The 71680-nt window shown below is 40.2% G+C and overlaps 4 protein-coding genes across 8 annotated transcripts in view; 3 read left to right on the top strand and 1 right to left on the bottom strand.

Annotated features, from left to right (window-relative positions):
* The first annotated feature begins 24302 nt into the window (after nt 1-24302).
* On the top strand, nt 24303-27757 carry atp5mc3a (ATP synthase membrane subunit c locus 3a). Of its 3 annotated transcripts, none has more exons than XM_017692351.2 (5): nt 24303-24376; nt 24563-24661; nt 25521-25595; nt 26799-26989; nt 27131-27757. In XM_017692351.2, exons 2-5 carry the CDS (start codon nt 24623-24625, stop codon nt 27243-27245), a joined length of 420 nt encoding a protein of 139 aa, XP_017547840.1. In that variant the 5' UTR covers nt 24303-24376; nt 24563-24622; the 3' UTR covers nt 27246-27757. The 3 variants fall into 3 exon arrangements, with proteins under 3 accessions (XP_017547840.1, XP_017547839.1, XP_017547841.1); XM_017692350.2 differs by having other exon boundaries at nt 24353-24470; XM_017692352.2 differs by having other exon boundaries at nt 24363-24446.
* Nucleotides 27758-28054: 297 nt separating this feature from the next.
* Nucleotides 28055-56583, top strand: atf2 (activating transcription factor 2). Of its 2 annotated transcripts, none has more exons than XM_017692353.2 (12): nt 28055-28226; nt 29036-29111; nt 29324-29420; nt 29510-29628; nt 31572-31697; nt 32057-32235; nt 32631-32745; nt 36596-36682; nt 40985-41152; nt 41785-41991; nt 46320-46425; nt 54473-56583. In XM_017692353.2, the coding sequence occupies exons 2-12, from the start codon at nt 29061-29063 to the stop codon at nt 54703-54705; spliced, it is 1488 nt and encodes a 495-aa protein (XP_017547842.1). In that variant the 5' UTR covers nt 28055-28226; nt 29036-29060; the 3' UTR covers nt 54706-56583. The 2 variants fall into 2 exon arrangements, with proteins under 2 accessions (XP_017547842.1, XP_017547843.1); XM_017692354.2 differs by lacking the exon at nt 28055-28226 and adding an exon at nt 28228-28303.
* A 1257-nt stretch (nt 56584-57840) lies between these two features.
* LOC119263605 (TLR4 interactor with leucine rich repeats-like) lies at nt 57841-60235 on the bottom strand. Its single transcript, XM_037539206.1, has one exon. It carries the CDS (start codon nt 60224-60226, stop codon nt 58118-58120), a length of 2109 nt encoding a protein of 702 aa, XP_037395103.1. The 5' UTR covers nt 60227-60235; the 3' UTR covers nt 57841-58117.
* Nucleotides 60236-62123: 1888 nt separating this feature from the next.
* Nucleotides 62124-71680, top strand: part of chn1 (chimerin 1) — a 48163-nt gene continuing 38606 nt past the window's right edge. Inside the window, exons 1-4 of one of the 2 annotated variants that reach the window (XM_037539260.1) lie at nt 62124-62213; nt 62546-62666; nt 67750-67788; nt 69219-69274. In XM_037539260.1, coding sequence (XP_037395157.1) covers nt 62648-62666; nt 67750-67788; nt 69219-69274 — 114 coding nt within the window. In that variant the 5' untranslated portion in view covers nt 62124-62213; nt 62546-62647. Of the gene's footprint in view, nt 62214-62413; nt 62433-62545; nt 62667-67749; nt 67789-69218; nt 69275-71680 lie in introns of those variants that run through there. The other variant, XM_037539261.1, reaches the window with a different exon arrangement.

Consider the following 71680-nt stretch of genomic DNA (forward strand, 5'->3'; position numbering starts at 1 on the left):
CCTGACGGAGTCCAACTCTCACTGGGAACGAGTCTGACTTACTGCCGGCTATGCGAACCAAACTCCAGCTTTGTTTTGTAGCAGGGCCTGAATGGCTTCGTAGCAAAGAGCCATGTACCCCGTACTCCCGATGCACCTCCCACAGAATACCCTGGGGAACACAGTCGAATGCCTTCTCCAGATCCACAAAGCACATGTGGGACTGGTTGGGCAAACTCCCATGAACCCTCCAGAATCCTGGAGAGGGTGAAGAGTTGGTCCAGTGTTCCACGACCAGGGCGGAACCCGCACTGTTCCTCCTGGATCCGAGGTTCGACTATAAGCCGGACTCTCTTCTCCAGTACCCCTGCATAGACCTTGCCAGGGAGGCTGAGGAGTGTGATTCCCCTGTAGTTGGAACACACCCTCCGGTCCCCTTTTTTACAAAGAGGCACGACCACCCCAGTCTGCCAATCCAGTGGCACTGCCCCCGATGTCCACGCAATGTTGAAAAGGCGTGTCAGCCAAGACAGCCCCACAACATCCAGAGCCTTGAGGAACTCAGGGCGGATCTCATCCACCCCTGGAGCCTTGCCACCAAGGAGCTTCTTAACTACCTTAGCGACTTCGGCCTCAGTAATGGACAAGCCTATTCCCATGTCCCCAGACTCAGCCTCCTTACTGGAGAACGTGTCGGTGGGATTGAGAAGGTCCTCAAAGTATTCCTTCCACCGCCCAATGACGTCTTCAGTCGAAGTCAGCAGCACACCATCTCCACTATATACAGTGCTAGTGGCACACTGCTTTCCCCTTCTGAGTCGCCTGACGGTTTGCCAGAATCTTTTCGGAGCCGACTTAAAGTCACTTTCCAAGGCCTCACCAAACTCCTCCCATACACGGGTTTTTGCCTTGGCGACAACTGAAGCCGCAGATCGCTTGGCCTGTCGATACCTGCCAGCTGCCTCTGGTGTCCCACAGGCCAACCATGCCCGGTAGGACTCCTTCTTCAGCTTGACGGCATCTCTCACCTGGGGTGTCCACCACCGGGTTCGAGGATTACCGCCCCGACAGGCACCAACTACCTTACGGCCACAGCTACAGTCAGCCGCTTCAGCAATGGAGGAACGGAACATGGCCCATTCTGAGTCAATGTCCCCCACCTCCCCCGATATCTGGTCAAAGTTCTGACGGAGGTGTGAGTTGAAGATCAATCTGACAGGTTCTTCTGCTAGACGTTCCCAGCAAACCCTCACTATACGTTTGGGCTTGCCTGGTCTGACTGTCATCTTCCCCCACCACCTGATCCAACTCACCACCAGGTGGTGATCAGTTGACAGCTCAGCTCCTCTCTTTACCCGAGTGTCCAAAACACATGGCCGCAAGTCCGATGACACGACTACAAAGTCAATCATTGAACTGCGGCCTAGGGTGTCCTGGTGCCATGTGCACTTATGGACATCCTTGTGTTCAAACATGGTGTTCGTGATGGACAAACTGTGGTTTGCGCAGAAGTCCAAAAACTGAACACCACTCGGGTTCAGATCAGAGAGGCCATTCCTCCCAATCACACCCCTCCAGGTCTCACTGTCATTGCCCACGTGAGCGTTGAAGTCCCCCAGTAGGACAATAGAGTCTCCAGGAGGAGCACTTTCAAGCACCCTTCCCAAGGACTCTAAGAAGGCTGGGTACTCTGAACTGCTGTTCGGTGCATAAGCACAGACAACAGTCAGGACCCGTTCCCCAACCCGAAGGCGTAGGGAAGCTACCCTCTCGTCCACCGGAGAAAACCCCAACATACAGGCACCGAGTCGAGGGGCTATGAGAAAGCCCACACCTGCCCGCCGCCTCTCACCATGGGCAACTCCAGAAAAGAATAAAGTCCAGCCCCTCTCAAGGAGATTGGGCCCAGAGCCCAAGCTGTGTGTTGAGGTGAGCCCGACTATATCTAGCCGGTATCTCTCAACCTCGCGCACCAACTCAGGCTCCTTCCCCACCAGTGAGGTAACGTTCCAAGTTCCAAAAGCCAGTTTCAGCAACCGAGGATCAGAACGCCAAGGCCCACGCCTTCGGACACTGCCCGATCCACAACGCACCGAACCCCTACTACTGCCCCTCCCATTGGTGGTGGGTCGATGGGAGGGGGGACTCATGTAACTCCTTCAGGCTGGGCCCGGCCGGGCACCATGAGTAAATGCCCGGCCACCAGACGCTCGCTGGCGAGCCCCTCCCCCAGGCATGGCTACAGGATGGGGCCCCGGTAACCCTGTTCCGGGCAGGGTACACAAGTCCTGCTTTTGTGTCTTCATAGGGGTTATTATGGATCACACTTTGTCTGACCTGTCACCTAGGACCAGTTTGCCATGGGAGACCCTACCAGGAGCTTTTGCTCCAGACAACATAGCTCCTAAGATCATTCAAGCACGCAAACCCCTCAACCACGATAAGGTGGTGATCCAAGGAGAGGATTAAATATAGTATTTAAGTGATTTGCATAAAATTTGCATGCTGTTTAGTTACATTTTGCACAGTATCCCATTTTTTTGGAAACGTGGTTGTATTTGTAAATGATATACACATTAAAGTCAGTTAGTCATGGTCATTTCTCTGAAAGCGCCTAAGCAGTGCATGCTTGTTTACTATAGAGGCGTTAGTATCTTCGCACAAATCCCTGTTCCAGCAACTAGGGACAGGAAGCAGACACAGGCAGCTTTGTATAGAGTCATGTGACAGTTAATGAGGTCATCATTTACTGCCCTTTATATCCTGCAGCTTCCTTCACAGAGAAAGACAATGCTCACTAAACAGGGACACACGCTCTCTCTCACGATCACACATTCACAAAATTGCATTCTCACAATTACTAGCTTTTTCCTTATGTAGCGTCACACAGGAAGAGCACAATAAAAGGAGCTATTTGGATGTTGTTTAGAGTGGCTGTTTCCTGACTATGTGAGAGTGTGTGTCACCAGAGAGGAAACCCTGCTGTATTTTTACACAGTTGAATCCTGTCTTAGGAGGACAGCGTGTATCAGTATTGGGATCCACCCGTACTCAAAGTTTTAATATCGGTATTAGTATTGGAAAAGAAAAAGTGATATTGAACCATCTCTGTCTAAAATACATTCCATATGTGATTTAATAACAACAACATTACTTGATTAGTCTGTAATCCGTTCTGGTCAGTAAATATACCCACTTTCTGCAACTCACACTCATTTCTGGTTTAAGGCATACCTTTAGGGTGTAAGCACTGAAAAAAGTACATGGTATCCAGGTATCAATATTGGTATACTTAAACAAATACCCAGCTCAAATGCAGTGGTATGGATCTCAGAGCCTCAGTATCTGCTATTGAATTTATTTCTTTGGGTGAAGCAATGAATGTGTTTCAATTTATAATCCATTTGGTTATCAGTTTGAGGCAACCACTCCAACAGCTCTCAGAATTCCTCAAATATTATTCTTGGTACAGCTGTGTTGGCAGACAAAGAGCAGTAAGGAACTAGTGAAGAAACAAAAAAGTCAGCATCACAATCATGCATTGATGCCTTTAACAAAACCTTTTAAAAAGCAGAGTCTTTCCTTGAATGTCTTGGTTTGCCTTTTTTCTCCATTCCCTCTCTCTCCTCATAAGCACTTGTGGACTCCCAGCCTCCCTCTACCCAGCGCTCTTATAATCAATGCTAGCTCGCCTCAACAGAAGAGATCAATGTGTCAGGGTTTCTGCTCTGCACGTGTGGAGGCGTGGGGGACTTAGCCTGAGGTTTTGAGTTTGCGTGTTTGTGCGATGAGTGCGGTGATTTGTGGCTGTAGGTGTGAGTGTCTGCTTACAAAGTGTATGTTGGGATATAGGCCTGGGGCGTGTGTCTGAACGTGTGCTTGTGATTTTGCAGTGTGTGTTTATAGTGGATCAGAGGCTGGTCTTGTCTGTGGCTTACCCATAATCCCACTCTGATCTAAGTGTTTGATCAGCCGATTGCTCCAGCGGCGGTGTGATCAGCAGAAGCTCTGTAATTTAGAGCTGATGTAGCGACAGTGATCCCTCTCCCTCTCCCTCTGTTCGGAACAGCAGCAGCAGTGATGAAGGCTGCTTACAGGCAATCCTCAATGTGAGCACCTCGTGTTCACATGCTTCCACAATCACCCACAGAGACCGATACACTCCTGCCACACTTTTAGGCTTAGGCCTACTGTGTTAGGGGATCATGTTGAAAAACTTGTTACTGCTGTGCTGTAAGTTTCTGCTTGGTCACAGTAGCTGTTAGGGGGTGTTTTGTAGGATGTTTAGTTTTTTGTTTATATATTCTATATATATATATATATATAGCTTTCATATGTAGTACTGTGCAAAAATCAGAGATCACTCCTCATTCTTCAGTTTTTTTCATTTCTTTTCAAAACAACCATTAAATATAAACTATTCATTCTTAGCACCAGAAAAAGTATTTAGCCTAAACAGTTGAATATAGTTTTTCCACAGCTAAATATTATTTTTCCAGTTTGTCCATCCTTTGTGTTTATTACTTGTGTAGTTTTTGAGCAGCTTGATTTTAGTTTTTTTTAAGAAATCTCCACACCTCTAAAGTTTAGTCTTAGAAGTGACTTGCATTTTCCCAAAACCCATCCCAAAAACATTCAGAGATGTTGAGGTCTGGATGCTTGGGTAGACCATTGTTCTGAGAACATCAACAGCTTCCACTTTTTTGACTAGTTTCTCAGTAACAATTTCTTGACAGCTACACATCCTTTCAGACTCATAGCATTGAGTTGCCTTCTCACAGTTGAAGGCTGGACAAAAACACCTGTGAATGTTTTCAGATCTGAAGCAAGAGTAGAGCTTGATCTTCTCCTCTCTGTCAAAGATGAAAGCTTTAAAATCTGATGGTGATTTTGATGGTCTTCCAGGTCTTGGACTGTTAATAATTATCTGAACTCCTCTTTGACTGTCAGAAATATCTCTTGAAAAATTAATATCATACATATAATGGTTGCCTTGACTGGAAATAAACTAATTATGCGCAGTACACATGCGGACACTCCTACATTAGATTAAATACAAAGAAAACATACATTTTTAAAGTTTTATTAATGTATTCATTAGATTAATACAGTTCGAAAAACAGGGGTTTGGTTCCTGATGTCTTAGTGCACTCAGCCATTGCATGTGTTTGTTAAATTCCACAGCACAATGAATGCATGCATGGATGTATATATGTTTTGTATGTGTGTAAGTCTATGAGTAGGTGCATGATTGTATGGAGGGTTGGGGGTTGGGTAACTGGCCAGTGAGAACCACTATCAGAATCATATCCTGCAGCTGTGATGTGTGTGATAGGACTAGCACTCCAGGGTGCACTAAATCCTCACTCCCATCACCATCTCCAACTTCTTACACTAAAACTTTCAACAGGACACCCATTACCCCAACAGTATGTGACATTGCTATAAATTTGATCGCCTAGGTCAGTGAACCCTCTCTTGCTCAGGGTGAAATGTCAAAAATTGATTCCTATTGTGGCTGCATCATGTATTGACGAAGCCTGAACCTTTTATGTTATTGCTGTGTAACCGTTTGCCCTTCTTTGTGGAATGGGATATAATCGTTACATTATAAAACTGTACAAGGTCTTATCTTTCCTTTGGATTAACAAATAGATCGCTCCCTCTCTCATTCTCTCTTTCCTTCTCTCTGTCTCTCTGTCTCTCTCTCTCTCTCTCTCTCTCTCTCTCTCTCTCTTTCTTTCTCTCTCTCTCTCTCTCTCTCTCTGTGTGAAATGTATCCTGTTTTTAGCGGAGATAAAGTGCTGTATGTGCTTCTGCAGGTCCGTAGATATATGACAGACTCTCTCTCTGGTCAAGGTTAGAGTTTTTCTCTGTTTAATGACTCTCTCTGCGAACCCAAGGTTAGAGAGAAACGTGCTATACAAGCTTTTGAGAGCACCTTTTGATAGCTCCAGATTCAGGCTAAGAATTATGTGTCTTTAGGGACCACAAGTACAATCTATGTTCATATATACATAAACAATGCGCCTTGATTTCCTCTGACCACTAAATTGTGTTTTGTAGCCATGAGAAGAGCTTGGATCTGCTTGTTAAGTATGCCACTGGCCCACTTATAACTTAAATGACTAGTTTAGTTAACCTCTCTGCTCAAGTCCAGCGTATCGTTATGGCAACAACAGAGCACTGCATAATTTCACTGGCATTAACATCCGTCATCTTCCTACTCCTGCTATAAATACAACTGACAGCAGAAGTCTACACGCACACCCTGCACATTCACATTTCAGTGGGAAAGAGTGAGTCGGGTTTCAGAGGTGAGGCACTCTGATAGTCCAGCAGATGAAATATTTGCTGACTTCCCTCACCTAAGGGAGTGCTGTTCTGATGGAGGCACTTATATGTGGCCCCATTAGTCTCTGAGGATTTTCTCTAGCCCACTTTTCACACAATCCGTGCCAATTAAGCACCCGAATTATGTATAATAGTGGGAGTGACTCGCGTTTGCCAGAGCAGGAACGAATAGGGCCGCATGACAGAGGGAGACTGTTGAATAATTAGAGTGAATTTTCAGAGCCCTGGAAGCTCAATCATATTCTGCCATATGCTAACTATTTTTAACCTAATCTCTCTCTCTCTCTCTCTCTCTCTCTCTCTCTCTCTCTCTCGCTCTCTTTCTCCCTCCCCTCTCTCTGCATATCCTCTTCTGTTCTAAGGAAATTCACTGCACTTCTTGAAGAACCTGTGAGTATTAAAGAACAGGACTGAGGCTCTGCAGTTTCAGAGGTGCTTGAAGAAAGTAAGGCTGCTGTCTCATAGTCTACACTTCACTAGATAAAAACATATGTACAAGTGTTACATTTTATAGACACATAATAGGGTGAATTCAGCAAAAGTGGGCATCAGGTAAAATGGCATGAATAAACTTCATGCTGCATTGCTCTGTGAGTGTCTAGCCATATAATATAAGAATATCATTAATAACAAGGGTGCTTGTGAGTCAGCATTGTGTGGGCGTAGAATTGTAAGACTCTATCTGAAATATTTGTCAAAACTGAATTATTTACATATAGTTAATCACTTCATTTCACATTTGGCTGTTGTTGCTGTGGTGGAAACTTTTGAGAACAAGCATTGTAGCTTCTTAGGTTGGCATTATAAAATTCTATCTGCATCAGCCAATCCATAAGACTAATTAAAGTGGGTAAACCAATTAAAATACATGCATGTTTTAGCCATGTCTCCAAGCTCAGCAGGAAGCTATTTTAGAGGGCTTAGTAGCTTGGCTATGAATATTTTAGACTTTTAGATTTTTAAAACAATGTAGTAAGATGGATTGTGATAAAAGACTAGATGAAAATGTAGCGATACTGCCAATTGACCAGCTTTTTTTAGGTGACGTTGCTAATGTTAGCTGGAGTTTCTCACCATAGTCATCTCTGTAAATAGAGATCTAACTAGAAGCTGAGATTATGTCATGTGGTTCATCGATAAGTTAATTTGTCATCATTGGAGCTTATTACTTTACTAGAAATTAAAATAAAAATAAAATAAATAAAAATAAAAAACATGTTTTGTCCATCCTGAAAATTCCCATTGTCCTAGGATTTTTGTATTCAGTGGTCAAAAGTATCTTAAAGAAATAACTTCAATATATTAGCGTTAATTGTTCTACATAAGACTTTTGCCATTTTAAATGTGTAAGTTTTTGATTCTCAATATGTCAAAACCGCAGTGAGTGCAGATAGAACCTTATAATTATAAACTCATGATTTGATTTCACTGGTTGTTTTTATAATTCGTACTTCTGGTGTATCTACTAAAAGTCACCCTATACATTTTGTATATGTGCCTCTTTTTATACATTCAAACTCTGTAAGCCCTCAGCACACTGTGTTAAAGTCTTAAATATTGATTACATCTGTATTTAATGGATGAGAATAAACTCTAGTTAACATATGGAGTCAGAATGCAGCAGGAGGAGGCACAGTTCTTTAGCAGTATAATAGTTCTCTACTCAGAATGGCAGAGCAGACTGCGCAGCTTCAGAGTGGGCCTGCCATAACATATGCCCACATACGTCCATACTGTATCAGACAACACACTGCCAAAAACCAAAACAATTAATTTGCTTTACTAACTTACAGCTGATTGAACCATCTGTGTGTAAAATAAATAAAGTTTGGCTAGGGCTAGAGGAAAGAAGAGGAGGGGTAGAGAAAGAGAGAGCAAGCGAGTGAGAGATAGTGAGAGAGAGAGAGAGAGAGAGAGAATCCCTAGGCCCCAGCTCCTTCTGATCAGCCTCTCGTCAGTTCTCTCACTGCCCTACACCATCTCAGGCTTTAATAATTCATGCTGTGCTGATGCCGAGTGTTTATTTTTAGTGATGAGAAGATTGATGAGCCGTTCATATCACTCTTAACCACCAGCTAATGAACTAATTAGCAGGTCTAAATGAAGCCGCACACTGGATAACATGGCAGCACCAGCAGCAGTAGCGTGGATCTGCAGTGATTCTGTACACAGTTTTCTCTAACAGGAGCCAGAAAATGTGCACCTCATACCTTTTTGGTATTACAGTCAGCGCAGCTTTCCCAGTCATAGATTAAAACTAGTCTTTCACTAAATTGCTGTGCCAATGATGAAAACACTATACACTCTTTTTAGACTATAAACATAGGCTAAATTTGGATATGGCCCATAGATTTAAACATTTTGTTGGTATCAAAACAATCACACCACTACTGAATCTTTACCAAATGTTTCTGTAGTGGATGTTTTAGTGCTAATTTCAGTTAAGTTTAAGCAGAACTCAAAATCACTAGCCAGTACTTGACTACCAAACACACATAATATTTCTCGTTAAAACAAGCTTTTTTTGTTGAAAATGTTTCACTGGTAACAGTTTTTATATTATGCACTGGTTTTAGGCTTTGGGTCACATTTACCTTGTTACATAGTTTTTTTGTTATGTCACAGAAGATAACATATTTACATATAGTACTGTGCAAAAGACACCCATCCAAATTGTTCGATTAGAGCAGCACAAACAGAGTGTAACAATAGAATAAATGCCCATTAACATAAATGCAGTAAAAGGAAACAAAAATATATTCTCAAAAAAAAAAAAAGAAACAAGAAGTTTAGTCTGACACTAGTTTAAATGCTGAGCTTTTTTTGAGGTTTTGGCATGATTAATTGAACTCTTTAACATACGTAAGGTCACTGCGTTTTGTATTGATTTTGTATTATTCTATATTATCTATTCATCCTACATCTGTTCATATAAAAGATATAAGGAGCATTTCACGCCACACTTCAGAACACAAAAACATGTTTTTGGAATCAGCCATACTGCATAGCAGTCAATCAGAGCAGAGTTTATTTACATATATCAGTCTTAAAGACACAGTATAAAAACAGCCAGTTTAACAACCTGTAAAGAGATAAAGAGGGGTTGGGAAATGGCCATGTAAAAATGAATTATGAATGTTTTGGTACATAAACACACAAACGAGGTAAGTGGACCTCAGGGGGAAAAAAAATTACAAGAAGAATGTACAAGACGGCTCCTTTAATATTTAATCTGAAATGTTAAAAGGACAGATCAATGGCACACATATGCATTTTGAAGTGGAGTCTTATGAGTGCCCCTTGTTTGCTTTAAAGTGTAACCATGACCCGCATTGTGTGAAAAGATCACTGTGGGATGATTACATATTCCTCTGTTAGGAGATAAACTGAGCAAGAGTGGGGAGGTAGAGAGACAGTGTGGCAAATGGCTGACAGATTGATGACAGGATGAGTGAGAACAGGTGAGTGAACTCCAGTGTCCTCTCTTGCCCTGAACATGTGCGCAACATTGAGCGGAACATTTATCAGTGTGCTGTCTTCAGCTTGCTTCTTCTACTCTATTTGGCAGAAACAGGATTTCTCCTTCTCCCTCCCATCTTCCTAAATAATTCCAAACTGGGAGCTTCCCATCAGACCTCTGCCTTTGGCTGACTTTGACCTGCTGCTTTGTTGGGTGAAAGGTTGCATGTCCTTGTTTCAGAGAGTTGATTGGGCCATGTTCTAATTACTGGTTTATCATTGACATAACACCTTGCTCTCTCATTTTCCTCCTTGCCAACAGCGCTCATATCGGTAGCCTTGAACACATCATTTTGCCTTCCCCGTTCGCTGATTGCCTGTAGAGGCTGCAGTAACAAGATGTCAGCCCACTGTGAATTCTAATTTAACGCAGGCCAGTCCTTGCTAGGTATTTGTACCATCCTACAGGGTCTTCAGCCCAGGAGAGATGCCTCCCAGAAGCTTCACCACAGCGCCTCTGCTGATTATGGCTGAATTACCTTGTTTTCTCCTCACTCCGGCTGTTTTTAGCACTCTGACACCAACATTAGAAGGCAGAATCCCACATGGCTGCTGCAACCTAAAAGTTAATAATCCTTTTAATTAATGGTTAAAGCCGATATTGAGCACAAAGTATGAAGGATTACAACCTAAATGAGCAGCATCAGTTAGGCTACACTTTAAGTGTTGATCTGAGAACCCTGGCACCATAATGAGTCATAAAAACCCAAGAGCTGTTAGGGGAGGGTGTAGAAATCTTAGTTTGTGTATTAACGATGGTGGTGTGTGTTCATTAGGGGTAGCTGTGAAATGCATGGCCCCTCTGGAGTGAGCCCCTCCAGCTGGTCCTGCTCGAACCTGGTACTGTGTGCAATACGATCACTCCATCAGTTCTATCTGCACTCATCAAGCAGCCTTATCAATAAACACACCCTCAACAATTAGCCAACACTGAGGGGGAATAAAACCATGGGCCAAGGAATAAATGCCAGACGTACACTTTAATCGCCGACACCGTTAATCAGTAAAATGCCTTCATATCTTTTGATTAAAGTTTTATTAGAGGAAATGTGTTGGGATATTCGTTTGATGCTGATTTTCCATTAATGGCAACTGGAGGGTTTGGGGAATGGCTGTGGCAGATGCTGCTGGTCAGTCACGCTGGGCCTCCTCACGTCTGTAATTGCAATTTCTCACCTACAGAGGGTGGTGGAGGAACCCCCGTTAAAGGCAAGTCTCTGCTTAACAATTATTGTCGAGCAAATTACCAGGTAGGCAATATATAAGCTGTCAGGAGAGGTTAGCAAGAAAAAGTGTAAGGAAATGGACCATTGAGCCATTCATCATGGCTGTACTTGCTGGATCCAAATTGAAAAAATGTCATTCTATCTGTTGGAATTAGAGGATGTTACAGCTTAGCTCATCATGGCGGGCTGAAAATGAGGGGAGAAAACATGTAATGAATGCTCCTTTTCCTCTTCTCAGTACCAATCTGTCAAAGATCAGATTACATCTAAATGTGCATTTCTACAATTCTATACATACACAGTGCACAGACATTTACAGTTAAAAAGGGGGGGGGGTGCTGATGAAGAATCCCTCAGTGGCATCCTAGTGTATGAGTGGAAAACAGTTTTGTACTCACACGAGAGCTGTGCTCTACCATCTGCTTGGTTCTCTGCATGGTGCACACACACATGCTCACACCCTTGCTCACTGACATTTTCAAATGATTGCATGCACATGCACTCCTAAATACAGGGGCAACATAGATAGAAACAAGAAAACACACTCACACGCAAATATATTATATTCACATATACACATGCTAGTTTATATTTGGCAGCGTGATGTCCAGTTATAATTGAATGAGTGCTTCTTGACTACAATAACCAGGTTTTCTGAAAATTATGTCCTTTTTCAAAAGCTACAGTTGCAGGACCTCTATTATACTCATCCAAACAATAACAGAAATTATTGGAAAAACATTTTTGAAGAATGAAGACACTGAAGCAGTAAAAACTTTAGGAAAAATTAATGGGTAAAAAAAATGCTTCATCAGTCTGACACAATTAAATGGTTTCCCAGTCATGCTTCTTATAGCTTCTAAACATTTGTAAAAGCCATGGAAAAAAAGAGTCTGCATGGTCAAAATAATCTGCTTGGGGAATAACTTGTTTCCAGTGTCATATTGTAATTCTAAGAGCTGACTACTTTTCCAAATGAAAAAGAAGGCTTTTATTTCTCATCAACACTGTTGTGTGTTTCAGTGAGGTATATGGCTTTATGTCTTACTTGGTCAGGACTAGCCCAGTTCGTTACCAATTATGGCAAGGGCAGATTAGAGTAATAATATATTAAGTTGAATATTAAGGTTTGTCATAATTAATGTGCCTTTGGTCAGTTCTATAAGTTTCGTCTACTACAGATTCAAGCAAATATCAGTAGCTTGAAAGTCCTGGAATTTTATTGGTACCTTTGTATTTTTTTAAATTGTAATAATAATTTTGTTACAGTTAAATAATTGTGAGAAAAATGTTCTTTACTTAGCTCTCTTGTGGTCATTCATTTAAAGTTAATTGATTAATTAATTAATTTTAAGAAGCATTCTGTTGCTGATGACAACACTTGCTGTGCAAGTGTTTGGAGCTTTAAAATTTCATGATCACAAAAAGAGTAGCATCCAACAATCTTTTATTTATTAGGCAGTTTTCAGGGTATAATTTAGGCAGCTCTGCACTAGAGTACATAGTACTACATAGTATGTGTAACACTCTTCATTGACCGGTTTTAGGCTACTCCTTTCTCCTCCCACCTCTGCGTAAGCTTTCAGAAACACTGGCTTCGGTTTGAATACTATCAGTTAGCTCTAGGCTCGTAGTAGGCACTTTAACCCCTGTGATATCACAGCCTGCTCGGGATTCAGACTCTGCCTCGGTCACAGAAGTCTGTTTTATTATTGTTTTCTCTGGAATCGCCCCATTTTGTCGTTTAATGGCGGCTTGGAGTGCTGGCGCTGAAATGGCGCCCGAGGGAACAGCGCACGAGCGGCTGAATCTGCCCACCTATTAAGCAGCCTCCATTCAATTAGAATGCATGGAAACCTGACGTACCATAACTCACAGCTCTCCACGCCTGCATAAAGCATGTCTGAGGCACTGGCAGTGCACTAAAAACGCTGAGCCAATCTGACGACCACTTTTATTGGAAGCTAATTACATTCTTGATGGCTTTTTTTGGTTTCCGAAAACCAAAGCTGGATTAGTGGCTTGCCATGATGGGAGAGCGTAGAAGGGCTAGGCACTGGTCATCACAGTAAATTTGGATGGATGTAGAGAGAGAAAGAGCACTGAAGAGATTATTTTGAGCTAGCAGCCACTGCAGAATCTCTCTCTCTCTCTCTCTCTCTCTCTCTCTCTCTCTCTCTCTCTCTCTCTCTCTCTCTCTCGCTCTCTTTCTCTGCTGCCATCAATTAGGCCGCGTCTCAGGCCAGCACTCCCATATTTCCATGTCTAATAAATTATGCTGCATATCAGAAATGGCGCGGTTACCTATTTAAAAAACAGGATTGTGTCCAGGCGGCCCATAAATATGAAATATGAAAGGCAACAAATTGAGACAGTCAATAAAGTGTGAGATTTGTTATAGGGCTAAATGCTACATGGGGAAAGGTGAGACTTACTATCAGGAATTATGATGATAGAAATGGACTTTGATTGGTGTTTAATTTTGCGCTTCTGTACAGGCTTGGAAACAGCAGGCAGGTTCTATTTACTGTATGATTAATAACAGGCCTACTGCGCTTCTGCAAAATGAAGACATTACTTCTAATTTGACTTTTATTGTAAAAATCACCTTTTTCCTACATTGAGATTGGGTTCATTTATATCATATTATTGCTTAAATGCTCCCTCCTGGTTTTAATTTAAAACAGAAAAAATGTATCCTCACCTTTTTTCCATTTTTTACCAGCAGCAAACATAGCGTGCCTGTGTTGTTCAGAATCATCTCTGAATCACCTCATTAATTTGCCACAGTTCCATAGTTTATGTCATTATTGCTGTGCTCAGGGTTTTCTTTAAATCTGTGTAATATCTTTGCCTCTTTCTTCATTTTGACCTCCCAATGGTTTCCGACCCCCCACATTTTTAATTGCTCATTACATAAATCTGCCCCAACAGCCTGAAATAAAGACTTTTATTGGGCACTCGCATGAGCCCATGAAAGGCCTGCATGCTGACGTTGACACATTCCAGACCAGGTCCATTTGTTTAGAATTAGTGTGACCATTCATGAACGTGCGTGAGTGACCCTCAGAACAGGTAGTCGATCACAGAGAGAGGGATTTCTCCGCTGGTGGCCGATCACGAGGCTTTTAGCAGGTGAGGCCTACCGCGGTGAACAGCAAAGCGTCGCCAGGCCTTCTCACGCACAGGGGTCATGAGGGGTCACCAGCGCTGCAGGTCCTGACACCATGACAGATTAAGGGGATGGAGCTCAGCTGATGCGTGTGCAGTGGAGGACCCACAGTCTGCATTAGTTCACTGTGCATTAGCTCGCACCCGTACCCAGTACAGGGGGATGTGCGTGTGACAGACTCATAAAGCTCCATGATGGATTCAGACTGAGGCACGCCAGATTGGCTCAGAGTGTGGGAGGAGTGGGGCCAGATCAAGCAGGTTTCTGTAGCAACTGCTGCCACAGGCCCTATTTTACATGGAGGTGCTTTGACAAGACAGGCCTGCACCTTTCCACTTAGCACTTTGGGTTGATTGTGCGTGCCTGCGTGCCCGTGTCTGCGTGTGGGCCACTGTGCATGAATGAAAGTTTAAGTTGTATAAGTACTAGTTCTTTTCTCTTTCAATTCATAACATCAAATTAAACTCTTATTGTCTAAATGGCTGTGAGATTCAGAAAATAATTAGTTTTTCCGTCTTCGCTTGTTCAGTCCATGTCCGTTTAATAGATTTTCCCCACTAGGATGTTTAATTCCGTGTGTATGTTGTGTGTGCTGTCTCCCAGGTGCTGTGCCCTTGGGGTCAGCCTTTATAGAAGGCCTGTGTTCCTCATAATTTGTTTATGAGCCTGTCAAAGTCAACACTCACTTCATTTTCAGGATAATAGCACCTGGACAAGTGGTAGCTAAATTACTTTTTACCGGTCTCTAGGCTAGGTCATTCTTTCATTCATTTCATTAGTGTGTTATAAGGGCCCCCCCACCACCATTCAGTTGATGGTTTGGAACTACACTGTCAACAAATGGGTCTGCTCCACAGATTCATTGGCAGGGTTATTTTCTGCGAGACATTTTGACTTTTGATTTTTTAAGACTGCTCACGTGTTTATTCATAAACTGTCAGCTCGGAGGGGCTGGCTTTTTTTTTTCATTCTTTTTTTGCAGAGCCACCCGAAGCAGTCTGGCTGCATTTGGCTTGGCTCATATCTGGGGAGAGAAAATTAATGCTTATTAATGGAGCCTATAAAGGCGACTAATTGAGCATTCCGGAACTCGCTGAGTTGGGCATCTGCTACTGACATTCTACAGCACTGGGCCTGCAGTACTCTCTCTCTCTCTCTCTCTCTCTCTCTCTGTCTCTCTGTCTCTCTATTTCTCCCTCGCTCCCTCCTACTCTCTCTCGCTATGACACGTGGTCAGGCAGTTAAAATAAGGAGGGGCAGGCGGGGTCATTACCGAGACAGCCATGTTAATGACACCTGATCTTTCAAACGAGCCCTCAGAGCCAACAGTGACTGATCTTTCGCTTGGTGAGGCCATGCTGCCGTTTAAGTAGCCAGGAATAGCGGTTCGGAAAGGATGAGGGTGTGCTCCACACCATATGTGTAATCATATCAGACGTGTTCTGTTTGAATACCCCCGCATCTTTGAGAGGCATCACAGTAATGCAGAGATAGACAGACATTCTGCATGCTAGCATGTGCAGTGCAGCTTTGCTGAACATTCCTATTACACGTCCTGCCTGTCTGTCTCCCCCATCTCCCCAGATGTCTCCTGAAAACACACGTCTTAGTGTGTGAGGAGGGCTGTGTCTGGGCGTATGCGTGCCTGAGACGTCGGCCGTTGTTGTGTTCGCACGGCCCTGCAGTGAAGAACAGAAAGGTCATGCATCTTCCATTACTGAAGTGTATTTTAATAGGCCTGCACTGGTATAAGAACGTAAATCAGCTGACCTTGGAGACAAAAGAGGAGCCACACATCTGTAAAACAATCATCTCTCGGCTACCTTTGTCATCCATGCTCCTGCACCCATACGTTGCTGCCTCTTGGCTCATGCAAACATGTGTGCACACATACACAGTGGCACAAAACTGGCATGCCTGATGCAGAGGCACAGAGCAGCACAAAAAAGATGGACAGCGGTTTTTATCTTTTACAAGAATTAAATCGGCTTTTCATTTCTCACCCTGCAGCCCATTTGATTCCAGTCACACCTAATAGAGAAAACATGGTTGGCAGTGAGGTTCTCAGCAAATTATGTTCAGTTTCTTCAACACAGAAACATGTGCCAGGTGGCATCCCTACCCTCTGGGCTATTTTCTCTTTTCAACCATCCAGGCTGGAATTTAATGAATTTATCACATCGATTGGCTAGATGATTCACTTGGTGATATTGCTATTATTATGCCTGAGTATTTCTAGTTTGCAGTTAAAGACACATTTTATAGCTCCTGAGGGGCTGTTTTATGCCGATATGTGAGAATAGGCTCCCGCCACACCTCCACCTCCCACATAGACTCAGAGGCGTGAAGACTCATTTAGAAAGAGAACGAATGATATAGAGAACACACTTTATACAGGTAGATCACAGTGATTTATAATACTTTGCATTATGGAAAACCATAAATACATTAATGTGCAAGCAGATAGAAGGAGGATTTGTAGCTGAGCTGAAACTGCTATGTTCGTTACTCATTGGGAATTATGCCAGTATTGGAGGTAGATGAAGATGTAGAAAGGATTTTACAGCTCATTTTATCTCATGGTGAAATTTATGTGGAGTGCATCCAAGCGCAATATGTGAACATGACCTTTTGCCCTTTTTTTTATTCTTTTGTCATAAACATACGTCAGGTGGACTGTGTATCTCATGGCTGTACTGGCACTTTGGTGTAGTTTTACAGCTTTCCCTCTCTTTCTCTGACTCTCTGAAAGGCCAGATCACTAGAGGGCTGCAGGAACGTGAGTAAATGCCCTAATAATCTTCCATTACATTCCAGCACACAAAGTGGCAAAAGCATAGTGCTGTAGCCAGGACCACTAGAGGCCAGCCCGAGTCAACACAGAGACTGTCCAAGTCAAGTCCAAGTCAGGGCACAGACCAGGAGTAGCGAGACAGAGACAAGAAACAGACCAGATTAAGATCTTTTCAAGGGGAAAAATTTAATTTATTTGTAGTTCATTGTAAATTCATTATCATTCATTATACATTATATATTAATGACATATTATATTTCATAATAGATTTTGTAGTCCAGAGCAAACTCATTGTATAAGAATGTTTGTCCAAAAAGAAGGTTTGCACTATTTGTCTGCATTAAAGATTTCACTTAAACTTTTTAACATTAAATCTATCATACATTTGGTATAATATATCATTAAATAACATACAGGCAAAAATATTAATTATTATTACATTATACTATAACGGAAACATGGTAATAATAAAATTCCGATCTGCTTTCAGGGGGATGTTTGAATATCATAGCCAAAGAATATCAATGAACAAATAATGCCCAGTTAAGTGGTCATGAAAAAGGTCAATTATATCCTTAACTGGCAGTAAAATATGTAATTTAAACATGTAGAGAAATAAATTTTTTATTTTGTTTGAAGGTACTGTTGCTATTTAGTAATGACAGAAAAAAAAAATTCCAGTTACGTAACACAGTGGCATTGCACTCTCAAACAGTCCACCTGACCCAAAGACTGGGGCTAGACCAAGTGAAAATAATGTTGAGATTGAGGCAAGACCAAACCTGTTATTTCATACTCTTAAAACTGAGATTGAACTAGAGTACAACACTACAAAAGCACATAACTTATAAAAGTTCTTGCGTTGACCACCCATTAACATTAGTTGTGTGATGCATTAGTAACTCACAGAAGTGCAGAAAAATGTAAAACCTGATTTCATCTCCAGTAAATAGGCAAGTAAATATCTGATACCACATACTATTACATTTATTTGCATCCACCTTGCAGGCTCTATATTGCACAATAAAAACTCAATATGTGAATAATATTCACATATACCTCTCAGAGTTGGAAGTGTTTGTATACCACTGGCTCTCATAGATGTCTCTTTGTAAGCGAGGGGAGAACTATACAATTCTGCTCATCTCAGCATTCTCAGCATTTCTCCTGTCTTGCTCTCTCTCTCTCTTGCAGAGAGCACAGATCAGTGCTCTTATAGATCGGCCCACAAAATCAATGCTGTGAATACTAATGACCTTTAAATCTCTGAATGCCCACAAACAAAGCAGGAACATGTCCATTATGTCCAACAGCCAGAGAGCAGAGCCGGTTGCTTTCTATAGAAGTTGCACTGATGCACACTAATGCAACCCAGCTGGCCAATCTAAAGCTTAATCTTACCCATTATGAAGGAAATAGTAAAACTGGTAACAAGCCTAACAAGATATTTCTGGCATTGCAATTTAAATAATGTAATATAATATCCACGTATTAATATTTGAGAGAATTTGTCAGTAACAATAGTAGTAACTGGAAATAAAGAGTGTTACCTGTTAATTAATGAGGCATTCCCATACATTTCAATGTGTGTTTATATGTGTGTGTGCATTTCATGCTGCATATGGGGGGCGTCAGTGTTGCTGTAGCTTTCTCCTGCCTTTGCTGTCAGAATGCAGAACGCCTATTCACGGCTTGTCAACGGTGTCGGGCAGAGCCTGTAAAAACCTTTTTCCTCTTTCACTAACAACTGCACAGCACACAGACACACACACACACACACACACACACACACACACACACACACACACAGACACTTACACTCTTTCAGTCTCGCATGCACACATACACACAGAGTAGGTGCCCACTCTTCTGACAGGATGTGGTGCTGGCACAAATTGTAATTCATAAAGGTTAAGGGGGTCAATGCCTTTTATTACCAGTCTGAGTGCATGCAGCTTGATGGGGGCTGCATGCAAATGCAGTGTCTCAAGATGTTCGCTCAACAGGAGAGGGAGAGAGAGAGAGAGAGAGAGAGAGAGAGAGAGAGAGAGAGAGAGAGAGAGAGAGAGAGAGAGAGAGAGAGACTGAATACAACGGAGGCTGGCAGATATAAAGTGGGAAAAAAGAGACTTGATGCTTCTGGTTTTCCAGAGTTGATTTGGTCTCTAACAACCCTTTTAATGAAACATGACTGAACCAAAGCAGATAACTGTAATAGCTGGCACCACACATATAAGTATGTGAACATATGTAGCCTGTAGTAAAATGTACCAGAATGTGTAGAAAACACTGGAAACACTGTATGCTATGTATGGGCAGCAAGATACCCAGTATGCCTGCCCTGTCCACTGAAAGGAGAACCCATGACCCACACTCCTTAGAGAGCCTTGGTGAACAGTGGGCACATTAGACTCTTTGACCCCCTCTGGTGGTCAGGGAGCACAAGGATCATCTCTGTCTGCAAGTTCATGTATGTTTATTCAACAAAGAAGTACTAAAAGACTAGCATTTTGTACCTGTTATAAGAAATGAAACACATATATGTTACATAAAGATGATGACTATGAAAAATAAAGTTAGTTAAGATGAAGTTCTAAATACAGTATATCACAAGAGTGAGTACACTTCTCACATTTCTGCAAATATTTTCATGGGACAACACTATCGAAATTAAACTTTACTATGAAACTATAACTTTAAAGTAGTCACTGTACAGCTTGTATAAGAGTAGAGATTTACTGTCTTCCAAAAATAACTCAACATACAGCCATTAATGTCTAAATAGCTGGCAACACAAGTGAGTCCCAGTTGTTCCCAACTGTGTCGTTGTCCCTCCCTGGTGTCATGTGACTTGTTAGAGTTACAAGGTTCCAGGTGTGAATGGGGAGCAGAGCTATTAAATTTGGTGTTGTACAATTCTCTCATATTGACCACTGGATATTCAACATGGCACCTCATGGCAAAGAACTCTCTGAGGATGTGAGAAATAGAATTGTGGCTTTCCACAAAGATGGCCTAGGCTATAAGAAGATTGCTATCATCCTGAAAACGAACTACAGCACAGTGGCCAAGGTTATACAGCAGTTTTCCAAGACAGATTCAACTTGGAACAGGTCTCACCAGGGTCAACCAAAGAAGCTGAGTCCACAATTTTAGCATCATATCCAGAGGTTGGCCTCAACAAATAGATGCATAAGTGTTAGAAGCTTTGCTGCAGAGGGTGAAGAAATGGGAGGTCAGCCTGTCAGTGCTCCATATGCCGCACAATGCATCAACTCAGTCTGCATGGCGGTTGTCCTAAAAGGAAGCCTCTTCTGGAGCTCTGCTGCACAAGAAAGCCTGCAAACAGTTTGCTGAAGACAAGCCGTCTAAGAACATGGATTACTGGAACCATGTCCTGTGGTCTGATGAGACCAAGATAAACTTGTTTGGCTCAGATGGTGTCCAGCATGTGTGGCAGTGCCCTGGTGAGAAGTACCAAGATGACTGTCTCTTGCCTACAGTCAAGCACGGTGGTAGTAACGTCATGGTCTGGAGCTGCATGAGTGCTGCCGGCACTGGGGAGCTGCAGTTCATTGACGGAAACATGAATTCCAACATGTACTGTGACATTCTGAAGCAGAGCATGTTCCCCTCCCTTCGGAAAGGGGGTCGCATGGCAGTTTTCCAACACAATAAGGACCCCAAACTCACCTCGAGGATGACAACTGCCTTGCTGAGGAAACTGAAGGTAAAGGTGATGGACTGGCCAAGTATGTCTCCAGACCAAAACACAATTGAGCACCTGTGGGGCATCCTTAAGCAGTAGGTGTAGGAGCGCAAAGTGTCTAACATCCACCAGTTCCATGATGTCATCATGGAGTAGAAGAGGATTCCAGTAGCATCCTGTGCAGCTCTGGTAAATTCCATGCCCAAGAGAGTTAAGACAGTGCTGGATAATAATAGTGGTCATTCAAAATATTGACACTTTGAGCACAATTTGGACATGTTCATTGTGAGGTGTACTCACTTGTGTTGCCAGCTATTGAGACAATAATGGTTGTTTGTTGAGTCATTTTCAGAGGACAGTAAATCTATACTGCTATACAAGCTATACACTGACTACTTTAAGTTATATCCAAGTTTCATTTCTATAGTTTTGTCCCATGAAACGATATAATAAAATATTTGCAGAAATGTGAGGGGTGTATTTACTTCTGTTAGATACTGTGTGTATAGAGAGGAACTGTGGTACTGTATGAGGAAGTCAGGTGTAGCTGAAAAGTATGTTAGGGTGGTGCAGGACATCTATGAGGATAGTGAGACAGTGGTGAGGTGTGCAGTTGGAGTGACAAATGGTTTCAAGGTGAAGGTAGGGTTACATCAGGGATCAGCTTTGAGCCCCTTCTTGTTTGCAATGTTGATGGAAAGGTTGACAGATGAGGTCAGACAGGAGGCTCCATGGACCATGATGTTTGCAGATGACATTGTAATCTGTGGTGAGAGTAGAGAGCAGGTGGAAGAGAATCTGGAGAGGTGGAGGTTTGCAATATAGAGGAGAGGAATGAAGATCAGTAGAGACAAGATGGAATACATGTGTGTGAATGAGAGGGCAGGTGGAAAGGTGAAGATGCAAGGAGTAGAGGTCGTAAAGGTGGATGACTTCAAATATCTTGGGTCAACCATCCAGAGCAATGGACAGTGTAGAAAAGAGGTGAAGAAGAGGGTGCAGGCAGGATGGAGTGGGTGGAGACGGGTGTCAGGGCTGATGTGTGACAGAAGGATAGCAGCAAGAGTGAAAGGGAAGGTTTACAAGACAGTAGTGTGTCCTGCTATGATGTATGATTTGGAGACTGGCTCTGTCTAAAAGACAGGAGGCTGAGCTGGAGGTGGCGGAGATGAAGATGCTGAGATTTTCGTTGGAAGTGACAAGGCTGGACAAGATTAGAAATGAGCAGATCAGAGGGACAGTGAAGGTGGAGCAGTTTGGAGATAAAGCCAGAGAGGCCAGGTTGAGATGGTTTGGACATGTGTTGAGGAGGAATAGTGGATATATTGGTCAAAGAATGTTGGAGATGGAGCTGCCAGGTAGAAGGAGAAGAGGTAGACCTCAGAGAAGGTTTATGGATGTAGTGAAGGTGGACATGGAGATGGTTGGTGTAAAAGTAGAGGAGGCAGTGGATAGGGCAAGATGGATGCAGATGATCCGCTGTGGCAACCCCTAAAGGGAGCAGCCGAAAGAAGAAGAAGAAGATACTGTGTGTATAGTGTAATAAGCATATTTTATGTTCTGGAATGCACAAGCTATGCACTACAATAACCACAACTAATGAACATGTTCGATTCTATCAAATCATTCCAAGTTAACCTTTCACCAAGGAACAAGATCACCATGAAACCTTGTTTCAATTGAAGCCCGGTAGCCACATTGGACTTTGCAGATATGACTAGGCTCCCCTGACCTAGGGTATTAGTGTGAATAACTCTGCTGCATTGTGCAAGGCTATGGCATGCCTGGCTGTGTTCACCTATACAGAGGAACACACCTGAGGAAGCATTAGGGGGATTCTACCACTGAAGGCACCAGCAGAGCCCAGTTAGGCTCAGTGCACTCATTAGCTTTACCTTCGCATGGCCCATAGAACTGGCAAGCCATTCATCACTCTCAACTGAACAAATAGTGCTGCTGAAAGAGTGCACCTATAAAACAGAGAGACAAAGTCTAGTCTAACGTCAGGCACTGTGGGAGCACATCATTAAATTCATATCTTCACAGATGTAATGGTGAGAAGGGTGTAGCTCAGGTGTTTTCCACTCAGGTGTAACTGAGAAAAGATTAACTTTAGTGATCAAAAGAAAAATGAAAGGCAATCAAAAATCATTCCATGAATGCCACAATCTATATTTTTAATACACACATACATATATGTATGCTCTAAAATAAGTGCAGGAGTATGGCTAAAATAAGGCTACACCTAAGTACAGGGTTTAAATAAATCATAATCTTTTAAATAAATGATAACAAAATCCTTGATCCTTGTCTTTTTTTTTTTAACTTTGCGTAACCTTTGGTAGATTATTCCTTTAGTTGATAATTTGGTAGAATGCTCCATAAGTGAGCAAGACCCTGCAAAAGTACATTGTTAAAACCAGTTGTTATCTCAGCAGTGAGTGTGTTGTTGCTTGTAAAACACCAAGAATCATTAAAAAGAAGCAAATATACATAAACACAGTAACAAGAATTTCTTATTTCCTAGAAAGCAGTTAGTATCTTATAAACAAGTTATAAGAACAAAGTTCAGCTCCAGGTTTCACCTGAAAGCTATTGCATAGATTAATTACATTTCTTCACCAACATACTTGATATAATTTAATAATGTGTGTTAGTGGTAATGTGTGTTAATGGTAGTGTGTGGTGCTGGTACGAGTGGATCAGACACGTCAATGCTGCTGGAGTTTTTAAACACTGTGTCCACTCACTGTCCACTGTATTAGACGCACCTGTGTTGTCGGTTCACCTTGTAGATGTAAAGTCAGAGACGATAGCTCATCTGCTGCTGCACAGTTTGTGTTGGTCATCCTGTAGTCCTTCGTTAGTGGTCATAGGACAATGTTGGCTGGATATTTGTGGTTGGTGGACTATTCTCAGTCCAGCAGTGACATTGAGGTGTTGAAAAACTCCACCAGCACCTATAGAGTAAGTGGAGCTGGTAAAATGGACAATGAGCATATAAACAAGGAGGTGATCGTGAGGTTATGCCTGATTTGTGTGTGTGTGCGTGTATATATATATATATATATATATATATATATATATATATATATATATATATATAAAATGTGTGTGTGTGTGTGTAAAAGAAAAACGACAAAAAGTTTGCAAAAATGTTTACAGTCATTTTAAAAGTGCATATTAAGAAGTGAAGAGTTTTGGGTAGTCATTGTCATTCTGTTTATAATATTGACTCAGTATCCAGATCTTTAAATGAGAAGTAGCACATTACATCACATAGCTTCAAAATAAATGTAGTACTCAGTTTCCCTGCAAAGACAGACAGTGTAACTAAAGGTAGGAATAAAATAACAGTTAAAAACATTATATACTGACTCATTCCACTTGACAACAGGTGCAGCTAAAGTCGCGGTTTTTCTGCCATCTGTTTTGTTATGTGTATGTTGTGCAGAACATTGAGCTGGACCTCTCTGGCTTTATAGAGGAAGAAGCGTTTGTGGCCTGTTTCAATAAAGTTTTAATGCAACGACCTTGTCTTGACGTCAGATACCCATCCGGGACTTTATTGCTGAGAGTCGGCGCAGGCGCAGTGTGTCCAACCGCTTCGACCTCCGGCTGCGGTAAGTGACAGGAAAGTGGAGATCCAGCCCGCATTAATCTCATTTCATCCTTCAGCTACAGCAGCGTCTTGTCAGTATTGTCACTACGATAGATGTTGGTGACGTTCTTTGATAGTTTAAATTGATTAGTTTCTGATAATATGTGTGAATTGTCCAGTTGACCTTAGTTTTGTCTTGTCTTTCCAGACAGTCCCCGGCTGCTGCTCTAAATTTGCAATAACAGGTTAAAACGGAACAAACTCCATAATGTATGCCTGCGCGAAATTCGTCTCTACACCTGCCCTGGTGAGTAACTTGGTCTGAACCATTTTTAAGTACCCTAATGGATGTATTTGAGCGTTTATTCTTGGGGCCTTTTGCTAAACTTGGAGCTGGAAGCTAACCAGCTAATCACTGCAAGGAATCCATTCATTCCTGTATTCGCTTGTCTAATGCTTGACAGCCGTGGGTCAGCTTGTGGGTCCTGTCAGTGGTTTTACCGTGTCAGTTTAATTTGTGCTGCAAACCTCTGGGTTAGAAAGTTAGCAAAATAAACCGTTATTTTACTGTCAAAATCTAGCGTTAGCTAGTCGGTTATCTGACGTGTAGCGTTAGCTTACCTGCATAGATGTAGGCTCGTCTGTCTGCGTCCTGCTGCTCGTTTATGCAGTTATTGTCATATTCACCTGGGCTGAGGTAACTCTACAGCTGTTAGCCCACAAAATGCAGCTCACACATTAGCTGCTCTTTATTGGTCTAATTAAGGTGATGGATTGGTCATTAAAGTGTACTTGCTGGATCAGGAGAAACTTATAGCCCGCGACCCTGACGGAGAAGCGGCTTAGAAAATGGATGGATGGATCTCTGATGAAAGAATTTTACTACATTTGATCAGTAGCATTTTTTTGAAGTGAAGTCATTCAGGTAATTTCAGAAGCCGAGCATCAAGTAAACTATATATCTTTATTCACCACTGAGGTTAAAGTTGTGCACTTGGTCATATGATGAACTTTGAAATGTAACTTTTGGACCTCAACCTGCCTTATTCCTGCACGTGTCCTTCAAAAGACTTTTTATACAGTTTCTTTCCATATCACTACATTATGTTTGGGTGTCTTCTGCTTTAATGTGTCCTGAGTAATTTTTTCAATTTAATTTGTTTTAGGTCCGCTCTGGATCCCGGGCTTTGTACAGACCAGTGTCTGCTGCTGTACTGTCTAGGCCAGAGGTCAAAACAGAGGTGAGTTAAGACAGCCCCCCCTTTTTAACAGCTTGAACAGAATGCCCCATTGTCAGTGTCACACAGTCTTAAAACAGGAGTATCAGAACAGTAATTTGCACTGCATAATTTCCTTAGATGCATGCCAGTTGATTTAAGACCCATAGTGTACTATTGACAGGTGACTGACCCTCATGGATGGGTTTTTTTTTGTTTTTGTTTTGTTTTTTAAATATGTAAATTTGCAGTTTTGTCAAATTGCATTCCTTATTTATTCTGTGTAGTGATGATCTCTGTTAAGCGCTTCTGGTTTAAAGCAGTACTGTTAAACAGCTCTCATATTTTTCTCGAGTACTGATAAATCAGACAATGTTGCAACTATTGTTCTACTTGCTTTCTATAGCAATTAATAATCAGCCATAGAAATGCTTGCTTTGGTTCTGATGTTATACATATGAAATAGGTATATGGTACTTTGTTTTCAAAGTTGGCTATAATAGGGATAAGAAAAGGTATGGTCTGTAAATGGCTTCAGCAGTGCCCTTTGCTTAGAAGTAGTTGTGGTCAGATTGGTTCTCATGTTTTTGTTATACTTTTTGGCCCCAGGGTGCTGTCAGTGCGTCAGTAGAATTATAAATGTGGGCTTCTTTGATTTCTGAATTACACTTGGTGTTTTAAAAGAGGGTATTACATTTGAGTATTTGTAATAATATCTATTGAGGACTTGAATTCACAGTGATTTCCTCCTTGAAATTACAGTACATTACAATTGAATACCTGTGGAATCTTTAAATTACCTTCTCAAAGAACTGTAAACATGGCCACATGATGAAGTAATAAACAAGTTATTACATTATGTTGCATTGCAAGGCTAAATCATATTCCTGGCATAACATTGATATTCTAATAAGCAGTGATTGCCTCTGTCATCATAAGACATGAAGTTCTGGGAAACTCTTGTGGCTGCTAAAAAGACACATTTGGGAAATTTCTGTTTGCATGTGCAGGGATACTTAAAAGACAAGTATTATACCCCTTTGAAGATCCCATATTGCTTAAAATTTCTCAGTACATACAATGCGGTTCCTCCTGTTCTATGATAAATGATAGAATACTACTTTTGTAATTAATGTTTTAAAATCAGAATTGGTCCTAAAAATGTATGTCACTTATTTTCTTATCTTATTATTCACTTATATTCATCCATTATTTATTTCTCTCTAGGCCACTGCTGCTGTCCTGCCCCAGTCTCCCCTCACCCAGGTGTGTCTGCGAGGCTTCCAGACCAGTGCAGTGAGCCGGGACATTGACACTGCCGCCAAATTCATTGGAGCTGGAGCTGCCACTGTTGGAGTGGCTGGATCTGGTGCTGGAATCGGAACAGTGTTTGGCAGTCTTATTATTGGATACGCTAGGTGAGAGTGAAGAAAAGATAATGACCTGATGAATTTTTCATCCAAACCAAATTATATTTACAGTACTGTACAAGCTGTTCTTTATGCATTGTTATATGTATGGACATTGTAACAAATCTAAGCGTTCTGTCTGATTCATAGGAACCCGTCTCTGAAGCAGCAGCTCTTCTCGTATGCTATTCTGGGGTTTGCGCTGTCTGAAGCCATGGGGCTTTTCTGTTTGATGGTTGCTTTTCTCATCCTGTTCGCCATGTAAAAAAACAAACTGGTAACAGTGGCAACATTATGCTCTACTCAGTTGTGACTTCACCGTTGCTACCGAAAGTGTCTGCTCTTAATGTCCATGTAAAAAAAAAAAAAGGAAAAAAAAGTGCATTTTGAAGTTCACTGTCAAAATGATATTGTATTATACAATTGTAATCAGTTACAGAATTAAAGTAAGTATTTCAACTATTTAAAGGCCAACTGTAATTTTTGTACTTTGGCAATCATGTCTCTCCACCCTGCTGTTGGATGACAATGGCAGCAGTTCCAGCGATGCTCACCACAGAATGTCAACCTTGAAGATTCACAGCAGAGCTTAGAGCCAGATAGCACTTTCTATACATCACAATTGGGGAAAGTGTATTTGTTTTGGGTCCACTCATTTTCAGGGTTTGAACTATTGGTGGATAGTGAAAATGTAAGTAGTTTGCAACTGGTTTAAAGCCAATAAACCTTTTGCTTTTGTAAATTGCATTAAATAAATATAGATTTGTGTTTACTGGACTTAAATGTTGTCAAGACTTATTTCTTCACTTTCTTCCCTTTTATTATATAGATTACAGCCTGTTAACTGATGGGTAGGCAGTAATTAACCCAGATATGAATGCATAATAGTAAAAAAAGGAAAGCATTACCCTGATGGGTGTGAGCTCACAGTGCCAGTGAGAAAACGCTGAAAATGCAGTAGTATATCTGCCACGTAACCGCTGGCAAAAGTGACCCGCTTGCTCTTTGTCCTTCAGAAGTTACGCCTGTGGTTAATGTGTAAACGCACCAGCAGCGCTCCCGCTTCATTGTGAATTAATGCTCGGGAGCAGCGCGACTCCCAACAGTTTTCATTTTAGTGTTGACTCCCGGGCTTGACTGAAGCCCGCCGCCATCGTTAGTGCGGGGTTGCCGTGAGAGGGTCATTGCGCGAAGACTCGCGAGAGCGGCAGTGCGCGGCTGGGCTTTGGCAGGGTTGTGCCCGCGGGTAAGTGGCTGCCTCCATTCACTCTCAGTAAACAGAGACAGCGCTCGGATTAACGTGTCGAGTAGTGACAGCGGGACGTAAGTTCAGTTACGCACATCTGTTTAACTGTGCGTTCATAACACGGAGATGTTTCCTCTGTACAAGCTTTGTTGCTAATATGGCGACGGCTATAAAGCATGCTAGCTTAGCATAGCTCAACTCATACTCCTGTAAAAGAATGGGTGGTAACAGCTAACGTCAGCTAGCAGGGATTAGCCTGAGCCTGGGGACTGTAAACAAGCTGGCCTGTATTGTTATCCTCAGCACCTTCTGCATCGCATGGGACACAGGTGCACACGTAAAAGTGGATTTTTGATGTTTGACAACCTATAATTTGAGATTTGATTTTACATAAACACTGATTTAGTGAACTATTAAAGAGGACTCGGAGCCCAAACTGACAATAGAATGTGCTTGCTGTGCTGCTAGCTAGCTGGCCGGTTGCTGCAGAAGCAATGATCTATGACCTGTCATTTTAAATGTTTTGGGAAGTTGATCTGCGACATGTGGGATTTAATTTCTTATCAATGGACAAACGTTAACTTTATTAAACTGGCATGGTAGCTTACTGTCAGTGTGATTCCTTCTGTAATAGCTACCCCCTTATCCCAAACAACTCCCACACCTGTACAAGTAACATGTTTCAAAGTATCAGGCTACTGAACAGATAGACAAAGAACCTCTGCACCATGCTGTTTTTTTTATATACTAGTATTTGTGTTTGTAAACATATTAGAAAGCATGGTTACTTAATTAGCTTTTTGTTTTAGGAGGTGGCAAACAGAAGCTCTGAATATGAGTGGTGATGATAAACCATTCCTCTGTACTGCTCCAGGCTGTGGTCAGGTACATGTACCAGAATGCACAGAAATGTTCACATTATTGCTGTGGCTTTTGCTGGTTTTTAAAGTCAGATGCCATACATGCATACTTCATAATCTATGTGATTCTAAATCAGTTGTTTATGTTTTTTATAGGTCTTTAAGTTTAAATGATATTTAAACTGGCAACATGTAAAGTTTTTATGTAACAAATAAGCTAAAGTGTAACTTTCACAGCGATTTACAAATGAGGACCATTTGGCGGTCCATAAACATAAACATGAGATGACCCTCAGGTTTGGTCCAGCACGCAATGACAGTGTCATCATTGCTGGTGAGTATATAAAAATACCTACTCAATACTCCTCAGTTGAGATCAACCATGATGTTATAAGTTGTTCATTGTATTGGTTCTTGTTTTAGACCAAACACCGACACCCACTCGCTTTTTAAAGAACTGTGAGGAGGTTGGACTGTTCAATGAGCTGACTAGTCCATTTGAGCATGACTTCAAAAAGGCCACTGAGGATGATATTAAGAAGGTGTGTATATAAATATAAACTTCCAGAACAAAACAAGAAAGATGCAGACTTTAAAATGCCTAATGACATGCTGTTGACAACAACAGATTTAAAGTATTTGACATATATTTGCTGATTATGGCAGATTTTTCTAAAAAAAATCACTTAATCTCAAGTGTGAATCAACTTTTTGCAATCCTAGGGCCGTATTACAGAAAATTAACTTTGAAATCTTATTTTTCTCTGTTTTGTCACCATGACACCTTCGGTTAGGGCTGAATTAATAAGCTATTGAAGAACAACAGTTCTGAAGTTCATAATCTTAACGCCAAATAAGAAAACAGTATTACAAAAACATCCTAACTTGGGATGTTTTTCTTTTTGTTTTGCTTTTCTCTTTGTTTTTAAAAATTCTAGACACTGCAGATATTATTACTTTGATGTGTTAATGTTGATGAAAATCCGTCAGATAAAATATTGCAGTGATGGTGGTGAATAATGAGGAGACTGAGCTGAATGTGTGAATTGGGTGGAGCATTGACACTGATAATCTGCGCAAAGTGCTGTAACAATATTCATAACTCCAAGTTTATTGCACTTTTTTTTTTGACCTTTTTACATTTATGACTTGCTTAAATTGTTCACTGTATTCTGGTCAGCCTTCTCGTGACCTGCAGAAGCCGTACCGAACTCTAGCCCAAAATTCCTCAGAGTTCCGCTCCTCTCATTATCTCACTTACCAAGGTGTGGTCTGCATTCGCAAACTAAATGTTTACAAACAAAGAAGGAAAGTTTTACTACATTTATGTTTATTTATATTTATTCTAATGTTTCATCCTGTTTAAACAAAAACATACTTTCTGCTGGGATTAATACCTTTTAACAGTTTCTTGGGCTGCATAGGGTTTTTGGACAGCGTTGTATTTCATAGATAATCAATGATATAATACCCATATAATAACAGTGCTCTTGTTGTCGAGCAGTTTATTTTTATGTTTTTGATTCTATTTCCTTTGCTTTACTTATGGTATTCAGAAATTATAGTGTTTGTCTGGGTGCTTCAGATTATTTGGAAAGAACAGTTAAAAAGGTATATTGTCTTAAAATAATAGTAATAGTTTTTTTTTGCTGAAAATATCATTTCTGTCTAGTTAATGTTTATGACACTGTGTAAGGTTTTCATTGGTGTAAATCTAAGAGAGGAGAACAAAACACTAATGCTGAACAAGATGTTAGGTTTGCGAGACAAAATTCGAAAAAAAATCGAGCCATCGAGTGCTAATACTCTGGAAGCATGACTTTATTAACTTTATTAATGCTAACTTATTAACATTGGAAATGCCGAGCTAAATATCATCTGATGCTGTAATATATTTGAAAAACAAAATGATACTGAATTTTATCAATACCACCCAGGCCATTTTTTGTCTTTTATAACAGTGGGATAAGGATCTGAATCAAATGTGTGAGAAGTATGCACAAAGGATATTGAGGGGGGGCAAATACTTCTTGACAGCACTCTATATTAAGTAATCTACCTTTGTAACTATTTTTATTTAGACAGGTGTGCTCAAACCTGTTCATTTGCAGCGCAAGACACTCAAGAACCTATGATTGGGGTCTGCTAACACGAGGAGCAAAGACCCTGCAATGCTTTCTCAGTATAAGTAAATTATCTATTTTGAGGTTGAAAAAAATCTGAATAAGACAGAGAACAGAAACTATGGCAGCAACTGCTGTACCACTTAATCTCACATGGTATTTTTTAATGCAGTATTACAAAAGCCAGAATTTAGACAACAACTAACCTATAATGTGCAGTCCTAAGAAGAGCTTTCAACCGACAATCTGGCTTGTTCCTTTGCTCTACTTAAATGAGTACATGGGTGACATTATTGTATTGCTATAAGGTTGAAATGTGTGTCAGACTGTTTGTGTGATTTTTGTGATTTGATGTATTTTAGTTACCCTTGGACTTGTCGCCTCTTGCAACTCCTGTTGTACGAAACAAAATTGAGGAACAAACATCTCTTGAATCACACCGAGACAGTCCCCTCCCACATCCTGAATCCACAACCTGTGATGACAAGGTGATCCACTTAATAAGGCTGCGGTTTATTGAAAGTAACTTACTGACAGTGGGCCATTTTAAATGATATGTGTGTGTGTATATTCTGAATCACATACCAGCCTGTATGTCCTTCAGGAGCCTGTGAATGTTTCAGTTTTGTACATATAAGGTGTAAAACATCTACAGTAGCTCATCTGTGGATGCTATTAATGTTTCTAATAGTCTGGAGAACACAGCTATGACAGTCTTTTGCAACAGGTTCAGGTACAGTAATATGTGTTATTACTGTGCAAAGGACAAGATAATTATGAAGAGTTTAAATGTCACTTTTCCTGAACCTTTTTCTGATGCACCTTCGGTCTCATATGATATTTTCAGGAGGTTTCTTTGCAGCCGACCTCACTGCCTACATCTACTATAGTCCGTCCTGCCTCCCTTCAAGTCCCCAATGTACTTCTGGCCAGTTCTGATGCTAGTGTTGTTATTCAGCAAGCCCTTCCATCGCCAACATCTAGCTCTGTTATAACCCAAGTCCCATCCTCTAATAGGCCAATAGTGTAAGTAGTTCCAAAATGTTACTTATTAATTTAGACGTTTACCTTAAATTTGTCACTTCATGTAGTTTGTGTCTTAGTTCACTTACATTTTTTTCCTCTTCGTGTCATCAGGAGCTTTTTATTTTGGTCACTTGGTTGCTTATCATGTTACTTTGCTTGTACTTGTATTTCCAGATGGCAAAGGTTTCATCTCTTAATTATGAGTTGCTCTGTCACTAGTCTCACCAACATCCTTGCTGTCTTTAATTTCATTTTTAAGAGGCTTGAAAAGACAAAGTGCACTGCTATAGCTTACTCCTATCTGTACATCATATTAAATTGTTAGAATACATTCATATGCTTCTATAATGTGTATAATATTTCTGTATATGTTTGCATTTCTCCTGTGTCTCCAGTCCTGTTTCTGGCACATTCCCAGTGCTTCTGCAGCTACCCAATGGACAGACAATGCCAGTTGCCATTCCAGCCACCATCGCCAGCTCCAGCGTGCACATCCCCACTGCCATACCCGTATGTTTGCAACTTTTTCAGTTGTCCATTTATTTGTTTGATTTTTAGTTAAACAGATTAGAAAATGGAAAAATTGCAAATTTGAACACTGTGATAAGTATTTGATAAGTGTTGAATAGAATCAGCACCACAGTAGAGTGAGCTTGGCTTTGCTCCAGTTTTCCTTAAAGACAAACACACAGGGGATCCACTTGTAAACTCACTTGTATTCTCACACTGAAAAAATGTACTGAAAAGTAATTCCATTTCTTTTTAGTTACTTTTAAGTAACCACATTTGTTTTTATTATAGATAGAAAGCACATTTTTTCATTACTAGTAGTTCTGTATATGAATACCTAATATACTTATTTTTCTAAGGCTACGTTAGAACTAGATTGAAATAAATGCCCTGGCGAAACAGCAGTTTTTTTTTATTATTTAAGTCAGCATTTGCAAAAATCATTCATGCTGTTTTTTTTTAATGATGATTGTGCTATGTACATGAATTGTGTAGATGAAGTAAAGGTGAATATGTTCAAATTATCATTGTTAGCAACCAAGACAGTTTTTATTTAGTTTTCGTTTGAAATTGGTGTAGAATACCTTTATTTCTGTCAACTCTTGTAATTGCTATGAGAGCTTAGTGACCATATACAAATCACAGTACAAGTGGCAGTCATCAGGGTCCAAGCACGATGATCATTATGTAGCCAATTGAATACAAATACTGGGCGAAGTTTATAATAATGTCTAAAAAGAAGATGCCTTCTAAATTTCATACACATAGGCCTTCTGGTCTTGGTGTGGTAAAAAAAACACATTTAACGAGGAAAGATACCTAGAAAACTGTAAAATTTTTGGACATGACTTGTTTTTGCATGGTTAATGAAAATCTGCCAATGAACTAAATAATTACACAGCCATAACCTCTTTATTTTAGTGTCAGAATGGACAAGAATATCAGCCGTCTCCTAGGAGCAATGCCGCCAGACCCTGCTAAAAGGGATACATTTCTGAACTTGTCACCCTTTTCAGTGGTTAGGAGTTTTCATGTCTGAACAATCCTTACAATTGTTAATTTTTTATACACGCAGTTGTTCAGTGTTTAAGAAATACCAAAGATACTCATGACACTGAAATTTTATTGCAATGAAATTTAGCATCATATTGCCCACCCTTACAGTGGAGTAAAAAAGTATTTAGTCAGCCACTGATTGTGCAAGTTCTCCTACTTAGAAAGATGAGAGAGGTCGGTGATTTTCATCATAGGTACACTTCAACTATGAGAGACAATATGAGAAATCACATTGTAGGATTTTTAAGTGATACTTTTTTTTTTTTTTTAAAGAATTAAAGAATTTATTTGTAAATTATGGTGGAAAATAAGTATTTGGTCACCCACAAACAAGCAAGATTTCTGGCTCTCACAGACCTGTAACTTCTTCTTTAAGAAGCTCTTCTGTCCTCCACTCATTACCTGTATTAATGGCACCTGTTAGACCTTGTTATCTGTATAAAAGACACCTGTCCACAGCCTCAAACAGTCAGACTCCAAACTTAACCATGTCCAAGACCAAAGAGCTGTCGAAGGACACCAGGAAGAAAATTGTAGACCTGCACCAGGCTGGGAAGAGTGAATCTACAATAGGCAAGCAGGTTGGTGTGACTAAATCAACTGTGGGAGCAATTGTAAGAAAATGGAAGACATACAAGACCACCGATAATCTCCCTCGATCTGGGGCCCCACGCAAGATCTCATCCCGTGGGGTCAAAATGATCATGAGAACGGTGAACAAAAATCCCAGAACTACACGGAGGCACCTGATGAATGACCTGCAGAGAGCTGGGACCAAAGTAACAAAGGCTACCATCAGTAACACACTACGCCGAGAGGGACTCAAATCCTGCAGTGCCAGGCGTGTCCCCCTGCTTAAGCCAGTACATGTCCAGGCCTGTCTGAAGTTTGCCAGAGAGCATATGGATGATACAGAAGTGGATTGGGAGAATATCATGTGGTCAGATGAAATCAAAATAGAACTTTTTGGTAAAAACTCAACTCGTCATTTTTGGAGGAAGAAGAAGAATGCTGAGTTGCATCCCAAGAACACCATACCTACTGTGAAGCATGGAGGTGGAAACATCATGCTTTGGAGCTGTTTTTCTGCAAAGGGGACAGGACGACTGATCCGTGTTAAGGGAAGAATGAACGGGGCCATGTATCGTGAGATTTTAAGTCAAAACCTCCTTCCATCAGTGAGAGCATTGAAGATGGAACGTGGCTGGGTCTTCCAGCATGACAATGATCCCAAACACACCGCTCGGGCAACGAAGGAGTGGCTCCGTAAAAGGCATTTCAAGGTCATGGAGTGGCCTAGCCAGTCTCCAGACCTCAACCCCATAGAAAATTTGTGGAGGGAATTAAAAGTCCGTGTTGCCCAGCGACAGCCCCAAAACATCACTGCTCTAGAGGAGATCTGCAGGAGGAATGGGCCAAAATACCAGCTACAGTGTGTGTAAACCTGGTGAAGACTTACAGGAAACATTTGACCTCTGTCATTGCCAACAAAGGTTATGTTACAAAGTATTGAGTTGAACTTTTGTTATTGACCAAATACTTATTTTTCACAATAATTTACAAATAAATTCTTTAAAAATCCTACAATGTGATTTCCTGGATTTTTGTCTCATATTGTCTCTCATAGTTGAAGTGTACCTTTGATGAAAATTACAGACCTCTCTCATCTTTCTAAGTAGGAGAACTTGCACAATCAGTGGCTGACTAAATACTTTTTTGCCCCACTGTACTTGAAACCTGCTTATTGCTCTGAGAAAGTCCACTTGCAGAAATCTGAGAGAGGACTGTAACTCCTCTTGCTGGGCAATTAAACATTTGAAAGTCACTTCCTTTCTAAGAGTTGCACAGAGTTATGACATTGGAAGTGAGATCATCTCCCTCCGCATTAGTGTCACATTGGTGTGATTTGTCAGTAGCACATTTTAGAGTGGCACTGAGGACAGGCCGGTATTTATTATTCCGACACTGCCTTTCTGGCATGGAGAGGGGGAATGAGAGAACTAATGGGCCTTAGAAAAGGGCAGTTGTATGTCACAGCAATAAAATGAGAGAGGGAGGAAGAGAGAATAAGACACAGAGACCGCAGTCCTTCCGTAACTGGGTTCTTTTTTGCTGTGTTCCTTGAACACCACTGTGACATGTTCTCTGTCCTTGTATATACTGCTAGTAGTTTGATCAAAGCTGTGTCACATGCATATTCTCATTCATATTGTCATGCACTGGCTAAATGTGGAATTGTGTAGTATTGAAGTGTGAGGGGGCATACAAGGCCTTATCTAAGCATGTGAAGGATGTCCAGCATGTAACAATCTTTGTGTGAGGAATGTGCATGCGTGTGAGTATATACAGCCAGTATGGTACAATGAGCAACACATGATTATATCCCACAGGGTAACAACTTATCCCTCTCTTTCTATTTTCCAATGTATGTTCTCAGAGTCTCTCTCTCTCTCTCTCTCTGACCCACCACCGCCCCCCCACCCTCTTTTCTCATTCTTTATGTTTCTGGGTGCGTCCTTGTGTGTTTGTGGATGGAGAGGTGGGATTGGTTGCTGTATCTTGTATGTTGTTATACCTCCTGGAAATACCAGGCAGTCAGCCTAATGAGGCTGAGCTATGGGACAAGGCTCAGTGTATTGTACTTATTGTGTGTGTGTCTGTGTGTCTGTGTGAGTGCTGGTGTTTGAGTGGAAAGGGCAGTTAGCAGGTTGAAGTGTAAGACATATCCTGAGAGAGACTAATTTTGCTTATCTTTTTTCTCTCCGTATGTGTGTGCATATGTGTTCTGTCTCAGCTTGTAAGACCAGTTACCGTAGTGCCTAATGTTCCTGGAATGCCCGGCCCCTCCTCACCACAACCCGTCCAGTCAGAAACAAAGATGGTAACTCATTTTGTGCTTATTCATGTGATCACTGTCATATCAAAACCTTATATCTCTGAAATTTTATCTTTATAAAAGAACAAGAAGCTCATTTAAACAGATTTTATTCCATGTAGTTTTGGACTATTTCCATCAGTCCTTTTGTCATGAAATGTTAACACATTTAAAAACATCATTTAATGCTCTTAATATACCTATCATGATTGTGATGTATTAGCTGATGATTAATTGGCATTTAAATTTATTGCAATTGACAAATTCATTGTGTGCAGCTATAAAATTACAAGCCCTCAGTGGCCACATTGGCTGCGTAGCTGTTGATACTAGTGGCTCCCAACTGATGACGAGCTCAAATGAACAAACATTACTAACTGTTGCACTTTAAACATGTTATAACACCAGTGAGAAATTAGAATGTTTGCTGTTTTTGTAACACCCATTACGTGTCTCAATAAATAAGTTTTCTACTTTATTTAATTTAATTGCTTTTTCTTCACCTCAGTTAATGAAAACGCACTCAGTTCACATTGCTTGTTGCAGTGCAAGCATACAATTGTGAAAGCTATCATCTAATGCTGAAAGATTAATCGTTTTTATACCAACATTGCAATTTAAGACAGTTTAAGTGCAGTTTTCAAGTTGGTTCTTTAGTAAAGACAGTCATTCTGTATAGATCCATGAACACTCAAAGAAAGTTCTTTGCGTGGTGAAATTGTTCTTCTGATTGATGGATAATGTACATAGTTCTGTATAGCACCAAAAAGGGTACTACTATTGTTACAATGTCAAACTATAACTAACAGTAGAAGAACATTTAGGTGCTATGTAGAACTCTTTTCAAGGAGGTGCTATATAGAATTATATACAACACGTTCTCCATAAGTCTGAAGAGCCATTTCATCATGCAGAGAACTTTCTAAGCTTGCAGATGGGTCGGTGAGTGACCATTAAAGTCTAAAGCTAAAGTGTGTACATTAACAAAAACGTTGTTTTAAGTTTGAAGAGGGGAAATTAATCAGGCGTGAATTTCAATTAAAAAATCGCAATTTAAATTGTAGTTAACTCAAATAATTGCTGCCTGGCAATTATAGTCTTTCGAATACTCTTGAAGATAAAAGGGACAAAAAGGATTCTTAGAAGCGATGAACTACATTTGGCACATTTGCATTAACATCTTAAGTGAGATATGTTTTTTTTTTTTTTAGTTTAAAAACCTCCACATAATGCAAAGATTGTTGACCCGGGTGTCTGAGCCATCTCCAACCGTTTATTTTTAAAAGTGCGGATGTCTGCAAGCTTTTATGGTAGTATAAGTGCAGTTCATTAACTTAAGCACTAGAGGGCACCACTTAAGAATGTTATGTTTCTCTTCTAGACAAAGAAATGGTATACATGAAATGGTACCTTTATTTGCCACTGTGGTTTTGTTTGAGTAATGAGAAAGTGAAAAGCTCAGTTACAACATATCTGATTTATTTATGTATTCCTGACTCTTTAAAGTGTTTCTCTCTGGCCTTAAAGCAATGTTTTAGCCTCAGTGTGTATTAATGTGTTGTACAGAACTTGGTTAACATGCCAAGAGTATTTGACATTGTTAAGAGAATGAACATCTGTGAGTGATTGTAGAAACTGATGTCCTGTATTGATGGTCCCTTTAAGGTGGATCATTTCCTTAATGTTATTATTTGACATGTGGAATGTAGCTCTGTGTAGTTCAGAGATGGAGAGGTAAGGTGTGTGTACAGTATAAATGCTGGCCCATGTTGTAGTGATGAAGTGTTGATCACTCTGCTGTAAATGTTCACAGCATGCTGCGCCTCTGGACATTAGCAGGGAAACTTGCTCTCGTAGATGAGGGTGGGGGGCCAATGTAGGGATCGAGCAATGTCTGTCGGAGGGCGTGTGTGTTAGAGATGACAAACGCACGTACAGCGCTGTGCTCAGCAGGCTGTCATCGGGGGCAACCAGAAGGGGGAGGGCACTTGGCACATGTTCAGAAAAGCACATTAAATCAGCCTCACCCTGCATGGAACCTTTTGTTCAGCAGAATCCAACCTGACCCTCCACACGCACACAAACACAAACAGACATACAAACACAGTACACTCATCCAAACAAAAAAAAAGGCTAGGCTTGAAATAAAATTCAAAAGTGCAGTTCAAAAAAATTTTCAGATCACAGAAGTTGCAATTTTAATTTTAGTATACATTTTAAACAATTTTGTCTTAACAATTTTAAGTGGGTAAATTTAACCTGATAACATGGAACTTGTGAACTCCCTGTAAAAACGTTGGACTAATAAGAAGCACCTATGTGCTGTGTACATGACAGCATAACCACGACTAACTGGCAGTCTGGCAAACAATGCTCAGTATTCAAGCCTTAAGCCAGAAAAATGTATATGTTGGTCTCCTTGGCCAAAAAAGGCCAGGACCTTCAATAGTCAAAATTATAGAAAAAATAGCATTTCAAATTGCAGATAGTTTTGAACAATTCAAATCGTTTGGCCCTAATACATCTCAGACTCTTGAACCAACAACAGCTTACTTTCTCATTACCACACATACGGATACGCACATACACATTCATGCCCCCCACCCACATTGCACACAGCGCTCTTCAGCACAACTCTTCAGAAAACACTTAATGAGCTCACATCAGGGAAACATCACTCTGCCCCTCCTCTTTTGTATCCATCCCTCTATTCCTCCATCCCTTTATTCTGCTCTTTTTCTCATGTCCTCCCCAGACACACAGACACGGCACTTTACAAGGACTGATGATGCTGCAAAGACCACAATAATGATAATTAACTTGCTGAATTTAGAAGATTATGCTGTTAATTAGTTGCAAAATAAAGATAAGTAATATAGTAGCAGATGGTTGGATAACACCCCAGAGATGGAGGGTTATTGCACTGATGAGGTTTCTGTGGCAGATATGAAATATGAATCTGTTTTCTCTCTCCCTCTCTCTCTCTCTCTCTCTCTCTCTCTCTCTCTCTTTCTCTCTTTCCCCCTTTCCATGAGTCGTTGTAGGAGAATAATGTTTCTCAGGCAGGGAGGGAGTTCTGGAAGGTTGTTATACTATAAACTAATTTGCTAGATAGATTGGTCTGGCAAAGGTAGCTGTTAAAAGAATGTTCTCCTCTTGTTTTTCCATGTAAATGAGTCTCTCTTCTCTCTCTTCGCCCTCAGTTGCCTTGTTCACCTGCTGTGGATGCATTTGTTACCTGACGCCTTTGACTTTTTTTCTTTTTTTTTTTTTTGGGCACCAGTGTTGCTTTCTTCTTTCTGTCCTTTTACACAAGGCGATACTTTAGATAGATTGTGATATATATTACACGCTGGCAGCAAATGGCCATAAGAAGACAGACGTGCTTCAGTGTGTCTTTGCTGTTTGTGTGTGTGGGGTGTCACTCAACGCGTGAGTGTTGACATTATTGTTAGGCAGCTGTGGGGAATGTGTGACAGGCTCAGTGGGAGGCAGAGTTAGGAAAGGGGTGCTTAGCGCTGAGGTCGCTATGCTGTGTGCGCTACGGCTTGCCCGGGAGAGAGAGATTTCCCTGACAGGAGAGAATCACAGCCGTCTCGGGGGAATAGGAAATTAGCTACGACAGCTATTACTCCTCTGGAACAGGACGCAGGGAAGCATCTGTTTTTAGTGGTGATGAATATGTTGTTTTAATCCTTGCCTCCCGCTTTCTCTGGAAGTTAATTATTCTAATCTCCTGTACCTGCCTCTCTCTAATGCGTTTTAGCCCCCTGACTTATGAGAGGGGCTGTTAGAGCAGCAGTTTTGTTAAAAGAGAAAGGAAGCATGTATGGACAACAAAAAAACAAAACATTTATTTTTTTTATATGATTAGTAATGTTCATTGTGAGGGCAGATGACTGAACAAGCCACTCTTTTACTATGTAGCTTGCTGTTTAATTAGAGAACCAGCCAAAGTAATATTTGCGCAGCCGGTGAACAAATTCAAAAGCTAGTGACCGTTGACTGGTGAAAATGTGAGAAAGCTTTACAGAGACCAGCATAAAATTCAAGCTGATCTGAGACTTGTAGGACAGCAAATTTATATTGTTTATAAGTGTAATAGTTAACCAGTTATTGAAAATGTTAATTTGCATAATAATTTGATCAAACAGTATTAAATTGTTTTAACCTGATTTAAATGTTAACAGTGTTAAGTGGTGTATATTACTAACAATACTAAGCATATGAAACTATCCTATAGGCTGTTATCTTACCTGTTGTGTCTCACATGTCCTGTGTTTGTAACTTGAACTCATTTACCTGTAGAAGCTGAAGGCGGCCCTCAGTCAGCAGCTCCCTCAGGTAACCAATGGAGATGCAGGGGATGTCCAGAGTAGAGCTGCAAGCCAGACACCACCCCCTGCCCCACCTCCAGCAGAGGAAACGCACCCACAATCGCTGCAACAGCCAGCCACGTCGACCACAGAAACACCCGTGTGTACTAGTTTTGTTGTACTGTGCAAAAGTATTAATCATCAGAGCGAATTGTTTAAAACCATTTTTCTGAGCAGTGTGTTTTATGCATGTAAAAACATTATCTAACGTTAGAATAAATACAAGTAAACATAAATACAGTAAAACAGAGCACTATTTTTTTGTTCAAAAATGGACATGAAAACTTGTGAGCTTGTTAGGAGCTCATAGATTTGGTTCCAGATTTCTCCTCGATGCTCCCAACAATTGCATACATTTGTTAAATTCCGTCACGGGCACATCTGATATAATATAAAGAAGAATTGATTAGCCAAACCATGTGTTGGATGATAATAACAAATAATCCTGGACTTCCTCAATGAGAGGTTTGGAAATGGTTAAGCAAACACATGAACATACAGTCATTTTTTATTGTATGAATATTATTTGTATTTATTCCAGTATCAGTGATTATCTGAGCAAGAAACACTTACTGCCCAGTTAAATAGCTTTTTTAAAATAAATTTTTTTTCAGGTGCCTAAAGCAGATAAAGCAGCGCTTTGCTGGCCAAATTGTAGTAAATTGTGTTAATAACAGTATTATGTACATGGAACTGAGATTTAGCTTGTGTTTGGCATTTATGTGTTTGCAGGCGTCCCCTGCCACTCCTGCTCAGCACACACCCAGTACAGGTGGGCGGCGGCGTCGGTCAACCAATGAAGACCCTGATGAGAAGAGACGGAAGTTTCTGGAGAGGAATAGAGCAGCAGCCTCACGTTGTAGACAGAAGAGGAAAGTGTGGGTGCAGAGCCTGGAGAAGAAAGCTGAAGACCTGAGCTCTATGAACGGACAGCTACAGGTACACACACTGTAATCACATTCAGAGAATATATAGCTACACAGTGTTAAATGCAGGAGTCGTGAGGATGATGTAACAGACAATTAAATAATTAACATCTAAATGAAATAAAACAGATATTGAAAGATTTGAGGAAATGTAATGTCTAAGCTATTGATGCTGTGATGGCTGTCCAAATGTTTAGGTATATTCCAGTCATTTGTAACCCCTACAGTCTGTGGGCACTTCTGGTGAGAGTTCTCCGATTTCAAATAAGTGCCCCTGAGAACCCTAACCCCTGAGAATATTTATGAATCATTATGAACTATAAAGACAAAATTACAAAATTATAAAAAAGATAAAATTATCTCCGTCGTATCATAGACAATATAATGATATGGTGCTCATAGTACAGTAAAACCAAGTAAAAGATTGGTTTTGTAATTCTTCAAAAAAATCTTTTTTGAAGAATTACAAAACCTAGAATTCATTACAAAACATATAAAGCAGGTATTAACATTTTATTTTTCATGTAGCCCTTATTCAGAAATACATGCACACTTTTGTTTCTCCAGTTAAAAAACACGTTTTATAGGTGTTTGGTTTTTATATCCCCATTACACTACATTTATCACTAAAACTTAACACACAACTTAATAAACTGCAGTTTTTTTATTATTATTCAAAGAGTACATTAAATGGGCAGAACTCTGGAAAAGGAGCAAACACACTTGTATTTTTTTTCAGGGTAAAACAAAATGAAACATCTTACATTTTCTGTTTTCATGTGCTGTGTTTGTGTTTTACTATGAGTCAAGTCACTTCCCTGACATAGTGATGAAATGATTAATGGTGATTAAGAAGTGTTTTGTTGTGACAGCGATAGTGTGTGTGTGTGTGTGTGTGTGTGTGTAAGCCTCCTGCATTGATACATTCCTGTCAATAAAGATATTTCCTCCAGATGTCATCGGCACACAAGCGTGTCGTCTCTTCTGTCTGCGCATTTAAGCGCTGGCCCTGGAACTCTCCCAGGGAAACCCGTCTCTTTGAACCGCCATTTTGCGGCAGGCAATTAGGATCCGCTACTGACAAGTTCGAAACAGTTCACGTAACTGTTGTCTCTGCTGATAGGGACAAGCTAGGCTATGAGGCGACGCGTTCCAGACAATTTAATGAGATCTGCTGCTGTTTATTTGCATGCTGTCTGTCCTGTTTGTCCGTTAAGGGGTGGGGGCTCCTGGAGGAGGGGAGGAGGAGAAGGACTGATTAATTTGTGATGGAGAGACAGGCGGGGGGTGCTGATGAGATTGTTGTAGCACTGTTTAGGGTTAAATGAATGAACGGAAGAACACAGGCACATTAACGTGGGGGAGGGAGACAGAGAAAGAGAGGGAAAGATGGCAGGAAAAAGGGGTGTTAGGGCAGTCACTGGTTACTGTAGCAAGCAGGAGAAGAACTCTGTCCTATAGCTGAATCAAGAGCATTAGAGTGTGTTTTATATGCAGTGTGTTAATCATTTCCATCAGAGTGTTGTAATGGTTCCTCTCTGTCCCATTGGTTCTGCTGATCAGCACACAGAGCTCTAATGATGTGCGATTACTTCAACATCGTTCTTAACGGGCTCTTTAACGAGGTGTCAGGGCTAGTCGGCCCACATTCTCCACGAGTCCAGCCTGCAGAAGAGAAACTCACTTTTTGGATCTGCGTTTAAAGTAGGCTGTGTGACAGCATACTACACTATCTCAGTGGAACATATAGCACACTGAGCTTTTTATTCATCACTCGTCGAGCTGAAGTGCCACGATCTTCATACTAATGGATGTAACTTATCTGAACAGCTCAGTTTTAAATGGAGATTAGGGACCTTGCTGCTGTTACACTTACAATTCCACAGCGCAATTGTTGCTTGTTACAGACTGTCTGTTTCTCTGTGGAATTCCTCCACTTTACTCTCATAACCATGCACTTCCTGCCAGAGGCCTTTGCGCCTATATTTAGTCAGTAATTATCTTCCTAATGCCAAGCTGAGCTCCAGCCCACACATACTGACAGTATAGTTGTACTGCATGAAGGGTTACAAGGATTCATCACTGTTTTATGAGCAGCACCTGTAAGAGAGGAGGGATGGATGAGCTGGTGTAGAGGGGAGGGAGAGGTGAAATGAGCAGGTTACAATGCAAGTATGAAAGCCAGAGTGCTGGTCGTAATGGGACGTGGCAATCCGCATGGTGAGGAGATCCGTGGCTCCACCAGCTGTGTTTAAATCTGTTCCTCTTCAGCCTTGCTGTGCCAGCACCGCCAAGCCCTAACAGATGGAATCAAATAAATTGGCTGCTTTTTAAATGAATAGATTAAAGCGCCAGCCATGTTTTAGAGGAGAGGAGAAAGCGCTTAAATCTGCCATGCAGTGTCCTGCCCGTCTCTCCAGCTAGCGTTCCTCTAAATCCCCTTAAAGTCACCTTCACTGTTAAACAGGCCCATCTTTAACACTCGCACAACAGTGTCCCACGGGAGCAGTAAGAGGAGAGTAAATCTTGGCAGAATGGGGTGTGGGGTTTTGCTGACGGAGGGAATAACTCTCCTTCTCTCTTTCTCCCTCCTTTTTTCTCCTATCTCCTTTTTGATAATTTTACCAAATTGGTAAGATGGTTGTTAAAGAAATGGTTTCTAGCACTGATTATTGTTAGCTGTAGAAAATTTATTTGTAATTTGGGGTAGGTTTGGTTCCATTTCAGGCTGATTTTGTTGGTCAGATCTGTCCTCTTATGCATGTCTTCCATAGTAGTCACACAGGAGCTTCACAACAGATACTTTGTCTTTTTATGTTCTGACTTGGCTAGAGATGTGCAGTGTATCAAATAGGCCTTGTGATGATTAATCAAGTTATCAAGGTAACAGCCCCCAGCGATGGTAAATACGTTTATTGATCTAACAAATTTATTTAATTATTTCATGTAAAACATTGGAAAACACTAATATTCCTATACATGAACTTAAATTTTTTAAATGCTCAGTGATCTAACATCCTACATTAATACCAAATTTATTGCATCTAGCAGAGATGAGATTGCTCTGTAAATGTGACTGGAGTTTTGCTGGCAGAATTCATTCAGTGCTGCGGGCAGATATAGTAAAAAAAAATGCTTATATGATAAGGTGTACATTTTAGGACCTCTTTAACACCACAGCACTACGTTTCAGACATGAGAAAGAAAATTTTATTCATTTAGCAATCAACATGTGCTTTGGACCCCAAAGACAAGACAAACCTGATGTTGTGATCATGTTGAAAGAGTAGCAAAAGAGAATTCGGTCAAAACCTGGAGAACAGCATATTTTCTGAGGGTATAAGTAAAATATGTATTATTGTTATCATATCTACATCATTATATCAGGCTGATTTTGCATTTGAGACTTAAACATTAAACCAAACCTCTTTTTTGAGGCTGATGTGTGTGATGTTAATCTGTAAAGATATATGAAGTAGTTTGAAAAATTCCTGTGAAATGTGACCTCTTTACTTTTATATTATTATTATTTCAGGCTTTAAGGAATAAGTCTGGATGCAGACATGCATTCTCAGCATGACATGCACAGCCAGTCTAATAATGATGCCAGAGCTCTGCTGCGACAGTGTTTTGTCAGCTTGATTAGCAAATATAGCGAACCACGTCCTGTTGGGCTACATGAGTTACACTGAACGGATTTTAGCTTTGTCATACTGGTAATAATGGAAGTAAACAATATGGTAATTTATAAAATAAAACCTATCTCAACAATAAGGCACGTCTGGTCTATTAGCAGAAAACCATGGAGAAGTTGAGCTGCTTTTGCCATTGTGTCAGAGAGTGCATGTGCACATGACGTCACTGGGGCTGAGAGGGCGTCTGACTGGGAGTGCATGTCTGCAGCTACACTCTTTTGGGCTTTACAGGGTGGGTTGCAGCAGTGCACAGACACCATTTTTAGCTTGTGCTTTCTTCCTATTTCCTTCAATATTAACAAAAAAGTCTTACATAGTTCTGTTTTAAGCTTAACTCTTGCTCTACCACTGTTTTCTCATACTTCCACTTTAGTTCAAGTAACTCAAAATAACTCTGTTACTGTTAAATTATGGTATCATGGGAGGCCTAGTTCTGACCAAGCCCTCAGTGTGTAGAAACATATTTGCATAGATTTGCATTTTTACCATAAACTTTACAGTAAATTATGTGTAAGAAACTGTGTGTGTGTGTGTGTGTGTGTGTGTGTGTGTGTGTGTGTGTGTGTGTGTGTGAGAGAGATAACCAGACTTGAGTGAAGTGTCTGAAATGTGTGGACCTTTCTTTCTCTCTCCACCTCTTCTTTAGAATGAAGTGACTCTGTTACGAAATGAGGTGGCCCAGCTGAAGCAGCTCTTACTGGCTCATAAAGACTGTCCAGTGACGCTTATGCAGAAGAAATCCGGCTACCACTGTGAGTAATGATTCTTCAGTAAGCAGCACTGCAAGTCTGCCAGCACACTGCTAACTGGAGGTAACATTGTAGAATCTGGCCTGTGTTCTTGGAGCAAACTAAAATTAGAGTTAGACCTGCTTATTAAAATGGGCAAACATATTCAAATCTGGTGCTTGGATGGTTTGATTCTGCTGTTGATTTTTGGAAGGGTTGAGGATGTCTATGTTTTTGGAGAATGTTGGGTATAGCATAAAAGGTGTGCAAAACTAAACCTTTGTGATACATCACTCACCTGATTTCCACCCTGGTTTTGAAACTGCAGATATTAACCATTAATGAAAGGTCTCTTAGACCTTAGAAAAATAAGTAACAATAACCCTCTCATGCACATGCTGTTTATAGATATAGAAAGGGGACCCTTGTTGACCATGTATTATTTGGGTGGTGATCCATTCTGAGCACACTCTTTTAAAACCCCAGTGGCCCCTGTTCATCCAAGTTTAAATCAAAGTTCAGATGTAATCACAATAAATACATTTCATTGACAGTTTTGTTTTTCATCAGTTTCATCAGGTGTATTTGTATGATCAAACCGGAGGTGGACGAAGTACACAAATCATGTACTTGAGTTAAAGTAGAGATACCCAAGGTAAAATATTACTCCAGTAAAAGTAGAAGTCCTTACTCTAGACCTCATTTGAGTAAAAGTACAAGAGTATTTACCTTCAAATGTACTTACATATTGAAAGTAAAAGTACTAAAGGTTTAATTATGGCTCTGATGTCCTGTTATCATTTTTGTAACAAGACTCGCTCCATGAACTCATTTTAGGTGAAAATACTCCAGCGTCTCTCTTGGTAAACCAGTCTTTTAATAGAATGTCATTAATTAGTAGGTAAATAAATGTCATTAATAAAAGGTAAACAATTTCCATCAGGGAGAACCGAGTGGCTCTGAAATCACTTTTTACAAACAAACAAAGTTTCTCTTTAAGATTACTTTGTAAATTAGTTACAAGTTGAATAAAAATATGCTTTAAACACAGGTTCACAAAGAAATTTTCCTTTACTATATTGATCTGTAGGTCTCTGTTCATAAACATAAACTAACCAAAACTAATTTACTATAAAATGAAAGTGTTTGTATGAATTCAGAAAAAAAGAAACATGTCAGTCACGACTGCATATGTGTACATATTTCTATATTGTGGTCTATTTACACAAAGTTAGGTTAGTTCATCATTTAGGTGACGTATGTGCTCCCAGATTTTTACGCTGCTGCACTGATGTTGAACCATGTGGTTGCACTGGGTTGGTATGACCAACAGGTCAAAACAAGCTCAGAACACAGTGACCACTGTGCCCTAATTGGCACGCTTGCTTTGTGCTTATTTTGTTTTGACATGGTTTTATACACAAAAAACTAAAAGGAAAAACTTTCACAAAAAGTAGTGGAGTAAAACATAAAATATTTGACTTTGAAATGTAGTGGAGTGAAAGTAAAAAGTCGCTCAAAATGGCAATACTTAAGTAAAGTACAGATGCATGAAAAAACTACTTAAGTACAGTAACAAATTACATTTACTTAGTTACTGTCCACCACTGGATCAAACATATGGTACGGGTGTGTGTAAACGCTTGATTTGCAGTTAACCAACAAAAACCATTATCAATAACCTCTATAATACCCCTAATAACAATACAGAAAACAGTAATACTAATAATTTGTGCACATGACAGCCTAGTACATAAGGGCACTCTTAAAGGGTTCTTTAGTATAGACAGTGGTTCTATATAGAACCATGAGCAATGTTTATGCATAAAGGGTTCTTGCTTTGCATTGTGAAATGGTTTGTCAGATTGGTGGAGAATGTGTCGTGTATGGTTTTATATACTTTTTGAAAAGGTTTCTATATAGCACCAAAAAGGGTTCTGCTACTGTTATGATGTCAGCTTTTAAATATGTTATTTTAAGAAATTAATCACACTACACAATCACATCATTCTACCATCTTGAAAAACTAATACATTTTGTTTCTTTTACATTTATATCCAATTGTCATAATTTTAACACTATATATTTGGTCACTCACTGCTCTTCCTCGGTCTCTATCTACATACCAGCACAGTCACTGGCTGATGAGCCACAGTACATTGTCGTTTATTGGCTCCCTGCCAGAACACTGGTACTGTTAGGCTAGCACTGAAGCTGATTCATCATTTGTGCTCAAAGCTACGCTTGTTTTCTTGTCTTATGAAGGTTTCATGAATCAGACGCAGAGTAATTCATACGTTAAAAATGTCATTTGTCATTAAACCTCTTTGTTCAACATCATATCTCCAGGGTCAAACTGTGGTGAATAAAACACAAGGGAGTAAAACACAAAAGAAGATAATGACATCATTGAAATGCTATCAATCTTTAGGAGTGTATTTAGTTTGAAATTACAGCATAAAATCACAGATACGACTTTACCTTCTTTTTCTCCAAACTGCTTTCTTTTTGCTTTAAAGGGGCTCATAATTGAACCAGTCTGAGATGGAAGGGCATATGTGATTCAGGCACATCTTTGGCCGTTATGCTTTAATGACATCTTAAGAAATGAGCAAATCTGAAGCTCGTCTGCCATATGCAGCCACTTCATATCAATTTGCTGTTGTCAGTGCAATGAAGGAGCGGCGGTTCTGTGAGGCTGTGTTAGCAGCAGATCCTCAGGCTCCCTGCAAGTACTAAAACTTAATGGCTGCTATTTCTAACCCCCATTGTGTAAGCACTTTCTGTAGAGGACAGCTACAATGCTTCTCCAACTCTTTCAAAATGACTTCTGGACCATTAATTGCAATGTTTAGGTATACATCTGTGTTTGTGTATATGTGTGTGATTCAGCTTTCCTCAAGTCATGTCTGAGTAACACAATGAGCAGAACCAGAAGGTGGGTGGGGACAGAGCTACATAGAGGCCTGTGTGGGGCTTGTACTGCAGCCGAGGGCTGACTTGTATTGACAATGATTTTCTCCAAAATGAGGCTATTATAGAGGCTAGCCTGTCAGTGCCACAGAGTACTGCGGCAGATACGCAACCTCGTAGCTGTGCCGTTCATTATGCAACGCCATTGTTAAAGCAGCAGGACTGACATGTCATGCATATTATTGGAGTGATGGGTGCTGGATGGGATTGGGTTGTCAGGGACCGAACTCATTTGTGGGTGTCTAGTTGGTGTATTTGGGGAAATGGGGGCCTGTGGTAATGGATGAGGCTATCCTTCACTCCTGTTTGTAGTGCTTCTGTTAGAGAGCAGCGTGAGGGGTCATATATTAGCAGCCTGCTGAAATAAGATAGGGAGAAAAGCATCGCTCTATCTTTTCATTTTAGTAAACAACTAGATGGGATTTTGCAACATTTATTGCAGACATCTAAACAGCAGATGGTCATTTCTTCTGTCAGAAAGTTCTCTAATATGTTGAAAGACGGCAGGCTATGCTCAATCCTATATGTTATGTCTTTGTGTGTGTGTGTGTGTGTGTGTGTGTGTGTGTGTGTGTGTGTGTATATATATATCCAGAGGCAAACCTCTGGATATGACACTGAACACATGGACTCAGCTTCTTTGGTCGACCCTGGCAAGGCCTGTTCTGAGTGGAACCTGTCCTGGAAAATCGCTGTGTGACATTGGCCACCGTGCTATACCTCAGTTTCAGTGTTTTAGCAGTCTTCTTATAGCCTAGGCCATCTCTGTGGAGAGCAACAATTCTATTTCTCACATCCACAGAGAGTTCTTTGCCATGAGGTGCCATGTTGACTATCCAGTGGCCAGCATGAGCGAATTGTACACAAAACACCAAATTTAACAGCCCTGGTCCCCATTCACACCAGGGAGGGACGACGACACAATTGGGCACAATTTGGACATGTTCACTGTGAGGTGTACTGACCTACTGACATTTTTGCCAGCTATTTAGACATTAATTGCTGTGTGTTGAGTTATTTTCAGAGGACAGTAAATCTATACTGCTATACAAGTTGTACACTGACTACTTTAAGCTATATCCAAGTTGCGTTACCCTAGTGTAGTCCCATGAAAAGATATAATAAAATATTTGCAATATTTGAAATGTGAGGGGTGTACTCACTTTTGTGAGATACTGTGTGTGTGTGTGTGTGTGTGTGTGTGTGTGTGTGTGTGTGTGTGTGTGTGTGTGTGTGTGCGCACATTGCAAAAGTATTCACTCATCTGCCTTCACACGCATATGAAATTGAGTGAGATCCCATTCTTAATCCAATATAATGTCGACCCACCCTTTGCAGCTGTAACAGCTTCAGCTATTCTGGGAGAGCTTTCCACAAGGGTCAGGAGTGTGTTTATGGGAATTTTAGACCATTCTTCCAGAAGTACATTTGTGAGGTCAGACACTGATGTTGGACGAGAAGGCCTGGCACGCAGTCTTCGTTCTAATTCATACCAAAGGGGTTCTATTGGATTGAGGTCAGGACTCTGTGCAGACCAGTCAAGTTCTTCCACACCAAACTCGCTCATCTGTGTCTTTATGGACCTTGCTTTGTGCACAGTCATGTTGGAACAGGAAGGGGCCATCCCCAAACTGTTCCCACAAAGTTGGGAGTGTAAAATTGTCCAAAATTTCTTGGTCTGCTGAAGGATTAAGAGTTCCTTTCACAGGAACTAAGGGGCCAAGCCCAAGTCCTGACAAACAACACCACACTATAATCCCCCCTCCACCAAACTTTACACTTGACACAATGCAGTCAGACAAATACCGTTCTCCTGGCAACCGCCAAACCCATCCATTGGATTGCCAGATGGAGAAGCGTGATTTGTCACTCTAGAGTCCAGTGGTGGTGTGCTTTACACCACTGCATTCGACTCTTTGCATTGTGCTTGGTGATGTAAGGTTTGGAAGCAGCTGTTCAACCTTGGAAATTCCATGAAGACCTCTATGCACTGTTCTTGAGCTAATCTGAAGGCCACAGGAAGTTTGTAGGTCTGTAGCGATTGGCTCTGCAGAAAGTTGGCGACCTCTGTGCACTATGCGCATCAGTATCCGCTGACCCTGCTCTGTCATTTTACGTGGCCTACCACTTCGTGGCTGAGTTGTTGTTGTTCCCAACCGCTTCCACTTTGTTATAATACTGCTGACAGTTGACTGTGTAATATATAGTAGCTAGGAAATTTCACGACTGGACTTGTTACACAAATGGCATCCTATCATGGTAACAGGAGTTCAGTGAGCTCCTGAGAGTGACCCATTCTTTCACAAATGTTTGTAGAAGCAGTTTGCATGCCTAGGTGCTTGTTTTTATACACCTGTGGCCATGGAATATACATATGTGTGAGTGTGTGTGTGTGTGTGTGTGTGTGTGTGTGTGTGTGTGTGTGTGTGTGTGTGTGTGTGTGTGTGCATATATATATATACAACAAGTAGGCCAGGTCGTCTCTTTGTGTATGGTGGGCCAGTGTTAGTAAGTGGGCCCCTGAGGTACACCAACCCTTGCATCTCTGTCTGTTGGCACTTTTAATCATGCACCCAAAGCACCGCAATGGCAGGTGGGGGGGGAATTATCCAACCTGCCCTGCAAACACGGCAGGCCATGCCTACTCTTGGCAGTGCGCACAGCCCATCTGCTCACAGCGGTTAGAAGATCAGAAACGAATAAGAGAGAGAGAGCGAGAGGAGGGTGGCCTCAGGAGCCAGCAGTGCTACATATGATGATATATCTCGCCCTGTGCTCTCTTGCTTAATGCCATTAGGAGTAATTATAGGAGCCTGAATGTGGAGCAAAAAGAGAGAACAGAAATGCCTGTCTGATTTACGTGGCGTTTGACCTTATTCACTCAGCTCGTGCAAGTATTTACGGCCTTCTGGTTTACATATACCCTAAATCATCTAATCACAGCCCCATCAACAGAGACAGTCCTGATCATGCACATTGCGGCAGGCCTTTTAAACGCAAAGCCTTTTATGACACATCTCCTAAACCAGAATCAGAAGTGCACACACAAGATAACAAACCTTCATGTTAATTACCAAGTGCCATTTCAGCTGACTCTTGCATCATTAGCTATATTAATTATCATAGTAGTCTGCATTTCTTTACAAGTCAGAAAGAGAAGGTTTTTTTTTTCTTTCCTCCCTCATCAGGAGCCAATTAATTCATTGCAATTGTGGAGCAGCTGGTGGCATTTGGACTGCGAGTCTCTGTCTCTCTCCAGTGTGAGCATCATTAAAATCAGGTGCTGTAATCATCTGTCGCTGCAGTAGTTGGCAAGGTAGCAAGAAACAAATGAGAACGCTGGTAGGGGTGCGAGGGCCCAGCCACACGCCACTGCCTGTAATACACCCTTATGATGTTGGTTTAAAATGACATTGTAACTTTAATTAAAGGTTACAAAGCAAGTGCTGGGAATAATAAAATGCAAAGCACGGATCAAGCTCGAAAACTGGGTTTAGTAGCAATTACGCATTGAATGGAGTAGACTGAATAAAAGCTTGGTTGCTTATGCGTGACGTTTACAGGGTCAGAACTGTGGCATTGTGGTGTTATTTGAATTACAGCCTAAACCAGGAATAACTGAAACAGTTCCATTGCCTCCTCACTAGCTCTAAACCTACAAACAGACTACGAGCACACTAAAGCACATATTGTATTGTTGTAGCAGGTGTGATGTCATATATAAAATAGGCACTTATTGCAATGCCAGAAGCTGGCTTGCAGTCATTTCCAGTGTTAGTAAGTTTTAGAGGTTTTTTTAATCTTTCAGCATTGTAGTAGAACTTTTGCTATGACACTAAGTAACACCAGTCTGGTAGGAAATGGTGCATTCACTTCTTTTCTAATATGAATGGAGCCACACATCAGCCATGAGCACCTCAACATGCTTGGAAGAGGACACTAAGCCCTACATTATTCATGTGAATGTACAGCCCCTTGTCTTGCTACCTCATCATGTAATGGTATTGGAGAGACTGCAATCCTTCCTTCCTTCCTATAGGACACTATAGCTATCTGAGTCCTTAGGGACTCCACGGAAGCAGTCTCCACCCTGAGACACAGCTGCAGGGTGCTCCTCTACACTACCAAGCAGTGCTCATTCTCTGTGATGTAGCTATGATGGTGCTTATTTTCATTTACTAAGTGGACTAACTAACACCTCAGTGTTCAAAGTTTCTAAAGTTTCATATAAGCACCTCTGTATGCTGTTTACTTTTACCCAATTACTTCTTGTCTTTACCTGACACTTATTTAAGTTACTTATTGAACTTATTTAAGTTACTTATTGAACTTATTTAATTACATGTTTTTAAAGACATGTTTTGTCTTTTCCTATATGGTTAATATCTGGCTTTAACATCAGGCTACAGTTGTATGCAAAAGCTGCTCAAAATTACATTAAGTTAGGACATGCTTAGAGAACACTTTAAATATAGTACTTTTCTGTGAATTTTAGTAAACGGTTTCTGTTTAGTTTAACATGGAATGATAAAGCATACATTTAAAATATACCATAACATTTGTACAGGCTACATTTGATATAGTTTTCCTCAATGTGTTAAATTCAGCAAATAAACAGTAATTGTGCATTAAAATGTGCAGAACTGTGTTCTCTGTCGAGGATGTATACTTATTGTCATTTAGAAAATCAGCAAAATGTCATTTGACCAGCAGTACCCAAACTTTTGCATATGACTGTAAATTCCTGAATAAATATTTAAGGGTTTGTTTGGCAAAATTATAATTTTCCCATTGTTTCAATTGTCAAACTTTGTTTGGCGTTCTATAACTTTGCACTTGATCTGTGAGGCTAAACACATAACGGAAGCTTGTACTTCACCAGTTAGTATCATGCAAGCTGCTTACATCACTCACGAAATTGTATTTGATTTTTCACAAAGCTGAGACGTTTCAACACAAGGAATAATATTTCTGTGAAGCTGCAATAATAATAGCAGTCCACAGAATGGATCTGTGCTAAACTGTGCTGCAGAAAACTTTGCCATGATGACTTTTGGTGACACTGTTGAGCTGACTCTGTACTGTCTCTGTGTTTCAGTGCTTGACAAGGAGGACAGCTGTGAGGAGATGTCTGTCCCAGGCAGTCCCCACAGCGAGGCTATCCAGCACAGTTCTGTCAGCACGTCCAACGGTGTGAGCTCCTCCACGGCAACCGTAGTTGCTCTTGCGCCCAGCTCAGCCACTGGACCATCTACAGATCATAGCACAGAGGGGGAGGAGTCAAACGGAGGCGTGGCCCCAGGCCCTCAGACCCAGCCCTCTGGAAGCTGATCAGGCTTCAGAGGGTTTACTTTTTATTCCTGGCAGCCATGTTTATGTGAGGAGGAAAGTTTCCCTCACTCTTCTTCAGTCTGGAGAATATTTATTTTGTTTATTTTATTAATCTGATTTAATTTCCCATCAAATGCATTTTATCAAAAAAATTGTAAAGATGCAAGGGATGGCACTTTACAAATTTGGAAAATTGTACTGATTGTCTAATTTTCTCTCGCGCGCTTTTTTGCGTCCATGTTTACTCTATTTATTACATTACTGTTATATGCATCATCATGACTATAAAGTTAGAAATCTGAAGTAGTGACCAATTCAGTGTGTCTTAAATGCCAAAGTGTATCATGGCTCATTGTAATGGGAAATTGATTTTCTCAAGCACTACTGTAGGCAGAAGAGGCAGTCACTTTTATTACTTTGTCTTTTCCATTTTGCACATGGAGAGTGATATGGGTAGTTTTTTTTTGTTTTTTTTTAGTGTTTGACTGTTGACACATGACCAGTTCTGGCAGCCTTTAGGAGTAGATTTGACAACCTGCATTGTTACAAATCTTAAGTGATTGAGTGCAGTTTGAACTGATCATAGATACTTTTATTTGTGAGTGAGAAGTTGGATACTTTCCTGAATGGTGTGTTGTTCGAATGTTGTAAGTAATCTTCTGCCTGTAAAAATAAGTCATAAGGGGGATATTTGGCTAGAAAATGAGTGTCTTTTAAGAGCAATGCTTTGATCAACATTCCATGAGTAGTTTGTTGCAAAGGCAGTAACTGTAGGAAAATAGTACATCTTTCACCATACAGACATCTCTTTGATGTTGACTTAACTATGTGCCATTATTTTTTATTTATTACTTGCAGATATTGATTTGTAACTGAGAAATTTGGCAGGTGGCTGTATAAAGTAGATTGAGTTCTTGGATCACAGAGGCTTTCATGTACATAATTTCTTTGAGTGAGTGATGTAATGTTTATTTTTGCCACTAGCTGACAACATGACTGATTCTGAATCTATGGTGTTTTGCTCTTTGAAACACTATTTGAAGAAAATAAGAATATGGCTGTGACTCATTGATCTCAGTTGACTTTTAAAATACTACATTTTAGGAAGCATTGTAAATGCCATTTGATTATAGCATTGTATGTGATATCAGCAGGAATATGTGCATTGTTTGTGTTATGATCTTACAGATACACTTCATTCGTTAGAAAAAGGAAAAATGAAATAAGGCTTTCCCGGCCCAACCCGTGTAGTAGCTCCAGTTTATGGCCTCAGAAAAAACAAAAACAAAAAACAATAACAAATGAATAATTACAAAACCTTTAAATTGTTAATACTAGAACTGGGATGTTCGTTCCAGATAATTAGGAAAATTAGTCTGTAAGCTGTATATTTAAGTTAAATTATTTGCTGCTGTTAAGCTTAGTGACAGTTACAGAGTAAGTAACTTCTAGCGTCATGAGTTTGGATCAACTTGCCTTCTATCTTAAAATGTATTGGCTTACTACTGTGTAGTTTTATTGCTGCATTTGCTTTTCTAAGTATCATCTATTTAAGAATCATTTTGTTTAACAGGTAAATTTGTATGGTCATTGTTATGTGCTTACTTGCATGAATGATTAATTCTCTGAGAGAATTAGACCTATGTTTGAATCATGTCTCAGTTGGATTATTGCAGTTGAACATGTTATGCTTTGATTCTCAGCCAGGAGGCAGCGGGTTTACGTTTCTGGTGTTTGTTAAACTCTGGCCCCACTGTGGAAAAAGGATGTGATTATTATTGTGTTGGCAGTAAACTTGTAACTTGGTGAAAGTTATGTATAAAGTATCATAAATTAATAAGATGTTGTAATAAATCTTTTAATATCTCTTTAAATCTGTTTCAGCCTTGTGGAGCTTTTTTTAAATTAGCCTTTTGTTAGTAGATGTTTTTCATCACTTGTCCACCTCTCCTAGGTTTTTGAAAACAGTTTGATTTGGTATAGTCTGCCATCTAGTGATGAAACTGGAAAAAAAAACTCTTATGACCTCAGCAAGCATTTATACAAGCTCAGTTTGGCTAGTAGTTAATGTTTAAAATATCTATTTTTCATAATTTTTCTATATTTCAAAACAGGATCTGCTTTCTACAAGTATTATGGGATTAACTTGTACATGTTTAAACTTTGCAGTAAGTAAATCTTTACTAGCACGCTTTGTGGCAGTAATTGTTCATGGCAGTAAATTGTTCATGCAGTATCAGTGAATAGCTGTAAAGTAAATAGCAATGCAATGAACATTATTTACAGTAAATTTTCATTATTTTGCAAACACAATGTATTGTGTTAAGTGATACAATCCACCTTTTACCTCTTTTTGTGCCTAAGGTCTAATGGTTTCATAAAACAACAAGCTGTAAAATTCAGTCAAAATGCCCCCTCAAAAAGAAAACAAATGAGTATTGATCTCTTTACATTGCTAGGTTATAGCAAAGCACACATGCTACAGCTCAAAATTCTTTGCTTTGATTTGATGTAAAATGCTCTGTTACAGAATCAGAATTGTTCACAGTGGTGATGATTAGAAACAGCCATCTGAAGCATTTAACGCTTCTAAACACATAAAAAAGATTGCATTACAGTATTACAGTGTTGCCTGATGCTAGAGACACTAGTTTAAGATCGTTCTGAGATAAGCGTTTTGGCCTCAATTTTTTTTTATTTGTCCATGGCAGAGATGTACATTGAAGGTGCTGTAAGGCAAACAAAGATAATGTTTTTTCTTTCAGATTTACTTCTATTGTACCATCATCAGCCTTACGCATAGAAAAACCCAGCAGTCACTGGTAGGGTCAGTGGTCATTTTTTGACTGTTAATAAAGTGGGTATTTGGGCTGCAGACATTGTAACTCATGGTTCATATCACCACCATCATAAAGAAATTTGGGTCATTAAGTTTCTTCTGCACACTACACATTAAACCACTCTGAATTCTTTTGTTTATGAAATTTTGAGAAATTGGTGGAATTCCCCTTTTAGCCTAGACATGGACTCTTTTTATTGGAAGTACATTCCAAAGCCTGTGTAGTCCAGGAGTAGGCTTAATCTCAATCCAGGAAATCATATGTAATATGTGTTTATCTGAAATCTTGAACACTGTTTTGTTTGAGGATTTACTATATTAAAGTTTTAGCTGACATGTTATTACCATAAATGCATAATACATATAAGCTTCCTCCACTGTTCCATTGATAGGAATGCTATCAAAATAATATACTGCCATTGACAGTGTACAATGCATGTTACATTGTTTGACAAAAGGTACATAAAAACAAATGCAAAGTAAGGATTGTCTGATGGCTCCTCTCCAGCCTTTGTAATATGTTCACTGTTTTGCATGCAATTTGAGTAACGTGACGTTTGGTCAGTCTTCTGTTTAACGTGCAGCTGGTAGGTCTATGACATCAATGGCATCACTTTGTTGATATGTTCCTGTATGGGAGCTTGTGGTATTCATCCCAGAATTCCGATCTGACAGGGGTATTCCAGCACACATGGCACAGGAGATGCTCTTATCTCGTGCATAAAGCAAGCTTATGGCATCTGCCTGCAACTTCTTTCTCAGAACACAACCCAAATGAACAAACAGGGCCAAAATGACTAGTATAGCAAAAGCATTAACTCCAGTGAAGAATAAGACAATAGTTTGAGGCTCAGGGCTGGACATCTCCTCAGGCTTTGTGATAATACCCAAGCAAAGATCACGTGATGCCACATGGCACACTTTCTCATCCACCACACTCTCCACGCAGACGAGATATGGTGTAGAGGGCCGCAGGTCACATAGGTTACACACTGTGCCTTGTTTAACATTTACAAAGCGGCTGAAGCGTGTGTGTGTGTGGAAGTGATCATACATGACTCTGAAGTGAACGTTCTGGATGTCATTTCTGGCCAGAACCCATTTTATGAGAGCTGAGCTGGAAGTGACTGTCACAGCAGAGATGTTGAAAATAACCAGCTGGTTGTAAGAACACGCATCTCTGGCTATGTTCTCCTCCGTGGCCTTTCCTCTGGTTGAGTTAGAGAATCTAGCAACTATTGCAGCTGCTGTTTTGTTTTGAGGGGTCAAGAGGCCCCCTGTTGAGCCATCCTGGTATTGCTTTGATTCTAGAGCGTTTCCTATTTCTCTATGTCTGATCATAAGTCGTGGAGCGGTCCTGCCCACTCTTCGGTGAGTGTGGTATCTGTCACCATCATGACAGGTTTGTCTGGTCACCCGTGAGCCGCTGCCTGAGTGGGTAGGCTTTGATTGAACACGAGTGTGTGCTCTGCTGCACGGGCTGCCAGTGCTGTGGATCAGTGCACTGCTGATAGTGTGGAGGTACTGACCTTTCAGAGTTTCTGGATGAGAGCACTTCACAGTGACAAGGCCGTTTCTGCCTGCCTCCAGCCAGTTCTTCAGACACAGTAATCTACAGTCACACCTCCATACATTCCCTGTCAAGTCAAGGGATTGTAACTGTGTGCTGTCTCCAAACACCTGAGGATTTATGTAGATGAGTCTGTTGTTGTTTAGCCTTAGACTTCTCAACTTGGATAAACCACTAAAAGCAAAATCATCCAGACTTGAAATGGCATTATCGCTGAGGTCGATATCTCTGAGGTTTCTGCAATATCGAAATGTGAGTTTCTTTATCTCAGAAATATTATTTCCATTCAATTTTAGGACTTCTAGGTTGTACAACTCTCTGAATGCAGAAGGATGTATCTGAGAGAGCCTGTTATGACTTAAAGATAACACCTTTGCTTTTATCAAGTCCTTCAAATCTGATTCTTTGACTTCGGACAAGAGATTGTTGTCAAGCATGAGTTCAGAGAGAGAGGAAAGTAGGTTAAAAATGCCACCAGGGAAGCTTGATAGCCTGTTGCCTGATAGATTCAATGTCTTTAGTCTTTGCAGTCCTTTGAGTGTATTCTTCATCAATGTTGTGATAAACTTGATCTGCGTGTCTTCTAAAGGTATAATCTCCAGTGATGTTAGACCTGTTGGTTTTTCTGTCAGTTTGAGACTGTTGTCACTGAGGTGCAATTTGTTGGGCCACTTTAAACTGGTATCCACTTCTTTGGGAACATTGTTTAGTTGACTCATATTTGCAATAGCTAGTCCAAAGGGTAAATGACAATCCAGTGCCGATTGGTTGAAACCTAGGTGAAGTTCTCTGAGGTTCCTGAACTGATAGAATGAACCATAATTACTTGGCTTAGTTGAATTTGATTGAAAATTCCAAACACTCACATTTGTGTACAGCTGGAAACCAGATGGATGAATGCAGTCGGTGAGATTGCCAGCCAGCCTGAGGTGTCTTGATGAACGAAGTTGAAGAACGTGGGACAATCCTGAATTTACACAAAATACCTCCCCATTCCTGCATTCACAGAACATTGGACACATACCCACAAATGTACCATAAAGGTTGATGTAAAAAAGACAAAAAATGTAAATCCTCATGTTTAGAGTCTGCGAGAAGCTTGTTGATCCCATTTGACAACTGCGACCTAACCTGGCTTGTTGTAATCAGGAAATGTTTGTGTACCAGGCATTTCCTTTCTAGAGTGGTTTCTTCTAGATCTTATCCTTGATCCCTACAAAGCAAACAAGGGATTCACTATCCTGTACATGAGAAAAAACTGTTGTTTTAAAGGTTTCTACAGTAAGTATTTTAGATTAATGTATTGAAACACAGTCGTGTGCCTCTTCAACTTATCTGTGTATGAAATCCATTGACGCTACAGCACTTCATCCTAAGAAATCATACAGTTTGCCTATACTGTGTCAAATCAAACCAACATGCATTCATCTCCTTTCAACAAAACAGAATAAAGACTCAATTATATTGAACTATAAAATGGGCCATAACCTTCACACCAAAGTTTAACAAGATGCTAGTGTACCATGAAACATATACACACAGTAATGTGTCCAAGAAATGACCTCATATGCATTTCTTGGAAGGCTTTCACTGGCTTCTCTGGCCACTTACACTGTTTTGTTAAACAGGGGAAATGAGTGTTCACAACAACGTGCTGTAGTCAGACACATGTCTCTGTGGTCCAAATGCACACTGGCTGTTGGGCTGCCATTGTCTCAGCTTCCTGTTAGTGTGGACACTTACTTAAGCCTCTGTCAACGCAGTACCACCATCTGGAGAGAGCAAAACCAAGAGTTTGACAGCAGAAGGAAATATTACCATTTAATTGAACAGATATAGAATATAAGGGTATTTGCTGCTGTACCAGAGTATTCGGCCAAAACACTTATAAACACTGCAAAGCCTATCGCATAGACCATCTTTTGATTTTGTAATACCAAATCTGGATTTACTACTGGCCTTTTCGAAGGTAGATTGATACAGGTATTATGATGAGTTGGGGTCATGTAGCATAACTGTGTTTAGGACAGTGTGTTTAAACAGGAGTGCCCGATTTCTGCCTTTCTCTGCACACCTGATTCAACTCATTAGCTCAGTAAGGTTCCCTATAGGATAGAGTGGGGGAAACAAAAAATGTGCAGAACACTGATTGGGCTGAAGGACTGAGTTGGTGAAATTAATATGTGACAGTGTGTTATGTAGGGGACATCGTTTTCAATTTGTCTTAAATTGACACTCAGGCCAGAATGAGATCCCTATCCCATCCCTATTCCTCCTACAACTGTGCTTCTAAAGCCTCTGCATCAAGATTTTCCAGTTTAAATGAAACCCCTTTCTGGTGATGTATCAAGAAGGACCTTTAGAAAAAAACACAATCACTTTGAGGTGTATATTTGAGGGCAGACTGTTTGATTGCTATTTGGCTAATGCTGAAAGAACCTAGTTAACCTAGCTACTGGTACTGCTAGGAAGGCAAGTGCCACATCTGCTATTAGCCAATGGTTGCAAGACTTATTTGCATAATGCATGCTGGGTACTGTAATGAGAAATGAGACAAAAACACAAAAATGAGACAAAAACGTGACTCTAAATTATGAATTAAAAACAGTATGACTGAGGGATGTACAGCTGCACTACAAAATATTACATAAAAACAACATATTTAATGCCAGTTTTAGACCAGAATGACTTTAAGCCTGGCTTGACAATAATCTTCCTTTATTCAGTCCCCCAGTAAAATTATTTTTTATTTAATAATCCATCTTACATAATCTCCCTTTTGGCTCACTGAAGAAGCTAACACTATAAGCATCAACTGTCTGAAACTAGAACTTAAACTATTACTTGACACCTCACAAATAAACTCCACCCGCTTGCTCAACGATAGTGATTTCATCTTGGGGAAAGTCCGTGTTGTATGTGTTCATGTTATCTGAGTGGATAAACTTTCAGTCAGAGCGGCATCGTTTCCGTGGCGCGCGCCGCCGTCTCCATGGTAACACGCCATGAAGAGGCTGCAGCAGTCCCCGAGGAGAACGGGAGCTCGCGGTCATGTGCTCTCACAAGATGGCGACTCCAATACAGGGGTACAGATACAGAGTGAGTCGGGGCTTCCAGGGCTGCACATTGTTAGCAAGCGATTTGTGAAAATTAACACTGGTGGACCGTCTTGTCGTCTGTCGACACAGCCTCGTTTGGGGGCTGGTTTGGTGCAGAGTTCAGAGAGCTTTCAGAAGGCACGCTAACAGTAATCCGCCAGTGTGGTTGTGCCCAGCGAGGCTAGCTGCTGAAATTGATGAGGCTGGATGAACTGACTCAGTGGGGTTCAAAGTTTAGCTTTATATAGGCGGAGTAGCCGACTTACATCATTACGCAGTTAGCCAGAGCCTTGGTACTCAACTAATAGACCCTTTTTGTTTGTTTTCATACAGGCTGTTTGGTGAATTCGACATTTTCTGCATGGGATATCTCTGAAAGAGGGAGAACTTGCAGCTGCAGTGCAAAGCTTTGTCTATCGGAATTACAGCTCTAACATGGCTATCCATGTCTTTGGTAAGTTGCACAATGCACATCCTTTCGTGTTATGTTTATATTTTCTGCAGTATGAGTACGAGTCGTTTCCTAAACGGAACGCGTTTTGCTGGAAACCAGCAGAGCCCCTCAGGGCGTGTAGCCTTTTGGCAGCGTTTTGCATTCGCCGTCGCGGGAATCAACAATAGACTGGTCACGGGAATCTGATAGAGGGAATGTTCAGCCCAGCCAACAGGTTAGCTGGGGCATGTCGCTTTGAACACGGACAGGCTAACGCGATCGTCACTGCTAGCCGTGTTTACAGCTGATTGTGCCCTAAAGGCGTATTTCTGTTTCTTCTTGGGATGTTAGGACAACTATGGCCCTACCTGCTTTCGCTAGCTGTGCAATACATTTCTAAAAAATCGGAAGAAAGAGAGTGCTATATCATTTCATTCTTCCCTTTAGGCACTTCCACTAAGCTTCAGCTGTTTTGTTTGTACAGCTTTTGAAGTCTCATCAGTTAAAGAGAGGGAACAGTTGGCGTTGTCATGCCGTGGACACTTCAGATGCTAGTTGAACAGATCACTTATATCTGTAAATATTAGTTGCACCACCTCACTTGAGTGCCGGTAAGATTCATAGGACTACTTAAAATGCTAAATGCAAACTGGAATGAAGTAAAGCTCGAATGTCTCAAACACTTGTTGGCAGAATGACTAGTCATGGAGAGGAAATGTTCTGCCCTGGAGCTCTTATCTCTGGATGGGGGAGCAGCCATTTTCTATCAATATTTAATGCTGAATCATAGGAGGAGCACAATTGGCGGAGGGGCAGGAAAACTGCCAAGGGTGGAAGATAAATCCTAATTTAACTTGAAGCTCCGTCTTCAACACAGCTGGATTAGAGCCACAGTGACTTCCTTCCTGTGGTCCTGCACATGTGACTTTATGATAAGAAATTTCAAAGTGTTCTCTCAGGTGATGGGCCATTAGATTTATTATTACTAATTTTTTTTAATGTATTTTTGGGGTTGAGTCTTTATTTCAAAGGAAGTCAATGGGAATCATATATAATTTGGTTGCCATTTGCTTTGGTATTGGTAAGATGTAATAAAACAGTGATCATTGCAGCTCACGCAAAGCATTTCACTCTCAGTCTAAAAGCTTTTCAGAATTACTGAAAATGTCTGTAAATAGAAAATGTTTCAAAGTGCTGTAAATAAAAACGCAAGGGAAACTGTTGCCAGTTCAGTCTCTCAGGAACTTCCTTTCCTGTCAGTAAGGCGTTGAATAGAGAGAGAGCGAGAGTGAGAGAGAACAAGTGTTTAGTGTTGTGAAGAAGGGCCAGGTTTTTAAGAGGGCTTGTGTGGTTTTGGCCAAAACCTCTCCCCTCCAGGGGCCCATTGTTCTGGGAGTGCTCACACTGGGACATTTCTGCAAGGTTTTCCTGTCTGCAGCTGTTCATGAAGCCCATATAGAGTAACCAGGTATATGTGCCTCTCTTCATTTTCAAAGGCTCATGAATGAACATTCATCTGATTCTTTTATTGAACCCCTAATTCTGCAGCTTTAATTTTGTCTGCATCTTCTGCGTATCAGTCATAAAAAGTAAACTTTAAATAGAAACGTTGATCTCACATTCATGCTGTTTCAGATACATTTCAGATATTTAACATGTAAAATAAAAATAAAATTGTTTGAAAGAGAGCCTCTCTAATAATCTAATAATTAGGTTCTTTCACCCATTATTAGTGGTAACCCTGATCAGAATCCTACTTGGCACATGAAAGTTTTGTGTTATTAAGAGGGTTGTTTGGCAAGCAGCATTGAGTTTACTGGCGATTCAAATTTATATAATGTTTTTCACCATTCAGATAATGACATAATTTATATAAAAAATAAATTCCTAAGTAAGTAATGTTTATTGTATTGCTCATTTAAAGGCACTGAGTGCTTTAACAGGTGAAGTCAAAAGATTTACAGAGAAAAACCAATGTGAAAACCAAGGAACAGCCATTTACTATTAAACACACACACATTTTCTAAGCCGCTTGTCCCTCAGGGTCATGGGGATACACCCTGGGTAGGTCGCCAGTCCTTCACAGGACAGACAGACAGACAGGCATACACAATCACACACACACCTAGGGGCAAATGTAGCATGTCCAGTTGGCCTAACTGCATATCTTTGGACTGTGGGAGGAAACCCATGCAGACACAGGGAGAACATGTGAACTCCACAGTGTGAGAAATTATTATTATTATTATTATTATTATTATTTGTATTATTATTATTATTAATAATAATAATCATAATCATTATAATAATAATTATTATTATTTATTTTTATTTTACATTTACAGCATTTAGCAGACACTCTTATCCAGAGCGACTTACAAGAAGTGCTTTGTCTATCTAGAGAAAGTATCTTTGCTAGTTACCAATAGCTTAGAGAAAAGACAGTCCTGAGCTCAGATACTGCTACAAAAGTCACTGAAGATACAGAGAGAAAAAGGAACAGAGTTGAACACCGTACAAAGCCGTACAATGCAATGCAATACCAGTAAACTACAATACACAGTGCATTCAACAATAAAGTAAACTACAGTACACAGTCCAATACAATAAAATATAATATATAAGTGCAGCACAGTATATTGCAAACAATACTTAATTCAATGCTCATTTAAGTGCTGTGCAAAGAGATGTGTCTTCAGTCTGCGTTTGAAGACAGCAAAAGACTCTGCTGTTCGGACAGCCAGTGGGAGTTCATTCCACCACCTGGGTGCCAGTACAGAGAACATTTTCGACGCTTATCTTCCACGCGCCTTGAAGGGTGGCAGGTCAAGCCGAGTTGTACTCGAAGCTTGAAGGGCTCATTTCACCATTGCCATCAAGTAGGTAGGTGCTGGTCCATTTATGGCTTTGTAGGCAGGCATTAGGGAAGCCAGTGAAAGGAGCGCCGCTGTGGGGTGACGTGGCTGAACTTGGGGAGATTGAAGACAAGCCATGCTGCCGCAATAGTATTGTTATAATAGTATTGTTATAATGTACTGAAATAGTTGGAAACGGTCTCACAATGTTTGAATTTATAAAGTTAAGAATAAACTTGGATTAACTTTCACAAGGGTAAAATATATATATAAATATAACTTATTTAGGGGCGGCACGGTGGCGTGGTGGGTAGCGCTGTCGCCTCACAGCGAGGAGCTCCGGTTTCCTCCCGCAGTCCAAAGACATGCAGTCAGGCTAATTGGACATGCTGAATTGCCCCTAGGTGTGAGTGTGTGAGTGACTGTCTGTGTCTGTCTGTCTGCCCTGCGATGGACTGGCGACCTGTCCAGGGTGTATCCTGCCTTCTGCCCGAAGACTGCTGGGATAGGCTCCAGCATCCCCCCGCGACTCTGATGGAGAAGCGGCTTAGAAAACATTGATTATTTATTTATTTTATTTATTTTTATTATTAGGGATGGTATATTGGAAACAGTGGGTACTGTGCTGACATCACGCTCATTACGTAATATGATGTTGGTTGTGCGTTTCTTCCTGTGGGGTATTAGAGTTATTGAGTAGTTTGAGACTACTGAGCCTAGTGATAGCCTACTTTAGATTCTTATTTTAAGTGAAGTACTTCAATAAAAAAAATCATGTTTTAAAGCATTTAAACAAAGTCTTTAAAGAAAAAGTGGTATCTTGCCATCTTTAATATTATTTATACTAATAATTTATCATGCACCAAAATAAAAATTCTTCTGTATTGCACTTTATATAGAAGAATGTATATTTTATATATTTACTATAGAGTATGTTGCAAAGTAAGTGTGACTAGCTTGCAAAAGGGGACTTGATTGGACTGTGTTTTTCACATGCTTTTTGTTTATCACTGTCACTCCAGTATTGCCTTTTATACTGGTATACCTCCCTTAACTTGTGATTCACTCATTCACTGCCCATATTCTTCCTCTTTATTGCTTTTAGGCTTTTCTGCCTCACTGTGCTAATGTTTAAAACTGACCAGTAAAGGTCATTTTCTTTTTCCTTTTTTTTTGTGTATAAATGAGGTGTTGTGATAATTTCTCAGGAATTATACTAGTTATACTGCTCATCACAGTTGTATTGCATCAGTCTTACTAGGAATTTGACTTTGAGTTTTGTTCACATTCAGCCCCTTCTCAATTCTTTGCAACTGAATTCCTGCATAAAAGTACATGTGTGAAAGGAACTTAATTAGCGAGTGACTGACCCAGCTGTTCTGAGGGTAAGAACAATGGTTCAGCTCTCCCTTTCAGTGGTACTGGCCAATCGTCAGTGTCTATTGGATCACAGTGTATATTTATATCGGAAAAATAACATGAATTGGACGTGTCAGTGGGGTCCAGGCATTGACATGTAAATAAAATAAATCCTATAAATTACATGAAACACACCCTAATTCATGCAGTAATCAGAGGTTAAAGCTTTGTAGTTTTAAAATGTACAGTCGTTAATTTTTCTTCCAAATTAAGTTCACATCTGTCTGAGTTTTTGGCTAAAATCTTTATAGCAACATGCAAATCAGATCAATGGAGAAAACAATTGATGTAGTGGGTATGAATTTATAATCTCTATACTGAATGTATATTAAGAAAATACACATCATTATTCCTCTTAATGTTTGTTTTGTTTTATTATTGACATATACAGTGTTAGATAGTATAACATTTCACAACCATTCATGAAGTTTAACATATTAATTGCTGTATGTAGTCAGTTCCCTTCCAATGCCCTCTCAACTTGTCAGCATGCTACATATTTCTATTGTAAGTTTTCCTCTTTCTCCTAAGGCCAGTGGTTTGTGAATGTTAGATCACAGCTGTTAGATCTAAAGTAGATAACTGTAACCCTTTTTTAGTCAAAGTACTGAAAGGTAAACTCTTTGGAGGATTTTTGTACCTAACAAAAATCTCTCTAAGCATGTGTACAAAAATGTCCACTAGGGGGTGCACTTTCTTTACTAAGACTATTACAGTAGATGGGACAAGTTCATGCAAGGTAACAAGTGAAGCAACGTCTTCACAGGGATTGAACATGTTGATTTCACTCCTCACCTGAATGATATTTGTCTGGTATTTCTTTCCGACAGATAATGATGAATATAGACCACCAGTATGGAAATCCTACTGTGAGTATAACCTTCTAAATGTAAAGTTGTGTTCTGTTCTAAGTTATAGCATTGATAGCTGGTCATTTTGGGCGGGTGGCATGTGTAAATGAACTATAATTGAACAGCTAGTGGATGATTTCACATTTTGAGCTTACGTATTTACTTTGTACTTAATTCATTAATATATGACCACAGGCTTGTGCACATTTGTCTTTCCACACAGGCTCTTATCAAGCCATACATAAAAATACCTGCTTGCCCTTTAACAGTAGCACTGGGATGTTAAGTGGTTTTTAAAAATTGATAAATTGGAACACAATTATTGATATCGTCCATGTTTTTTGTTTTGTTTTTAATTTTTTTCTTCAAACCGTGGGTGTTTTTCTGTAACATATTCTGTTTATCTATGACAGAATGTGCATCTAGGACCTTTCCAAGCCAAGTTTTATTAACCCTTTCCCAGAAACATGTTTTTGGAAACATTTTGAAAATCAGAATTTATGGTTGCAATATGGACAATACAGACATAGCTAGGAGCTGTGTTGTGGAAAGCTATTTTCGTAGTGCATTTTATCTTCGAAGATTAAAGTTTTACACATTTTTCCATTAGGGATTAAAGATACAAATAGGACACATACTGATCTGCACAGAGGGATAGTGTTCTTGAAGATGGGCGAACATGTTTGGTGTGTTTCCTCCTTTGGCACGCTTCCAAAATTTCCAAATCATTGTTTTTAATAGCGCTGGTGCTCCATGACTTTTAAATGTGTGATGCACTGAGCCATGGAGCAAGTGCTTGTGCAGGCGCGGAGCTTCAAACAGATTGGAGTGCAAACTGCTCATGCATACAAAATACAAAGAAAATAATGTTCAACAGCTCCTCAATTCATTATTGATAATTATCAGTATGTGTTCCCAGCCCTAATTAACTAATTTTGGTAAATGCAAAGATGGGGTTTTTCCTACTCAAATGTTTTCATGTTTCAGAAGTTTGCTGACTTTGCAACCTAAAAAATATTAGGTCACAACAGTTAATAAATGTTTTAATCTTGTGGGCAAGTCTCATTTATGCAGGCAAAGCAAATGTTTTTCTTTTTATGAACTGCAGCATCACTGGTTACCTTTACACAAGCTGTAATGTTGAGCTGGCGCATAATGCCTTTGTAAATTCATGTAGAATAAATAATCATGCTGATACTTCCCTGCTGGTTGATCATCTGTCAGCGTTGCACCCCCTGTTGACACATTCTGAAATTACCTGTGCGCCAGGCTGTTTTCTTATACCACCATGAAGGAATGTGCATTGATCTCATAATAAATCTGTTTATTGTTCAGTCTGTTTCTAATGTGCATGTGTATGTTGGAGGGTTTAGCTTTGAATTTGCCATAATAATTTGCTGCTCTTGATTAAATGTGCACCATTTTTAATCGCACTATTTATGATGTAGTGTATCAGCTCCAGCAGGAGGCGCCACACCCACGCCGGGTCACTTGCACTTGTGAGGTGAGCACAGAATTCTCTATTCAGTATTTGTCTTTTGAAGCAAATACAGTAACCCTTCATCATAATTCCTAATTGATTTCTTACCAAGAAACTCAAATTATACTTAGAATGTACAAAAAAATACTTATTTCCTATGTCTTGACTTTACATTCTCAGAATTGTTGCAGTGATTGATTACCTCTTATTGTAATTGTTCTTTTTGTTTTGTCAATTTTGATGTATATAGTAATATTAATGTGATAGGATTAGTGTGTTTATTGATAAGTAGGTCATCAGTAACTATTCGTTTTAATTAGATGTGTACACGTGTGTGTGTGTGTGTGTGTGTGTGTGTGTGTGTGTGTGTGTGTGTGTGTGTGTGTGTGTGTGTGTGTGTGTGAGAGAGAGAGAGTGTGTGTAGTTTAGCTGCAATATAAACGGTATGTTAAACAGTGAGAGGTCCCTAACAAAGAATGCAGACTGCCCCCCTTTCTTCTAACCAGCAGAACCAGATTAGTCAGGCAGATAGAAACCTTAATTAAGGAAAGCGTAAGGTAATGCTTCTGAATTATTCATCTGTATTATCATTATAGTGTCTAGTCTGACAGTGCTGTAAGTTGGAGAAGATAGCTGAAGGTAGCCCTAGTTGATTGGGTGTTTATAGACGAGGTAGAAATGCTCCTCAGGGGAAAAGTTGATCCTAGTAACACCTTTCTCAGCTGAGAGCTTTTTTTGAGACTAAAATTGCAAACATGTGGTCATTGTAATACATAATGTACATGTGAATATTATAATTTCTTGTTGATTAGGGACAGCATGCAGCAGTTTGGCTTTTTCATGTACTAGCAGTATGATTGATTTTCAAAATGGTCTCATCCAGCTCAGTATGAGGGACCAAAACAAAGAAGGAAGATGGTCAGGGGAGAGGTAGAGCTGACCAAATGATGGTCTCTCCTGCTGTTACTATAATTTGACTGCTACTAATGTACATACACTTACATCTCCCAGTGCTCCATCTCAGCAGTCTGGATGCACACTTAATTAGTGGAGTATTAACATGCAGTGATATTTACACAAATCATGATTTCAAGTGCATGTTGAATGTTTGCATGTTGTTTTTTTTTTTCTAGAGGTCATTAACTTTTCCTTTTTCATGCTGGGGGCCTTTTTCTCCTATTTTTCATGCACGAGGACAATTTTTCATGCTGGAGACTTGCTGAAAAAGGCCTGTTATTGAAAAGCACATTTTCCCCTGGGCAAAGGGGTTGTATGCATGTGGCAATAGGTTTAACCCTGTATAATCCCCACAAACTGGTCCAAAAAACCTGATTTACATCTCATTCAGATTATGCTAATAAGTCACCAGTGTCCCGAAGCAAACCTTCAACATGAGCCCCCTCACTGTGTTTTCGGTGCAAACCCTACACATCCATCGTTTCTGATACACCTCTCAGATGGGTTATTATGCAGATTTTGTGAGGATTCTGTCTTCTGTTATATGGACTATTCAGAAAATAGACTTTAAGGTTACTGAAGCAGTATATTTTGCAGTGTATTTAGAGTAATTGGCTGCAATTATGAATGCATTTATTTCCATTACTGTGCCTGGCGACTGAGCCCTATTCGTCATGCATGATCTGCCCTGTGGTCCTGCATAGATTTAACAGTATTAGCCAAAGATGCTGCAGTCTATTGAATTGGTAAACAGACACTCAAATAGAAATTGGTGGTCTTCCTATATAAACAGCTTTGGTGTTGGCTGTTTTCTGTTGAACATTTGGAAGGTTGGTGAGAAATAAAAGTAGCTAGGTTTTGTTCACAAGAGCAAAAGCTATAAATTGAACATTTTGTTTAGTGATGCACAGTACTATCGGAATCATAACTGTATTGATAAAAAATTGCTTTCAAAATGATCTGCTTTAAATTGCTTTAAAAATTATCAGACAGATTGATGATATTTCAAACCAGTATTTAAAAATGTTAATTGTACTTTGAAATTGTCTACTGTGCTAAAATGTCAATTTGTATATTTGCAGTTTTTGTATTAGTGTCAGTATCCACATCAATAGTTATGTACATAAAGTATCAGATAATGGCACCACTCTACAATTCCCATGTCATTACATTGTTTCATTTTGTTTATTTACATATTCTTTCTCTATGTAGCAGTACTATTATTTACCAGTTTTCTACACTTTAGAGCTGCAGTAAAACAAATTGCTGTGGCACAATGATATTTCTTCCAAAAGTAATGCTGTGCTAGTCATAAAATGTAACATAGGACATTGCAATGGTATTTGAATAAATTCTCATAAAAGAAGGAATCTATGAGGCAAACATAATATGTTCTCCTATAGAAGCATCAGATAAAGCACTGGATGCCTTTTATTGTTTCAGTACTTGTAGGTTGTCACCAGGTGATTATTT

The sequence above is a fragment of the Pygocentrus nattereri genome, chromosome 6 (assembly GCF_015220715.1).
Source record: "Pygocentrus nattereri isolate fPygNat1 chromosome 6, fPygNat1.pri, whole genome shotgun sequence".
NCBI classification, from domain to species: domain Eukaryota; kingdom Metazoa; phylum Chordata; class Actinopteri; order Characiformes; family Serrasalmidae; genus Pygocentrus; species Pygocentrus nattereri.

What these genes read in the sequence shown, in the direction of transcription:
- atp5mc3a (XM_017692351.2), top strand. Translation starts at nt 24,623, where the DNA reads ATGTATGCCTGCGCGAAATTCGTCTCTACACCTGCCCTG. An exon ending in TCGTCTCTACACCTGCCCTG is followed by an intron (nt 24,662 to 25,520) that starts GTGAGTAACTTG and finishes AATTTGTTTTAG; the next exon opens with GTCCGCTCTGGATCCCGGGC. An exon ending in CTTATTATTGGATACGCTAG is followed by an intron (nt 26,990 to 27,130) that starts GTGAGAGTGAAG and finishes TCTGATTCATAG; the next exon opens with GAACCCGTCTCTGAAGCAGC.
- atf2 (XM_017692353.2), top strand. Translation starts at nt 29,061, where the DNA reads ATGAGTGGTGATGATAAACCATTCCTCTGTACTGCTCCAGGCTGTGGT. An exon ending in CCACAACCTGTGATGACAAG is followed by an intron (nt 31,698 to 32,056) that starts GTGATCCACTTA and finishes TGATATTTTCAG; the next exon opens with GAGGTTTCTTTGCAGCCGAC. An exon ending in TCCAGTCAGAAACAAAGATG is followed by an intron (nt 36,683 to 40,984) that starts GTAACTCATTTT and finishes ATTTACCTGTAG; the next exon opens with AAGCTGAAGGCGGCCCTCAG.
- LOC119263605 (XM_037539206.1), bottom strand. Translation starts at nt 60,226, where the DNA reads ATGGGATCAACAAGCTTCTCGCAGACTCTAAACATGAGGATTTACATT.